General features: G+C 39.9%; 3 protein-coding genes across 4 annotated transcripts; 2 read left to right on the plus strand and 1 right to left on the minus strand.

The window, feature by feature from the left end:
* Window positions 1-30,502: 30,502 nt before the first annotated feature.
* On the minus strand, window positions 30,503-35,410 carry MRPL32 (mitochondrial ribosomal protein L32). Its single transcript, XM_004316986.3, has 3 exons — window positions 35,253-35,410; window positions 33,766-33,947; window positions 30,503-31,355 (listed from the first exon to the last, which is right to left on the minus strand). Exons 1-3 carry the CDS (start codon window positions 35,380-35,382, stop codon window positions 31,101-31,103), a joined length of 567 nt encoding a protein of 188 aa, XP_004317034.1. The 5' UTR covers window positions 35,383-35,410; the 3' UTR covers window positions 30,503-31,100.
* Window positions 35,411-35,527: 117 nt separating this feature from the next.
* PSMA2 (proteasome 20S subunit alpha 2) lies at window positions 35,528-45,998 on the plus strand. 2 transcript variants are annotated; one of them, XM_004316985.3, is made up of 8 exons: window positions 35,528-35,662; window positions 39,272-39,348; window positions 40,385-40,517; window positions 41,946-42,068; window positions 42,799-42,880; window positions 44,390-44,463; window positions 45,572-45,629; window positions 45,717-45,998. In XM_004316985.3, exons 1-8 carry the CDS (start codon window positions 35,622-35,624, stop codon window positions 45,831-45,833), a joined length of 705 nt encoding a protein of 234 aa, XP_004317033.1. In that variant the 5' UTR covers window positions 35,528-35,621; the 3' UTR covers window positions 45,834-45,998. The 2 variants fall into 2 exon arrangements, with proteins under 2 accessions (XP_004317033.1, XP_019796222.1); XM_019940663.2 differs by lacking the exon at window positions 41,946-42,068.
* Window positions 45,999-50,632: 4,634 nt separating this feature from the next.
* Window positions 50,633-53,385, plus strand: C9H7orf25 (chromosome 9 C7orf25 homolog). Its single transcript, XM_004316984.4, has 2 exons — window positions 50,633-50,796; window positions 51,717-53,385. Exon 2 carries the CDS (start codon window positions 51,738-51,740, stop codon window positions 53,001-53,003), a length of 1,266 nt encoding a protein of 421 aa, XP_004317032.2. The 5' UTR covers window positions 50,633-50,796; window positions 51,717-51,737; the 3' UTR covers window positions 53,004-53,385.
* Window positions 53,386-72,089: the final 18,704 nt, after the last annotated feature.

The following is a 72,089-nucleotide window of genomic DNA, read 5'->3' on the forward strand; positions in this document are numbered from 1 at the left end:
CAACATTCTGAATCCGATTTTGCAGCAAAAACATCCTTCAGAAATGAAGGTGAATTAAATATATTTTCAGACAAACAAAAACTGAAATAATTCATCACTAGCAGATCTAGTTTTAGAGAGAAAACTAAAGGATATTCTTCAGGCAGAAGAAGATAGATAGAAAGTTATTCCAGATAGAAATTTAAGATGCAGAAATGAAAATAATAGATATATAGATTAATCAAAACTAATATTGACTTATGCTATTATTTTCATAAGGTTTCTATTGTAGGCAGACTTAAAATTGCACAACAGGAGAATAAACTGAACTAAAGTGTTCTAATGTCCTTGCAGTACCCAGGAAGAGGGTAAAAGTGCAGAGTAATGTACAACTCTGATGAGTCAGGATGCATGCTGTGATCTCAGGAAGAACTGCTAAAAGAATCGTAAGAGGGCATATCTTCCACACTGCCAAAATAATGAAATAACTTTTTAATCCAATAAAAGTTAAGAAAAGAGAGACAAGAGAATATGGAATAAGTAAGAAAAATAGACATTATAAGGGTTATATATAGAATTATATTCAAATGTAATATAATATACAAATGTAATATTTGTATGTTATACTCAATATAAAAGAATAATAGCTCAAATAAAAGACAAAGCTTATAAGTATGATAAAAAAGTCTATATGCAATTTAGGGGAGACATCTAAAACAAAAGGATATAGAGAAATTGAAAATAAATCATAGGAAAAATATTTCATGTAAACATAAACCAAAGTAGAATGAAATAGCAATATTAATATCAAAGTAGATTTCAAAGCAAAATCATATTGATATTACTAGATAGGAGGAGAGGCACTTCAAAATAATAAAATATCTAATTACATAGCATTACATGTATGTATCTAATAACATAGCATCACAATACATACAAGAAAAAGTGGGAGAATTACAAGGATAAATAGACAATTAGTGGTAAACGATAAAACAAATAGGGAAAATACCAGTAAAAATTTAGATTTGAATATATAATCAGCAAATCAGATCTAAAGAACATCTATAGAGTACTGCAGCCAACAACTGCAGAATGAGCATCATTGTCAAGGGCAAATGGACCACTTACAGATATTGATCATATATTGAGTCATAAGGCAACAAGCCTCTACAAATTACAAAAGATTAAAAGCATACGGTACCTTCTCTGACCACAAAGCAACTAAACTAGAAATAAAACATAAAATATAGTTAGCAGGGCTTCCCTGGTGGTGCAGTGGTTGAGAGTCCGCCTGCCGATGCAGGGGACATGGGTTCGTGCCCCGGTCTGGGAAGATCCCACATGCCACGGAGCGGCTGGGCCCGTGAGCCATGGCCACTGAGCCTGCGCGTCCGGAGCCTGTGCTCCGCAACGGGAGAGGCCACAACAGTGAGAGGGCGGCGTACCCCAAAAAAAAAAAAAAAAAAAAAAAAAAATATATATATATATATATAGTTAGCAAAACATCATGTGTTTAGAAATCAAGAAAAAGTTTATAAATAATCTAAAGGTAAAGAAAGAAATGCAGTAAGGAATTAAAGTTGAAATTAAAGAGAAAAGAATAATAAAAATCAGAAAATATTTCAAGATGTTAATTAAATAGTCCATATCAAAACCTGTGAGAAAAAAGCTGTGCATAAAAGGAAGATTTTAACTCTAAATGCTAGAAAATAATAAGTAACTACATCAATAAATCAGAAAACAGCAAAACACACAAAAGAAAGTGGAAAAAGTGAGTAATAAAGATAAGAGCAAAAATTAACAAAATAGAAAATAAATATACAAATAATTCAACAAACCAAAAGTTGTTTTTCAAGTTGATGTTTTCTTTTTTTTTTTTTTTTTTGCGGTACACGGGCCTCTCACTGTTGTGGCCTCTCCCGTTGCGGAGCACAGGCTCCAGATGCGCAGACTCAGAGGCCATGGTTCACGGGCCCAGCCGCTCCATGGCACGTGGGATCTTCCCGGACCAGGGCACGAACCTGTGTCCCCTGCATCGGCAGGCAGACTCTCAACCACTGCGCCACCAGGGAAGCCCTCAAGTTGATTTTTATTGAAGAATATTATGCACACAGAAAAGTTCACATATTATAAGTATACAGCTCAATGAATTTTCACAAAGTGAACATTCTTGTAATCAACACCCAAAGTCAAGAGAGTACTACCAGCATCTTTGATGCCTACCATACTACTCTCTCAAGAGAAACTACTAGCCTGACCTCTGACACCATAGATTAATTTAACCAGTTTTTTATTTATATTAATGGACAACAATTCATTTCTTTAAAATAAGTAAAATTGATATATCCCTGGAGGAGGCTTATTAAATTAAAAAAGAGAACAAGTACAAAAACAGCCAATGTCAAGGATGGGAAAGGCAAACATCATTATAAATCCCACAAAATAAATGTAATAAATGAATATTATTAAAATCTTAAATGTAACAGGAAATTATTTTTTAAGTTCCATCTTAAAAAAAGCAGAAATGAGAAGAAATAGAAATCTGAATAATTCTGTAACTAATAATGAAATTAAATATGTAACTTAAACCTTTCATGACAAATCACAAGGGCCATATGTCTTCAAAGGGAATTCTTCAAACATTTACAGTTGGAATAATTCCAATCTTATGTAAACTCTTTCAGAATATAAGGAAAGAGGAAATAGTCTCCAATTCATTTTCTAAAGCAAACATATCTATGTTACCAAAACTTGACCGGGATATTATGAGAAAGGAAAATTATAAATTAATATCACTCATGTTCATCAGTGCAAAAATCCTAAATACAATATGAGCAAACCAAATTCAGTGAAATATAAAACATCGAAATTAACTTTATTTCTTCCAAGAATACAAAGATAGCTGAACATTAGAAAAAAGTCAATGTAATTTGCCACATTAACAAAATTGTGTAATAATCTCAATAAATGAGTATGGTAGACTGATTTATTGATCTCAATTCTGTACTCATCTGCCACGATTAGTTATTGTCACTGCCACATTGTGGAGTTGGCCTTGTGATTTACTTTGACCAATATGATATTAGTAGATGTGATACAAGAAAAGACTTAAAATGTGCTTGAACAGTTGGAATTGCCCTCCTGCATTTCTGCCGTCATCATGCTAAGAATATGCCCCCAAGAAGCTTGCTGTTTCCAGAATGAGAAACATGAGGAACAGACTCGAGCCCAACTCATGGTCAGTTCTGGGACCAACCAAACCCAGCAAAGCCCAGTCTAGATCAGATGTTCGGTCGTCACAAGTCACTGAGTTTTGCTGTGGTTTGCTAAACAGCATCATTATGACATTGGCTGCCTGATATTATACATGGAAAGGATTTGGTAAAATCCAACATGTTGTTATAATACAAACTCCTAGCACACTAAAAGTAAAAGAGAGCTTCCTTAGTTTGATAAAGAATATCTACAAACTCCTAGAGCTAATATCATACTTAATGATATGGTTGAATATGTAGAAAATTCAGAATCATCTGTAGATAAATTATTAGAATCAATAATAGGTTTATACAGATGGCCAACAAACACATGAAAAACTGCTCAACATCACTGATTATTAGAGAAATGCAAATCAAAACTACAATGAGGTATCACCTTACACCAGTCAGTATGGCCATCAGCAAAAAATCTACAAACAATAAATGCTGGAGAGGGTGTGGAGAAAAGGGAGCCCTCTTGCGCTGTTGGTAGGAATGTAAATTGATACAGTCACGGAGAACAGTATGAAGGTTCTTTAAAAAACTAAAAGTAGAACTACCATATGACCCATATGACCCAGAAATCCCACTCCTGGGCATATACCCAGAGAAAAACCATAATTCAAAAAGATACCTGTACCCCCATGTTCATTGCAGCACTATTCATAATAGCCAGAAACTGGAAGCAACCTAAATGTCCATCAACAGAAGAATGGATAAAGATGTGGTACATATATACAATGGAATATTTCTCAGCCATAAAAAGGAACGAAGTTGTGCAATTTGCAGAGACGTGGATGGACCTAGAGACTGTCATACAGAGTGAAGTCAGAAAGAGAAAAACAAATATCATATAATATCACTTATATGTGGAATCTAGAAAAATGATACAAATGAACTTATTTGCAAAGCAGAAACAGAGACACAGACATAAAGAATGAACATATGGGTACCAGGGATGGGGGTGGGGGGTGAATTGGGAGACTGGGATTGACATATATACACTATTATGTATAAAATAGATAACTAATGAGAACCTACTGTACAGCACAGGGAACTCTACTCAGTGCTCTGTGGTGACCTAAATGAGAAGGAAGTACAAAAAAGAGGGGAGATATATATATATAGCTGATTCACTTTGCTGTACAGCAGAAACTAACACAACATTGTAAAGCAACTACACTCTAATAAAAATTAATTTAAAAAAATAATGGATTTAGAAAGACTGCTGGACACAGGCCAATATACAAAAACTAATTGTAGGGTTTCCCTGGTGGCGCAGTGGTTGGGAGTCCGCCTGCCGATGCAGGGGATGCGGGTTCATGCCCTGGTCTGGGAGGATCCCACATGCCACGGAGCGGCTGGGCCCGTGAGCCATGGCCGCTGAGCCTGCGCATCCGGAGCCTGTGCTCCGCAACGGAAGAGGCCACAACAGTGAGAGGCCCGTGTACCGCAAAAAAACAAAACAAAACAAACAAACAAAAAACTAATTGCATTTCCTTATACTAGCAGCCCAGGTAGAAAATATATATAATAGCAAAACCATATACTAGCAACATTTTACAGAAAAATAAATTTTTAATAAGATATTATATACAACATCAAAATAAAGTAATTATTAGGAATTAATCTTTTAAAATAGTTTTGAAGAATTCTAAGCAAAAATGTAATAATACTGTGTTGAGAAAGAATTATAAAAATTAATTTATAATAGAGATATAGATTGTGTTCATGAAATGGAAGATTCACTATTGCAAATATCTCACCCAAATTGAGAGATTCAATTCAAACCCAATAAAAACACCAAAGTATTATTTCTGCATGTGTGTGCATAGGTGAAACTTGACGAGCAGATTTCAAAACTGCTATGAAGGTGCAAGAAGAATTTGGGAATACTTGTTCTACTGAATATGAAGACATAATAAAGGTGTGGTGATTGAGATAGAGTGGAACTGCTGCATGGAAAGACAAACAGACAAATGCAACAGAATCAAAAGCCCAGAAACAGAAGCATGTATGCATGAACACTTGATTTATACTGTAATGAAAACTACTACAGAGCAGAAAACAAGGACAGATTTCAATGAATAGCTCTGGGATAATAGGATATCCTCATTTAAAAAAACTTGACCTTGCCCTCACACAATCTATAGTATCAATTTCTAGTGAATTTTAACTGAAACGTGAACAAAAAGTAGTGAATCACAACATCATCTGTCATCAAGAATACATACATTAAAACCACAATAAATTACTATCTCACACTCCTAGAATGGTTAAATTAAATTAGGAAGCTGACAAGTCTAAGAGTTGGTGAGGAGCAACTGGAACTCTCACACTGTTGGGTGGAGTGGGAATTGGGAGAACATATTGGCAAACACTTTGATTTTCTTTACTAAAGTGAGGATGTGCTGACCCTATGACCCAGAAATCCCACTCCTAGGTATATGTCTAACATAAATATCTATCAATGGTAAAAAGGATTCATGCATTCTAGCGTATTTATAGAATGCTGTAAAGACTAAAAATGAACTTACAAGCAGCATGGATGAATTTCTCAGACATAATGTTGAGCAAAAGACTAAAAATAACATATATAGTATAATTCCAGTTACATAATGTTAAAAAAAGAAAGGCAAAACTTAGCTGTAGTTTTTAAGAATGCAAGATGTGATGACTATTACTCTAAAGAAAGCAAGGAAATGGCCATTTCCAAGGTCACGACAGTGGTGACATTTAGGGAGTAAAAGGAGATTATATCTGGGGAGGAGTATGTATGAGCGCACTGGGGCAGCTGACAGTGTTCTATTTCTTACTTAGACTGGTAGGTATAGGGGGCTTATTTTATAATAATTCATTAAGGTGAACATTTATTATTTATATACTGATTCTCACGTGTTGCTTTACAATTCTTAATAAAGTTTAAAAAAGGAAAAAATCACAGAATAAAAACATGTCTTAGAAAATCAAAATATGATTTCAAAAAACAAAAACAACTCTAGAATATAAAGTCCAGTGTATTTCTTAGAAAGACAAAGAAATAGAAAACAGAAAATAAATAAGATAGAGGATCAACCTTGAAGGTGTGCGTTGAATGGTTAGTAGATCTGAAAATAGAAAAGAGAGAAAGTGGTTGGGAACATATTCACAAAGAGACAATGAAATAGTTTTCCAGAATGGGAGGACATAGTTTTTTAGATAACAAGGGCCCCTTCAAAATAGCCCACACTAAGGCACATTATTGTGAAATTTCAGAACACAAGAGGTGAAGAGAAGATTACAAGTTTCCTGGAAACAAACAAACAAGATAAGCTTACGTAAAGGATCAGGGATCAGAATCCTGTTGCGCTTAAGGACAGCAATGATGGAAGCCTTCCAGTCTCTGGAACATTATTACCAATTTGTAGTTCTACCCCAACCATGTTGTCAATCAAGTGCGAGGGTGGAACACAGAATTTTAGACCTGTGAAGTCTCAGTTTGCTTCCTTGTATTCTTTCTCAGAAACTGAACTAATGCTTCCTAAAATGAGTTAGTACAAAGTGATACGTCATCTGATGCAAAAGAGAGAGGATTCAAGGTGATAGAGCGAGAGCAATTTCAGGAAGAGGTTGAAGAGGAGAGCCAGGCTGCCATCGGTGCTGAGAGAGAAAAAGACAGATCTGACAGGAGGTGAACAAAGGGTCCTGGGAGTGTGTTGGAAAAGAAACCAGGAGCTGGTAGATTTCCTAACTGGTGACTAGTGAATGTATTGAGGAATTCTAGAGCTTTTAAAGCTTCGGGGCTTTGGCAAGATTTAACAATAGTATACAGAAAATCAAGCAGATGAAAAAACAAGGTAATGACTAGATCCAGGAAAACAAAACATGTATAAGAAAAGAAATGTAACAGTGAAAGAAAAATAATTAGTATAGATTCAGCCAAATATTTTATGAATCTATTGAAAGATGGAAGGAGCGGGAGAGAGTGTGGGGTAGTGGGGAAGGGTTCGAGGGCTAGAAGGTCTAAATTGTAATATTCAATCATTAGGCAGTCGATCAATAAGGACTAAACTTGTAAAGTCAAGGAGTAGGATAGGCATGTTATTTAAACATAAAAGCTCAAGTATAAGACTTCCAAAAGAAAGCATAATAGAAAATCTTTGCAACTTTGAGCTAGGCAAAGAATTCTTGGACAGGACATATTTTTATATTATATGCATTATAGCACAAGCTATAAAAAATTGACAAATTTGACTACAATAAAATTGGCTAAATCTATACTGTCTTGATTACTGTAGCTTCATAGTAATTCATGACGTCAAGGAGTCTAAGTCCTCCAGTTTTGTTCTTTTTCAAGAATGCTTTGGATATTCTAGGTCCTTTACATTTCCAGAGTCATTTTATTTTATTTATTTTTATTGACATATAGTTAACTTATAATATTGTGGTATACAGCAAAATGATTCAGTTATATATATATATATATATATATGTCATATTCTTTTCCACTGTGGTTTATTACAGGATATTGCATATAGTTCCCTGTGCTGTACTGTGTGACATTGTTGTTTATCTGTTTTCTATACAGTAGTCTGTACCTGCTAATCCCAAACTGCTTATTTATCCCTCCCTGCCTTTCCCCTTTGGTAACCATGTTTGTTTTCTATGTCTATGAGCCTGTTTCTGTTTTGCAAATATGTTCATTTGTATCATTGTGAAAGATTCCACATGTAAGTGATATCATATGATATTTGTCTTACTCTTTCCCAAAGTCATTTTAGAATTAGCTTGTTAATCTCTACCAAAACAGCCTGCTGAGATTTTGACAATTTATTATACTAAAACTATATCAAAGTTCTTGACAATTAGTCAGAAAGCCCCCAGATCTCCATGTCTGAGTTCCGCTGTTAACCATTATATTTGTGAATTGGGGGTGTGGCTTAGTGGTCAGGATGTCAGTGCCATAGCTACATGGCTCAGGTCCAAATCCCGGCTCTGCCAGTTACTAGCTGTATGACACGCACATGGTACTGAATGCTGTACGTCTCTACTGCCTAATGTGTAGAAACCCTGTAATAATTGTACCTAGTCCATGAGGCAGTAGCAAGGTAGATGAGTTAATATGTAGAAAACTCTTAGGTCAGTGACTGGCGTGTATCAAGTACTATGTGAATCTTTGCTCTTACAATTATATACTGTATATATATTTTCCTTACCTCATCCCAAAATGTATTTAAGGTGGCTTACAGTGGTACATAAAACATCAACATAGTTAAATTAAAAATCAGAACAAAAGCAAAGAAAAATAACTTGCACTAACTGATTCTGGATTTTTCCGTATTTTCCAAAAGTTCTCATTAAAGATTTTTTTTCCCTCTCTCGCACGGGCATTATTTTTATGAGGAATTTTACATTTCTAATTTAGATACATGGATGTAAGAGAAAGTAGATCCAAAAGGAGCAAAACTGTGAGCAAAGCCTCAAGGGGACCTGTGGAAAAACAAAACCAGCAGAGCATCCGGAGCAAACACGCACTGGGAGTAACAGGAAGGGAGAGGAGTTCCCACAGAGTCACTTTACAAACAGCGTGGAGTTCACGCTGAGGAATCCCATCGAGGGTAACAGGCTTTTGAGAAAGGAGTTTACATTATTTGACTGATGTTTCAAAATATGAATCTGAACTTGGTCCTTATTAATTTCATAATCAGATGTGTAAGAGTCATCGTGGTGAGATCCAAGTAAACTTTTAGTAAAGGGAAACAGAAATATAAAATAAAATGACGGTAAGGAAATCAAGCTCTTCTCTTCATAGGGTCGACCACGCATAGCACACTGGTGATCACTCGTTTTCAGAAATCTAGGTCTAAAATACATATGGCCTTTAGGTAACTTATACTGAGCATCAAAGGGAAATATTTTAAGGCCTCAGAGCTCCAGACTTTCTTACATTTTTCGTATCATTTTCCATAGTGCAAAGACATTTAATAGAAAGAGGGAGAGCCAGTGTTCCTGAGAAATGACTTTCCTTTTTCACCTTTCTTTGCAGTCAAGGTTGAAGTAGGCTAGGAGACATTTACCCTGCAGGTTCCGGTGGCCTGGGACTCTCACTTGTCCAATCTACTTCTAGGCAGCTGGTTAAGTTCACAACTTTGCTGTAATGTCATACCCAGGACTGAAACAGAAAACCCCTGAAGGCAATGGGTATTTACTTCCCTGAGGGGTGATCTGCTCTTTCTCTAGTTTCCTGGGATAAACAGGGAGGTGATGGAAGATGAGCCCTCAGCACAGAGTGGTGATACTCCCTCTTTTTTCCCCTCAATTTTCCTTTCTATAAAACTTTTCCAGTAAGTCATAGAGTAATAGAAGGTTCAGGGGCTTGATTAAAGTAGAAAAAAAACACATTCCAGATCACTAACATGAAACCAACAGTATTTTGAATGTAGGAAATATAAAATAGAACAGAAGGGAAAATGGCATAAGGTCCAGTTACAGTATCTATATTGCCAAACCTACAGAACAGGGGAAATCTAAATATAAAACTAAATAGATGTATTTGTTTATTTAAAGATAGAGGGAGGTTAAAGATAAATAAATAAGGTTGGCTAGGACACTATATCCCGCATTACAGGTGAATTTTAATTTGGACAGTAATAGTTGTATAAGCAGAGGACCGTATGATCCAAACATTCCATAAACAATATTTCCTTGTTCCACAATGTCATTCTTTCTTTTGAGAGGAGAATAAATTTTTCTTCTGGAAACAGCCAATATGTCTGTTTTTAATAAAAATCCCTCAGTTGAATGCCTGAGCTGCATTCTGTGCTTCCTGAGTCAGAATCTCAAGGTGGATGGAAGCATCCCTACATTCTTTTCATGCCAAAGGTGATTCACAGGGTTCTTTTCCAGCACTCTTCCACGTTTGGCTGAGAACTATACCCAATGACCGTATTCGTTGCTCAGGCTCTAAAAGCCGGTTCTGTTTTTAGCCAATACTTTTCTTCCCTTCTAAATTACAAAAGAATCAGCTTTTCTCTCTCAAATTTCTTCTGGATATTTTTCAAGAGCAAACGAATTCTGAAGCAGGAGAGGAAACCAAAAACGACAAGGTTCAGTGAACGGGTTTTATCAGCCTAGTTAACATTAAAGTAAATTCAAGGTAAGATTCCAGGGGAGAATAAAAACATTTCTTGTCATGCTAAAGTACTGTAAGCATTCATTTCATTATACATTCATGTTGCATCTTTTGGTGACATTTTTTAAAAAATAAAGGAATAAAGAAAAGGGAAGCTGTGTTAGTCATATATCAAATCTCGACTCAGTCTGCTGTACAATGAAAGGTTGAACGTGGGCGAAAGTGCCTTGAGGTTGGAAACCTATTACTAATTCAGGAGCAAATGCATTAGGAGGTGCTTCAGAGCAGTGGTCCCATCAGATACTATCAAAGAGCTGCACATGGAGACAGCCTCTTCATAATTCATAGGGCAATTCCACTTTCTTTCGGTGGAGGGGAGAAGGTTTCTTAACAACAGAAATGTGTCCTTGTGAGTAAATTGTTAGGAATATCAATTATGTGCCTGAGTATTTAATTCTACAGATATTCTTAGTTAAGTCGTGAAAGCATGTAGCTGATCAAAATAGAATTTCAGCATCTTTCTTACAGTGTCATTCTTCGATAGCTCCAGTCTTGTTAAATGTGGGTTAATACAAAGTAAAGTTTATTAGGAATAATTTCTTTGATGTTCAGAATAGCTCTAAGGCTCCCCTTCTCCCAAATCACTGAAGTATCAATGCTCTAGCTGCCCCCTGCCCCTCAAAATACTCCTGACTTTGATGCAAGAAAAGTAACATTTACTTTTTATTCAGCGTTTAATGTTCTCTTCCTCTTGCTTACAATGAAAATGATTCCCAGCAAACACTACTGATGAAAGCAAGTGAATTCATTTACAATCAGTTGTCTTATGTATTTTAAGATGTTAAAAAGGGACTTCCCTGGTGGCGCAGTGCTTAAGACTCTGCCCTCCCAATGCAGGGGGACTGGGTTCAATCCCTGGTCAGGGAACTAGATCCCACATGCATGCCACAACTAAGGAGCCCTCAAGCTGCAACTAAGGGGCCCACCTGTAGCAACTAAGACCCAGCGCAACCAAATAAGTAAATAAATATTTTTAAAAGATGTTAAGAGAAAAACTTGGTGGGCGGGTTAGATTGGGATTTCTTTCCTATATATATCTCTGTTAATGACTCTGTGTTTTTTAAAAAAATTATTTCCCGTCTACTACTAAGAGTTACTGAGTTTTAAGTGTTCATTTGCTGGAATTCAGTCCAGTGCTGACAGCATTTAAGGGCATAGTCTCATATAACATTAGTTCATTTCACAACTAGACAGGGCAAAAAAAGTAAAAAGTTTAAATGGAAAACAATGAAAAGTCTACACAATCTCTGAGATTTACAAAAACCCTAAATATTAGATCTTTACCAATTATGACAGAAAGGGACTGATTCCTTTTCTCAATGTAAGAATAATCCTAGGAAACCAAAAGGAGCTTTGAAAAGAAGATACTTAGGGAAAAGTACTCAGTCTTCCAAAAATTTATAGTGGGGAATATTTTACTGGAACATACCCAAATACCTTTGCCTTTTTATTTCCAAGAGTGTACATCTTAGAATTCTAAGAATAAAATTTTTGAAAAAGACATCAAAATCAATGAATGTAGTATACAGCCACTGGAAAAATGAAGTCTCTAAGATTTATTTATACTGAGTACTGAAAAGTAGGCATGAGTACCGAAAAGTAGAGGGGAGTTTGGGCCATGGCTTTTTTCTGGGGGTGCCCAGTGGTGTGACCTAGAAATGGCCAGAGCAAAGGGGATTTAGGGGAGAGAGAATTTCCCAAGTGGATGGAAACTAGCAGTGTCTCCCTTTCTACCATAAATGATAAAGGATTCAAGATTCTGGTGTTATGCAAGAGGGCAGATGTGGCATCCAGGAAGAAACACCAGTTTTAGGAAGAGAGTCTCAATGGTAGACATTGAGTGTGGTTTGCTGTCCAAGTCTAAAAAGCAGTCGGAAAAGCTGACCCAGATCAGGAGGGTGATTGGTCTGAACATGGGGCCGCAAAGGTAGAGCAGACCCTAGGTTAGGATGCTTTGGTGAGAGGACCAGAGATTCCAGAACTAGATTTGGGATATATTCGATATTAGGGGGAAGGAGGCCCTAGTGCCAGAGACAGGCTTCTCCATGGCTTTTAATTTAATGCATATTTAATTCTCAGTATAGAGATTTATTTAGAAAGTTGGGTTATTTCTTGATATTGGGTAGGGAGAATTTCTAAGGGTTCATGTTAATCACTAAATTACTTTAGGCTTAAAAATAGCACGATGTTTCATACAGACTCCCACTGAGTGAGCACAGTGTAGTAAATAATTTAACATTGTTCAGCCAGGCAGGTTTTTTTTAAACTGAAATACAGTTGATATACAATGTTATGTAAGTTTCAAGTGTAAGACGTAGTGATTCACTATTTTGAGAGGTTATACTCCATTTATAGTTATTACAAAATATTGGCTATATTCCCTGTACTGTAGCTTATTTATTTTATACCTAGTGGTTTGTATCTCTTAATCCCCTACCCTTATCTTGCCCTTCCCCCCTTCCCTCTCCCTAATGGTAACACTAGTTTGTTCTCTATATCTGTGAGTCTGTTTCTTTTTTGCTATATTTACTAGTTTGTTTTACTTTTTAGATTCCACATATAAGTGATATGATAAAGTACTTGTCTTTCTCTGTCTGACTTATTTCACCAAGCATAATACCCTCCAAGTCCATCCACGCTGTTGCAGATGGCAAACTTTCATCTTTTTTTTATCAGCCAGGTAGTTGTTTTCTCTCTTTTTATTTTATTTTTCCCCTTTACTTGCTACCACATCAAATACTGACCAGTAATTTCTTTGCAAGGCAAGGTTATTCTCTATTTCTTTATCTTCCGCACAGGTCTTGAGAAATAGAATTAATTTTTCAAATTGAAGCAGTCGAAAGATTGCTGACTTGATACAGTTTTGCATGTGTGAGTTGTAACAATATTGGTTCCTCCAAAAGACATTTTCTGCATCTGACTGAAGACAAGCTCTTGCCTCAGTTAATATTACCAAATTCTAACAGAATGCTTTCTTAAAATCTGAAGCACTCAAAAGACAATGATGATTTCAAATCACATCTTCAAGATTTAGTTATCACTCAAATCCCTAGTAAGGTGTTTACATTCTAGGCCTTATACCCATATGGCCACAGCAGCCAATACAAAGGCAAATTTATGATATGGGGATGGAAGCCTAGCTCTCGTTCTATTGTACCTAGTACTTCTAGTTGCCTCTAACTACTGGAAGAGATTATTCTCTCTGAAGGGAAGGTGGTAGCAGGGCCACGTGGCCAGAGTGAGGTTGGGTCTCTCAGATTGTGGGTTGGGAGCAGGAAACTGCCACCTGGGAGAAAGGGAGAAATCAAGGAATAGAGTAGTTGGAGAATCCAGAGTCCATAAAGGAAACGTGAGGATCAGATGCTTGGGGGAGTAAGGTGGAGCTGCACCAAGATGAAAGCTAAACTTGGAGTGTGGGAGGCAAGAGGATGTGAATGAGAGACCAGGCACAGGGGCCCCGAGCTGCTTTCTGGAAAACTACTTTCGGGAAGGCTTCTTTGATTTCTCTAGCTGGTGTCTCCTCCTTTAACTCCCTATTAGTATCTTTTTATGGTACAGCTAGTAACGTGCGTTACGATCTTTGGAGGGTATATTCACCGCGCCAAGTCCACTGCGCCCTTCATCCTGTGTCTTAGTAAAGGGAATAAGGAGATAAGAAAACAGGCATTTATGGAGCACCTGCTGTGCAGGAGGTACATGTATGCATTATCTAATTAAGAGTTTATGTAATTGGCAGACGAGGAAACTGAGGCTCATGATCGCTGAACTAACAAGCAAGGGAAGAGCCAGGACTGAGTTCACGCCCTACCCCGTGGTCTGCTTCTCAAAGCATCATCACCCTGCTGGCCATGAAGGAGAGAGGGACCCGTGTTCCTGCTCTCGAAGCAGGAGGAGACCCACAAGCCACAGCTAGCTCCTGTTTGCTCCAGCTTGTGCATTATTCAAGCCCTGGCTTCTTCATTTGCCTGTTCTCCTCTTACTTCATCTTTACTATGACCTCCACCCAGGGAAGCAAAGGCAGGACAAGGAAGGAGAACTCTGGTGTGGATTTTACTCTTCACTGGAAGCTCTGGAGAAATTTTGCAGATAGAAATTATTTGCTTAAGTTAGTTTTATGGAGTGACTTTCTGACTTCAGAGAAGCTTAAAATTTCGTTTTTTTTTTTTTTTTTTGCCACACAGCAGCATACGAGATCTTATTTCCCCGACCAGGGATCGAACCTCTGCCCCCTGCAGTGGAAGTGCGGAGACCTAACCACTGGACCACCGGGGAAGTCCCAAATTTCCTATTTTGAAGACGTCGAAGGGATCACCTGTATTACGTGTTTGCCTCCTATTTCTCATGACAGATAAAAGTGACTTATAAGCACACTCCGGAGATCTCTGGAGATAAAGGCCTATTGTTATCTATTGTAGAGAATATCTTTACTATTATTTTTTAAAATATCTCTATCATTTTAATAAGAAAGGGGGAAAAGCTAAGTCTCCAGAATGCCTTCCCTTTTGACTGTAGAACCTCAGAAGGTAGATATTTAGCAAGGAATCTGCTAAGCTGGAGACTAATTCCCTCCAACTTTGGTTTAATTTCTGACCCCTCCATCTAAACCTCCAAAAGTAAAGTTGTTAGGAGTGTTCATTCCTGTCTAAGAGCCGGGTGTGAACCCAGATAGTTGTGAATTTTAATTTTTTTAAAAAACTATTTATGCTGCTCTGGGTCTCAGTTGCTGCATGCAGGATCTTGAGTTGCAGCATGCAGACTTCTTAGTTGCAGCATGCATGTGGGATCTAGTTCCCTGAGCAGGGATCAAACCCGGACCCCCTGCATTGGGAGCACAGGGTCTTACCCACTGGACCACCAGGGAAGTCCCAGATAGTTGTGTTTTAAGCACAAAGGTCCCGTGCACAAGATTTGCAGCATCATTGAGAACCCTTCTGAACACCTCTTTCTAAAAGATACTTTCTCTTTGTGGCTTCCATCATTATGATCTGATCCCAGGCTCCATCTCCTCTGTAACCTCTCAGACAAGTAAAAACTGCAGTTGTCTTTGAATGACAGGAAATAAAATGAAAAGTAATGAGGAGTTTCTGCCAGAGAGGTTTTGTTTTGATGCTTTCTCCCATCTTCCTTTACCTCCCCTGTGGGGAAAATTAGGGCGAGGCATTCATCAGCTTTTATTATCTTGATTTATAACCTTAGGTCACAGTTGGGAGCTAAAACATAAAGGCATAGATTTAAATATTGCCAGTTGTGCCGTCTCCATTTTGTTCTGATCTCTCTTTTGCTAGAAATGAAATTCCTCATGCCCTGTAATTGTGTATAGATCCGCCAGTGCAGAGAATGTGTCATTGCTCCCTTGTCTTTACTTAACACTACCCTTTTCTGCATTAACTCCAACCCACACGCTATACATTTGTGTCCTTTCGTGTCTGGTTTGCACCCATTCAATTAGATGTACAACGTGCCTCCCCTAGTTTAATGAGTTGATTATGACAAGACTTGAGACGAACGACATTCAGTAGCTTCAACTGATCAGCCAGAAATTTTCATTGTCTGACACCTATCAGGGGATTAAAAGAATAGCTAGTAAGCTGACCTATTGTGAGTCTTCATTCTCTTGCATCATTTCACATTCATTACGGTTCACAGTGCAAAACGATGACATTCAGTCATTCGTTCAAACAAGGTTCATTAAGTTGCCTTCTATGTATCAGATACCAGTCGAGGTCCATGGGCAACAACAGGGAGATGACAGGCAAAATCCTGGCTCTCAAGAGGCTAGCCAGCTAGGGGCAAGAAGGATCTCAGACCAATAAACAGTGTTTTTAATACATCCAGGGGGATGACAGTAGGCAAAGGGCTTGTGAGCCATGGAAGGGAACTGAGGTCCCAGGAGTCTGGAAGACCTCTCTTAGAGGTCTTAGGGAAGACCTCTGGGTAGCCTTCCAAGCAGAGGGAGCAGTGCATGTCACGAAGCCCAGGACGGAGCAGGTTTGGCATGTGTGAGGAACAAAAGGACACAAAATCTGGGGCACAGGGAGCAAAGGGAAAGTGGTTGAGAGAGTAGGTGGCTGATGGACAGACTTAGGTATGGCCTTGTGGGTCAAAAATAGCAGCTTAGGACTTCCCTGGTGGTGCAGTGGTTAAGAATCCACCTGCCAATGCAGGGGACACAGGTTCGAGCCCTGGTCCAGGAAGATCCCACATGCCGCAGAGCAACTAAGCCCATGTGCCACAACTACTGAGCCTGTGCTCTAGAGCCCACGAGCCACAACTACTGAGCTCACGAGCCACAACTACTGAAGCCCGTGCGCCTAGAGCCCATGCTCCACAGCAAGAGAAGCCACCGCAACGAGAAGCCCGCGCACCGCAATGAAGAGTAACCCTTGCTTGCCACAGCTAGAGAAAGCCCGCATGCAGCAACTGACTCAAAGCAGCCATAAATAGATAAATAAATTTATTTTTTTAAAAATAGCAGCTTACATTTCATTCTGATAAGGTGTGGATACCACAGGAGGGTTTTGAGCAGAGGGGGCATAATCTGACCTTTGTTTCAAAAGAGTCACTCCAACTGAGAATGGACTATAGGGGTAACAGTAGAAACCAGGAAGGCAGTTATGAGTTAATCACCGTAAGCCAGTGAAGGACCAGGATAGGAGTGGTGGAGGGGAGACAGGCAAGGTTAGGTTCATGCTGTACTTTGAAGGTGAAGCCAATAGGCTTTGCTGAAAGACTGGACATGTGGTAGGAGAGAAAGGAGACAAGGATAATTCCAAGAGCGGGGGACGTACTAGATGAATAATGCTAGTGTTTACTGAAAGAGGGAAGCCTGAAGCAAGAGAAGATCAGACAGAAGGAGAAAGAAATCAAGGATTCTCTTTCGGACATACTAGCTTAGAGAAGGTTGTTGGATCTGTAGGTGGAGATGAAGTTCAGAGTTGAGGTTAGGTTGCAAATGTGAGTCCAGCCTCTTTTGACATCTATATATCAAGCTAACCTTAGGTTTGAGTCTTTGTTTATGTGTGAAGTTTAGTTCCTTTTTTTCTCTTCCCTTACCCTCACATCCTTTTATTTCCCCTCAGGAGTACACCTTCTGATTTCCCCTGTCCCCAGCCCACAAACCAATATTCCCAGGGTGCTGCATGTGAACTCAAGCACTTCTTCAGAAAAAAAGCAAATTCCAAAAAAAAAAAAAAAAAAGCAAATTCCTCTTCTCTAAAGTGTGTCTTGATTACTCCCTCATATGCCACTTACACAGTATGACCGAGAGCCTTCACATTTTGAGAAATGTGAAAGATCCTTTTGGGGAAAGTAGTTGCCTGTAGAATAAAGGCTGAACTTGTCAGGCTGGCATTTAAGTTTCTGAATAATCTCACCCTGTCTCACCTCTTCAAGGCTCCATGTGTTCAAATTCAAATCTGAGATCTGACCTCTGAACTTCAAGAGTTGGTCTAACCTTCACTCGGAGGGTACAGGCAGTTACTCCCAGACACTCAGGGAGAGCAGGTGGTCACAGCATAAAAGGAAGATCCACATGAACAGAAGCTCAGTCCCAGAGGGAAAGACCCTTAATTTTGAGGACAGGAATGGCCCTGGAATGGTGATCTCCTGTGTAGGGAGGAGCGATTCCACCACCCCCAGAGCTTCCATGCTCTTTTGTGAACATCTAGTATCTTGTTCCTGCGAAGAGGGGTGCACTAAATTGCAGAAGAAGTATTTGGATCATTGGAAACAGGGCTCCCATCACGATCATCACTAATTAATAAATTGTTGTTCTTCTTATAGACAGATTAGTCTCATTTGCTGCACAGAACTATGGTTGAGCATGGTCCCTGCTGCCTGTCTACCTGGACTTGGAACCTACCCATCCTGGGTCTGTGATGTGGAAGAAGTGACTTGACTTTTCTGTAACTCAGTTTCTTTCTTTTTTTTTAACTTGTTCTTTATTTTACTTATTTATTTTTAAAATATTTATTTAATTTATGCATTTGGTTGTGTTGGGTCTTAGTTGCGGCATGTGGGCTCCTTAGTTGTGGCTCGCAGGCTCCTTAGTTGTGGCATGCAGATTCCTTAGTTGCAGCATGCAAACTCTTAGTGGTGGCATGCATGTGGGATCTAGCTCCCAGGCCAGGATTTAAACCCAGGCCCCCTGCATTGGGAACGAGGAGTCTTAACCACTGCGCCACCAGGGAAGCCTCTGTAACTGCGTTTCTACACCTGCAAATCTACTTCAGAGGGTTAGGGTGAAGAGTAAGTGACTTCATACACATAATGTGCTCAGAACCATGCTAAGCATGGAGTCACTGCTTAGTGAATGAGAGGTATTGTCATTACCATCCGTCCACCAGGACTGAGAATCTGATCATCTATGGGTTACGAAGAAAATGCAGTTGAAGGAATTGAAAAATGTTGACTTAGAAACTGGTTCGGCCATGGTGGCGTCCTTGAGTGGTTCTGCCACTAAAGGGCCACCTCTCCACGGCCCTCTCCTCTCAGACCCAATCCTAACCCCCATCCAGGCAGACCCACTGTCTTTCTTTGTTTCTCCCTGAAAAATACTTCTTCACTGGGGTAAAGTTAGCTATTGCTGAGTAAAAATTACTCCAAAACTTAGTGGCTTAAAACAATAAACATTGGGCTTCCCTGGTGGCGCAGTGGTTGAGAGTCCGCCTGCCGATGCAGGGGACACAGGTTTGTGCCCCGGTCTGGGAAGATCCCACATGCCGCGGAGCGGCTAGGCCCGTGAGCCATGGCCGCTGAGCCTGCGCGTCCGGAGCCTGTGCTCCGCAACGGGAGAGGACACAACAGTGAGAGGCCCGCATATCGCAAAAAAAACAAAAACAAAACCAAAAAAACCCAATAAACATTGACTATCTTGCAGGATCCAGAACCCGGCTCAGGCACACAGCTGTTGGTAGGAGGCCTCAACTCCTCACCAGAGACCCCTCTGCAGGGCCACCTCATGCAGTGGCAGCTGGCTTCCCCCAGGGTGGGTGATTCAGGACAGCAAGAGGGAGCCATGATGCCTTTTATGACTAGTTTCAGAAGTCACCTACTGTCACGTCTGCACATTCCATTTGCTAGAAGTAAATCTCTAAGTCCCACTCATGCCCGTGCAGTGAGGAACTGAGCTCCACCCTCTGAGGGGGAGATTGGCGAAGAATTGTAGACATCTTGTAAAACCGCAACAATCGGTGACTGACACTCAGAGCTAGTGAGTTATAACATTTAGGACAATATAGACTCCCTCCTCTTTAAACCTCTAACTGGTTTATAAGACCTTGAGCCATCTACCCAGATATTCACTAAAAACTCTGAGAACCCAAAGCAGTGCTTTGTGGTCATAAAACTGAGCAGGGCGCTGCAGGGTCCTCCTGGGTACGAAAGCCTTTCTGCGTCCCCTGTTTCTTGTCTGCAGGAAAAAGGCTTCAGCCTCCCAGACCATCCCTGAGTTCCAAAGGGCAGATTCAAACAGTAATTAGGGAAGTGAGGGAATGTAGAAACAAGAGTGGATTTTGTTTGTTTGTTTGTTTGTTTCAAACCACTGAGATTTCAGTGCTGTTTTAATATAGGCAGACCCTAGCCTATCTCAATAGATACAATTGTTAAGCAGAAAAGGCAAGTGCTAAGAAAACTTTATTTCTTCTGTGTCCTTACATGAAAGAAGGGGGAGAAATATAATAGATATAGGTATTTGCTTACATTTTCAGAAAAACAGTGAAAGAATAAAATAAGAACAAAATTTTAAAAAATTATTGATAATGAAAGAGAGGAAATAGAGTTAAGAGGATACGGATGGAAGGCTGACTTCTCTAATTATGTCTTAATATACAGTACTCATTTTTGAATCACGTAATTATCTTCCATATTTAAAATATAAATCAGGAGAGGGGTCCTTGTGGTGATGGAATTGTTCAGTATCTTGACTCTGATAAAATTATTTAGAGCTAAACACACACACACACACACACACACACACACACAAGTACAAGTAAAATTGGAAGAATCTGAGTAAGATCCACGGATTGTTTGAATGTTGATATTCTGGTTGTGATATTATACTACAGTTTTACAAACGTTACCATTGGGGGAAACTGAGTTAAAGTATATGTATGATCTCTCTGATTTCTTACCATGTGAAAAATAGCATTTCATCACAAGAAAGTTTTAAATATTCAAAAGACAAGAAGAAAACTTCAAAAACTCAATTGTCATGGAAAGCTTTAACTCATTACTCCTACACTATGACAACAGATGAAAAACATACTTAGATTTGACTAATTTTATTTTTATCCGTTCATCTATTTAGATAAATGGAAATTTATGAAATAATAAAGGCAAAACTCTGATGAATGAATTGAACAAGGAAAAGAGGGTCAAGTTTATAAATAAGTACAGAAATTCCTCCTTTTGAAGAAAGGATCCTGAAATAGAAACACATCTGTAAAATGGATTCAGTGTTGGTGATGTCACAGTGAGATGGATTTTCACATGTAAGCCTGGGGAATTGTAAATTATCATTCATTTAACTAATATTGTCTTAAGTATAAAATACAGAGATGAGTAGAGGGTGTGTTAACCCCAGTATTTTGACACTAAGGAGACTTTGAAAATTCAGAGTGTTCAGAGTGAACTCCATCAAATCCGTTTTACTCCTTGATCAATTTTCTGTAGAGCAGTGCTGTCCCACGGGCCTTTCTGAAATGATGGAAACGTTCTACATCTGCACCATTCAACATGGTAAACCTAGTGTTAGAAGGAAATCACCAGGTCTATTGTACTTACTACTCTTTGTATAAACTGGTATCATAACCATGGGAAAAGAAGTATTGTTACCTCCAAAAGTTACAGTGAGAATGTCTCATCACCTCAATTTCTGATGACGTTTGGTATTTGTGTTATTAAAAGAATGAACATCTGCAAAGTCATGTATGGCCAGGATCATGATCCAGGTAAACAGTTCTAGACTCACGTGTAACATTCGTTAGCTTTGTGACCCTGGGTGAGTCTAGGCTTGAATGTCGTGAGCTCCAAGTGAAGCCATTGGACACATCATTTCCTTTCAAGCTTGAACAAATTCTACTATAAATATCCATATGCCACCTGGGAAGCTGGCCAACATTTGTTCTATAGAATTAAAAGGTGCAGCTTTAAGATGTGCACACACCAACTCTGTGGAGGCCGTGAGGAGGAACCCAAGCTGGCCTCAGACTCCACCTCCCCACTGTGAGCTCCGGGCTGTGGATAAATCTGTGTCTTTTTTTTTTTTTCTTTTTGCGGTACACGGGCCTCTCACTGCTGTGGCCTCTCCCGTTGCGGAGCACAGGCTCTGGACGCACAGGCTCAGCGGCCATGGCTCACTGGCCCAGCCGCTCCGCGGCATGTGGGATCTTCCCGGACCGGGGCACGAACCCGTGTCTCCCGCATCGGCAGGCGGACTCTCAACCACTGCGCCACCAGGGAAGCCCTCTATAATGTTATTTTAAAGATTATTTATAACGTATGTAAAATGTCTGGCATATAATAGATGTTCATTAAATGTCCCCCATCACAGTGAAGAAAATGGTTTTGAGTTTAATATGAAGACTGATAGTGTTTTCGAATGATGGCGTTAACTGGAAATAATAATTTTTTAAAAGACTTTGAGAATTTATCTTTCCTCTTGCTCATTTTTATCTCCTGACAACCACATCCGATGCTAGCTCAAAGTATATACTTAGATGTCCCTGGCCTTCATATTCTGGAAGATTGTATCAGCAGAAATAACCATTAAGCCTCTGGAATGACACATGACATATAACACCGGCCATTAAATCATCAATATATTGACCAAATGGAATTATTTGCTTCATCTAAGTCTAATGGCAGGAAAATGGGAAAAGCAAAATTATAGATTGGGCTGTTGTGAGGGCAGATTCAGAGACTCAGACTTCTAGGTATATTCCAGAAAAGTATGGAAATGAATCAGGCTTCTCAGATATCTTTTGGCTTCTTCAGCTACTCTGGTAAATAGGACGTGTCTGATGGAGGTGGAAGCTCCACTGGCTGACTAATAGGATACAGTCTCCTCTCCACTGCCAACATTTTGGGTCAAGGGCATTGAACTGACCCTTGCAATGAATGCATGGGATCCGTATGAGGAGAACCAGAGAATCTTAATTAAGGGTAGGAAATAAGATGAAATAAATATAGAAAATACCATGTTATGTAGAAAGACTAAATATGCCGAATTCATTAAATTTTAGGGTTAATATTATCCCAAGCAAAATCCCAATGAATATAATACTGGCCCAAATGATTCTAAAGTCTGTTCTGAAAAATAAATATAGAGCTAATTTTTTTTGAGGCAATGAAGAGTAAGGAGGAGATACCTCCTTTACCATGCAGGAAAATGCACTATAACGTGGCAGTAATCAAAATGGCATTGTTGTGGTTCACGAACAGAAATGGGAAGGAAGAGCCTGAGACAGACCCTACCATATGTAAGAATTTATAATGGAAAAGTGTGTAAATGTTAAATAGTATTCATCTTTTGTGCATCAAAGGATGTCATTCATAGAGTGAAAAGGAAATCCATGAGAAGATATCTGTAAACCATATATTTGATAAGGGGCTAATATCCAGAATATATAAAGAACTCCCACAATTCAACAACAACAACAAAATCAAACAACCTGATTCAAAATGGGCTAAGGACTTGAATAGACATTTCTCTAAAGATGAAATCAGTGATGTACCTGAGGGTAAAAAACAATCATTTTAGATTCTGTCCATATATCACATATCAAAATTAATTCCAGATGTAGTAGAGCTTTGCATGTAAAAAGGAAAATCAAATCATAGGAAAGTTGAAGAAATGATATTTGTTAATCTGACAACATGGAATAAGGTCATAAGCATAAAAATAAAACCTAAGAAAAGTTATCATACATGTGGCTACCAGCCTGGGGATTCAAAAGAGTTAGGCTGCAACTGTTGTTTCCTTTGCAAAACCAATTTTTAGTTTCTCCCCATAAATACTACAACTACTCTCTACTTATTTTTTAATTTTATATTGGAGTATAGTTGACTTACAATGTTGTGTTAGTTTCAGGAATACAGCGAAGTGATTCAGTCATATATATATATATATATATATATATATATATACATATATATATATATATATTTTTTTCAGATTCTTTTCCCATGTAGGTTATTGCAGAGTATTGAGTAGAGTTCCCGTGCTATATAATAGGTCCTTGCTGATTATCTATTTTTTATATAGTTCTACTCATTATTTTTAATGAGCAAAACCATTTCCTTGATACGAACTTGGTGCAACCTTGTCCCAGGTCTTCCTCCTGGTATAACCTTCAGATGTTAGGTTAGAGGGTGCATTCCTCTTTCTGAAGAGTGAGCCTTGCGCCCATCCTCTCACTTCATTAAAGACAGCTCCCTCTATCTGGCTGTCGGGTTGTCTTTCTTTCCATCATTTTGCCAACAGTCTCCTCTTTTACTGGATAATTCCCATGAGCATAAATACATGCTTGCTCTCTCAGTTTGCAAAACACACGCACACACACACACTCGCACGCACACACTGGCCCCTCCCTCCCCACCCCTCCTCCAGCTGTTGTCTCACTTCTCTACTCCCCTGCAGAGCATGACTGTTGGGAAGACCTGTCTAGGAACACAGCCTCCATATATCCTCAGTTCACCTGTCCTTCAGCCCACTCCTATCTGGCTTCTGCCACCAACACACAAATGAAATCGCTTTTGTCATGTCACAAACCAATTCCATTTGCCGCAATCGTTGGGCCCTTTTCAATCCTCATTCCAGGCACATTTGACAGAATGGATGGCTTCCTCTCCTCAACATGCTCTCCGCTCTTGGGATCTGTGGCAGGACAACATCTCCTGATTTCCCCCTCAGTTTATGGTTCTCTTCTCTCTCTTGAATACTTGCCCTGGATAATCCCATTCATTTCCATGGCTTTAAAAACATCCCAGCTGAGGGAGTTCCCTGGTAGCCTTGTGGTCAGGATTCTGGGCTTTCACTGCCATGGCCCAGTTTCGATACCTGGTTGGGGAACTAAGATCCCGCAGAAAAATTCCATGTGCTGACTGTTTCTGACTTTACACACTCACATGTCCATCAGCTGCCCCTACATCTCAGCTTGGAGGTCCAACAGTATTTCAAAAAAAAACTTGTCAAAAATGGGCATCTTCAGTTTCCCCCATAACCTGCCTTCACCTCACACAGGCTTCCTAATCTCATCTCCTATGTTGCTCAGGCTAGGAACTTGGGAATCATCCTTGATTCATAATCAGAGTCCCATCTATTCTGTTTCTGAAATACATCTCACTTCCTCGCGTTCTCTCTACGTCCACTGCCACCATCCTGGTCTGTACTATATCATCTCTGACCTAGATTACTGCCCCAAGACGCATTCTTGCCCCTCCCTAATCATTCTCTTTGCATCCCTGCCTATGGCTCCAAACCAATTGCCTCAGGTCTCTGATATGTCATTGGGATAAAGTCAAGAGGAGTTGCTTTTGAATTGTATGTCCAATGAGAAGGGAAGAGAAAAATCAAGAATGACTAGGGTTTTGCTTGAGCAACTTTGCACGAGGCAATGACTGTTATCAAGGTGGGAAAGTTTGGGTCAGGTACAGGTTTGGCTGATGGGGATGGGTTGGGGGGGTGATCAATAGTTTTTCCATGTGCTAATCCTGAAATGTCATTTAGCCAAGCAGGAGTGTGCTATAGTTGCAAAGAAATATTAGACAGGATAGATGTTTGTTGAATGAATAAGTGAACCAAACTAGGCTACCAGAGAAGCAAATTCTGGGGGAAAGATTTGGAAGAGTTGGTAAGGCTGTGAGGTAACATTCTAATGGAAATCCCTGGTATTATTTGGATATATGGGCCTGGAGAGCAATAGGAAAATTAGACCTGGAGGCTTAGAACTGAGGGTTATCTTAAGAATTTAAAGTAGGGAAAAGATAAGATGAAAGTGAAACTTCTAGAAAACTAAAATATTTTCTTTTCACATATTTTATTCAAAATAAAATTAGTTTTATTGAGTTTGATGGGGAAATGTTTAGTGTCATCCCTTTCTTTTACCCTCCACTCCAAGTGGTGACAACCAAAAACGTCACTAGACATTTCCCATCCCCGGGGTCGAGGAGAGAATCGCCCCTTGTTGAGAACTACAGGATGGCAATGGCAATGAGAAAATCGGTACTTCTTTTTAGCCACTGAAATGTTAATATTAGAGAATACTGGAGAGATAACTACCAAGTAGTGGCATTCTGAGCTTTTACCCTGCAAAAAGCTCTTGGAAAGAATTTGATCATGAAGCAGGTTGCGTGCACTGCGAGGGCGTGGGGTTGGGAAAGAGGGTGGAGGAGCGCTCCCACGCAGGAGAGCATCGCTGAAGGCCAGGGCAGAGGAGAGCAGCCAGCACCTGGGCTCAGCGTTGCAGGCAGCTCTGTCTCCGCGTGAAGCAATCCTGGCTGCTCTCCACACGCGGATGGCTTTGGTGGAAATAGGCATGTCCCAGCATTGCCGAACCCGATGGGTGTTGATCTCATTGGAGATGACTCAGTACAGTTCACCTGCTGCCCCCTAGCGAGGCGGCTCGGGATGCCTGGTAAGTCGTGGTACCTCCCGAACTGCGTGTCCAGGCTGAATGCCAAGCTGGCTCTGAGCGTGAATAACAGGGGTGGTGCTGTTTGCAGCAACCTGGATGGACCTGGGGATTGTCGTGCTGGGTGGGGTGGGTCGGACAGAGATCGAGGTGGTGTCGCTTATGTGCGGAATCTAAAAGAAAGGTGACGGGGGTGAACTTATTTGCGAGGTGGAAACAGACAGAGAGAAGGAGCTTGTGGTCGTGGGGGTCGGGGTGGGAGTGGGGGGAGGGAGAGTTAGGGAGGTTGGGATTGACATGTACCACTGCTGTATTTAAAATAGATGACCGGCGGGGACCTGCTGTGTAGCTTGGGGAACTCTGCTCAGTATTATGTGACGCCTAGATGGGAGGAGAATTTGAAAGAGAATAGATACACCTATATGTATGACTGAATCATTTTGCTGTGCACCTGAAGCTGACACGGCATTGCTAATCAACTATGCGCCAATATAAAATAAAAAGTTTAAAAAAAACAACAAAAAACACACAAAAAACCAGGATCCAGGAGACCGGAACAGGTTGGCCTTCTAGCTTTCCTCCCGTCCTTGCTCCAAATAGCATCCTTAACAGTCACTAGCGACTTCCCAAACGTGGCGAAGGGGACGGCACAGGACGTCAATGGGACAGCGGGGGCGGGGGGGTTGGTGGTGACGGAAAGGCTCGATCACTACAAGTGCTTCTCAGGCGAAAAGTAGCCCGGCGAAAAGTGGGCTGGGGCAGCCGCTAGGGCACCAGGAACATGCTCTCTCGGTCGCCCTCTGCTGTCGAGACGAGTGAGGACAGCTCCTGCAACAGACACCGTTCTGTTCCGAAGGCACAAATTAAGATGCTAGGCACCGATATAGGCCACGGGATGACATTGCTTCTTACCAGCTGCAGTGAAGGCAGATCATCTATTTCAGTGTGTGTGCCAGGAAAAGAAAGGCTAATCATAGACCGTAGAGTCCCAAAGCACAGATTTAGTGATATTGAGGGACTAATCCTGTCCCTGAAACATAACAACTGCATACGGGAGGGTAGCAGTAGGGATAAGAATTAGTTCTCTGAGGAAGTGTTAAAATGATCTCCATACCGGGGATGTATGCAAGGCCCCTACTCTTTGTACTTCTTTTGAGAGGAAATCTTGAGTTTGAGTCATACCACACGAATTATGAAAAAAATCATTCATATATTAAAAAGATTTATCACTTCTTTAAATAGAGGTCATTCTAAATACCTAAAATATTTTTGATTTACCAAAACTTACAAGGAATTTGTATATATACATATGTTTGTGTGTTTGTGCTGATCCCATAAAGCAAAAATCCTCATGTATGTATCTGCATGTTTCATCTGAGTTAAGGTTTTGAATAAAGGAATTTGAAGAGAGAGGAGACATGATTTGACCTGTTTTGCAAGGATTCTGGCTGCTGTGTTGGGAATAGACTATAGGAGATCAAGGTGGTGGCAGGGAGACCAGTTAGTGGGGTACTTTGGTTTTCTAGGCAAGATGATGGGGGCTGTGATCAGGGCGGTAGTGGTGCAGGTGGTGATGAATGGTCAGAATCTAAGTATATTTTAAATGTAGAACTAGTGGGATTTGTGGATGTGCTTACAGATTGGGTGAGAGAGAGAGACAGAGAGACATCAAAGTCAAGGATGACTGAGCAACTAAGAGAATGGACTTGCCATAAACCGAGACGGAGGAGATTGTGGTCGGGGTGGGAGGGCAGGGAATAGTAGGACCTGGAGAGAAAAGATTCTGAGTGTAGACACTGAGTGAAGACATCTGTTAGACATTCGACTGGAAGGCCAAGCATAGTAAGTCTCCTACATACGAACGAGTTCTGTTCTGAGAGCACGTTCGTAAGTCCAATTTGTTCCTAAGTCCAACAAACGTAGCCTAGGTACTCAGCTAACATAATTGGCTATATAGTAGTATACTGTAATAGGTTTATAATACTTTTCACACAAATAATACATAAAAAAACAAACTAAAAATAAAGAAAACATTTTTAATCTTACAATGCAGTACCTTGAAAAGTACAGCAGTGCAGTACAACAGCTGGCATCCAGGGACTGGCATCAAGTGAACAGGCGAGAAGAGTTACTGACTGGAGGAGGGAGAGGAGGTGGGAGATGGTAGAGCTGAAGGATCCTCAGTAATACGAGACGGAGGGCAAGCTGCGATTTCACTCACGCCTGACGCTGATGGAACGCGCTGATGCATCTTTGAAAGTTCGAAACTTGAAGGTTCGTATGTAGGGGGCTTACTGTACACAGTTGAATATGAATCTGGAGTTCAGGGGAGAGGCCCATGCCAGAAATTTGGCCCATACCAAATTGGAAGGCGTCAAGATAGAGTTGCCGTTTAAAGCCGTAACAGTGTATGAGACCCCCAAGAATGGAGCCTTGGGCACTCTCAAGAGGTTAGGGGGAAGAGAAGGAATCAGTAAGGGGGTCTGAGAGGAAGACTCAGTGAGGTGGGACAGAGTGGGCCCAAATGAGGATGGGGGGGTGATGCGTGCTGAGGAGGGCATCACAAGCTCTGCTACACGTGGTTATAATTTCAACAAACTGAGGGGTGGGGTGTGTACCTCGCTGTGTTGGGAGGTGGGCACAAAGACTGGGACAGATCGTGAGGACACCAGAGAGGGTTTCATTAGGAGTCTGGTTTTGATCAGGGAGTGATACGATCAGAAGTGTTTCAGAAACCAGAGTGTGGCATTGAGAAGCATATACTCCATAGTGGTGGAGTAACAATTCTTCACTTTTCGCTTATATACTATGCATTACTTCATTAACTATAGTGATGTATTAATTTTGTAAGTGAAAAACTATTAAAATGAATGAGAAATATGAGAAGGCTGGAAACCAGTAATTGGAAAGTGCATTGTAACAGCTCGGAAAAGAGATGATTAGGGTTTGAAGGAGGACCCTGGCTAGGAGATGCAGTGAAGTCAGACGCTTAGACCTTCAGCATCTGGCAATCTGCTAGGAACTGGCTAAAGGAGACAGGAAGATGGAGGGGACTGTCACCAAGCTCAGAGGGGACATCACCTCCTGACCCACCTCTCCCAAACAAAACTTGGACCCCTCCTTCCAAAAGTAATCTGTCTCAACATCTTGATGACGCAGACAGGTAGGGATGAAGTTCATCTCTACTGTTCAGAACATGAAAGAATCGGTTACGTAAATGATTTTATTCAAACTCGTGTTTTCTTTTTCCTGAGAGTAAAAAAAAAATGGAGGTATTAAGTGATATAATCTGTTATAAAGATAACTTTGTGGGGACAACCTCTTCAAAAACAGTGATAGGCACTTTCCCTAATGACATGGCTTTCTGACATGAACCAGATATCTGGTCCTGCTAATTTGGGGATGCATTTGATGTTTATCTGCCCATGAGTAGCAAACAGAAAAGTGGACCTGCCCACACATTCTCATTAGGTTCATCTGTGTAGCTTTCTGCTAAATCAGTGGACAACATGTTACCCAGACATGCACTTTGCAACCTGTTGAGAGTCAAATGAGATGCTGAGTAGGCGGTGGAAGATTCAGGTGTGTACTTTTTAGCCTTAGCTTCCAAGTATACCTAGTTTGACACTAGGCATTTCTAAGGCTTGTCAGAGTGAAAAATCAGTATCTGCAGAGGATTGCCTTAATAAGAATACGCAGACAACAATTCCTCCAGAATTTGTTTTTTTTATGTGTGGGTGGAGCTAAGTCTTAAAGAGCTATTTACTGGGACTCCGGTACTCTGGAAGATTTAAGGATTTGCTCTCACTGAATTGCACTCCGATATATCATCGATCTGTACTGTACCACATGACATTGGTCATTTTACTTCTAGGAATGTTAACATGGATGACCCCATCAGAGTCCTCAGAAGTCCCAGGGGCAAAACTTACCCTAGGCCTCAATACCAGGATAGAGGTATACTTCTGGATTATGTCTTGTGGAGACTTATCAATGGACGTCCTTTTCAAGGCAAAGCAAGTTCAGGGTTGAACTCACTGCCTAATTCTTGTAAGTACTCAGGCTACTGTAGCATGCATTTTGTTGTGAATATATCCCTGGGCTTTATCTTATTTTATCCATTAATTTTCCATTCAACTGTAATTCTCTTACTTTGTGTTTTAATACGCTACCTCACTTTTATTATTTTTTTCAGCGAGGCAGGAAACAGCAAACCTTGGACTCAGGGTAGACACAGGAATGGGGGAAGGAGACGGAAATATGAAATGAATTGCGTTAAGTTAAAAAGGCCATTGCTATAGAGAGAAATATGATGAAATGTGAAATAAACTAAAAGGTCATCCTAGAAGGAAAATGCAAGGGCAACCCCCTCAGCACATTTTCTGTGTGCTACTGAATTCACTCACATCTCCTTTAAAAGATCTCTCTCCCCGGACTACAAATTACAGATCTCATGAGCCATCTAATGAATTCTGAATGTCATCTTGATTTAATGCGAAATGTCAAGAACTACTTCTAAGTAAAAGAACATGCCTCCTATAAGGGCCATACAGAGGCCATTTTAATTTGCTGAAACAAACAAATGAAAAAACCAAACAGAACGGACTTTTTCTTCCTGCTACATGTACCATCTTAAAAAAGCGATACCCAGAATTTAAATAACCTATTTTCAGGTGTTACTTAAACAAAAGCATTTGTGTAAGTATTCTTGTAAGAAAAACCAGTGGCAAACAAACAAAACCAGAGCCCAGACGCATAATTCTGGCTGCGAATTTTAAATTAGGTTTCATTTTTCTGTCCTGAAAATTCTGTTCACTAAAACTTCATAGTATAATAGAAACAGACACATAAATCCATTGAGCCTCTGCATAAACAAACATTTTCAGACTTTACTCCTGATGCATTCTTCAAATTACCCGCAAAAAACTAAGTGCTTATAAAGAATGTTTCAGGCTATGCTGATGATTTAAAAACAAGCACACAACCAACATAAAAACAAAGAATCTTCCTCTTTTTCAGGAGAAACGACTTGTGTGAAGTTATCCTCTAGAAACATGTTTGCTGTCAATTCTGGGTGAACCAGGATGGCCGCTTCCGTTCTCGCTCGATGATCCTCTTGCCCTGGTCTTGCTTGGAGGGTGTCTCCCCCAAGTACAGCACCATGGTCTCCACGGTAGGAGCCTTGAAAGGGCCTCCCTCTTGCTTCCCTATCTGTCGTCTGATTTCCGCTGTCTCTTTACGCACCTTCTCATAGCAATAGCCACAGAGGACGTGTTTCTGTTTCAGGTGACCGCATTCAGGACAAACGTCTATATTGTTCTTAAAAAAAACCCAACCAAACAAAAACATTTTAACAAGACGCAATATAACGCACACATCACTGACAGGAATGAGGCTTATATGTAAACTTTCTTGGAATGTCCATGCCGCACAAGGTCACAGGACCACCCAGTTCAACCTCATTTTAATAGGGAAACTGAGGACACACATTGATTTGAATTAGTAGAAAAATTGGGACTAGAATTCAGGTCTACCGACTTTGAATCTGGTACATTTTTACTTAAATACAACAGTCTTATTATGTGAAACGGTACTCCATTCCCCCATCCTCAAAAACTAAACATCTGATAAGGAGCCCATCAACACATTGGGGTGAACCACACAGCCAGCATCTTAAATAAGACACCAAGGTAAAGGGAATTCACTTTTTCTTTCAGTCTATCCTGGGAAGAACAAGGTGATAAACACATTACAAGTTGGCTTCCCCTGGTCATCAGAGTGTAATTCAAATTCCTGTATGGTATGTGGTGTGAGTTTTCTTCCTATAAATTAACACTGATTATTCCTTAATGTAAAACTCCCTATATATTACAATTTGAGGGTTTCATGAGTTTTATATGTCTACCCAACTTTAATAAGACAATTCTAACCTCTAAAGAAGTCCTTTCATTGTGTTCTAAAGGTAGGTTTGAAATATAAAGAAAAATAGTAAACGGGAACATCAAAGAAACTCTGAGCACTTCCGAAGATTAATCTACAAACATCTGTGAGGCAGACAACAAAAAGAACTCCATTTTCTGAACGAAACAAAAAACCTTGCAAATCATTTGCCTCACCGACTTCTCATCTTACTCCAATACCTGGAAAACTGGATCGCACATCCATCTTCGAGGTATGGAAAAAATACCCACCGTCACTTGGTGCCCTTTTCCTAACAAATCCCTCAGCATAACACACTATATGTAGCAGAAAACAATTCACCAAAGGAAATTAATGCACAAGACAAGAGATATTCTTTTCCCTCAGAAAAAACAAAGTCAGGGAAGTCATGTAACAGATCGCATTCCTAAACTCTTAAATTCTCTCAACCAAACTGTATGAATTATTGGTGCCTCAATTAATGAAGTATTTTTCAGTTGCACATTTTAAATCTGGTCCCAACTGTGACTCAATAATACTTTAGAGCTTAAGTTCTAAGGGTTTGGTTTAATACTGAACGTGGAGGCTCATGAAAGTCCATTTTCTGTCCTTGAGTTCCATCTGTACTGCCCCATTGCTGGGGAATGCCGTGGAGTAAACAGGAACTCAAATCACGGCTATTAAAGCCATAAATTAACAAATCAAAGGTAAGAAACGCTGGGCTTCCCTGGTGGCGCAGTGGTTAAGAATCCGCCTGCCAATGCAGGTGACATGGGCTCAAGCCCTGGTCCGGGAAGATCCCACACGCCGTGGAGCAACTAAGCCCGTGTGCCACAACTACTGAAGCCCACGTGCCTAGAGCCTGTGCTCCACTACAAGAGAAGCCACCGCAATGAGAAACCCGAGCACCACAACAAAGACAACAGCAACTAGACAAAAGTCCACGCGCAGCAACGAAGACCCAACACAGCCAAAAATAAATAAAATTTTTTTTTTAAAAAAGGTAAGAAATGCTAAAATTTTTGTTACTAGATCAATGAAGAAAGTGTACCCATGGGACATGGTGGGGAGGGTAAGGAAGAAGAGCACTGAGATCTAGAACTGTCTGAGGATAGGAACACACACAAAGTTTCAAGAGAAGAATGTGACTTCAATAGGAGACTGCTAGGGTTCAAATCCTGCTTCACCTTTTAAGTCTGAGACCACGGGCAAATTCTTTTTGCCTCAGTTTCTTCATCCTAAAACTTAGCAAAACAATATTTACTCTGGAGGATTGTTGTGAGGATATGATGAGAAAATTCATGTAAAGCGCTTAGATACATCATTAGCACTTAATAGATATTAGCTATTTTTATTACTTATCTGAGGATTTTCCTTCACAGTACCTTATTGGATATAGTGAAGAACAGAATAAATCTGTAAGGGCTAGTAAAACCCCATAATCGAATAGATCTACGCTTCTGACTTTAATTTTAGGGTCTGCCATAGTTAAAATGTTTATTCATATATTGTTCAAAATCACACAGCTCAGGACTGGCACAGCTCACAATACAAAAGTCACACAGACTCTTAACAACCCAGTCCTCTGTCCAGACTCTAAACTCCCTCCTTGACTATGTTCCTAAGACTTAGGCTACAAGACAGTAGATACACACACATACATAACGAGAATATTGTATTTAATTTAGGCCAGAGGAATGTAGGCATGTAAGATCTGAAAATAATTCACTCATGGGTTATGTGAATAAACCAACAGAATATGCGGTGGTGGACACAAGAAAAAGCACACCCACAAAAATCACCATCTTACCTTAACTTTAATAAGCTTATGAGGGTTTCTTCTCCTACACCTGTTAACTTCAATGCTGCGTCTGTTTTTGGGAGCTGCCATCCAAAAGATGTTCTCCAAAAAGCTGGAAATCTCCTTACTGCCATTGGTATCATTTGCTGGTTCTGTAAACATAGCTGGACCTTGGACCGCTAATGCTGGTCCTACAAAACAAACATGGAGATACAGAATCAGTTTCTAACTTCTAAATGACCATTTACAGGTATCATTCTCCTTAACAATCAACAATGATATATCAAAAGGCACACATAAAATATTACACTCAACAGGCATTTAACAGGAAACCTTAGTAGCTACTGAAATATAGTAGAGCTCACACATAATTTTAAAGAACACAGAATTTTTCTTAGTGGCACCTGCTTAAATGAATCGGTTAAATTCTACCAAGAGTTTCTCATAATACAGAACTCAGGGGTTTAGTAGTAAACATGAATAAATCTAAGCTTGAGATTTCCAAAATCCACTTCCTACTGGCACTGAGATAACTGTTGATTGCCCTTTTATATTACATTCAAATTGGGTTAGCTCCTCAGTCATATCCTGGTAGGCCCTTTAAGTCACTTCGTTCTTCATAATATTTAATCTCAATCCCCGTCAGTTCTCTAAGGAAAAGAACTAGCTCATCACTCTTTGTAGAATATTAATTGATTTATGTGATCATCAACATTTCACTTTTGTTTTTAAAATTGTTTATAAAATCAGAGAGATTCCTTTACCCTCTCTTTGCAATACTCCTCAGGCTTGCAACAGTTCTTTTGACTTTAGGAACTCTTAAAAATATACAAAGCTGTCTAACACTTAACAACTTGTATTCCTTGTCAATATATCTAAAAGTATTGCTATGCGTAGCCTGATGTAATAGCGCAGGCTCTGGAAGGTCTGTGTGACCTTGAGACCTTTCTGAGCCTACTTCTTCAGTTGAAAAGTGGAGACACCTAATGGGATTGTTGTGGAGATTATCTCAGGAAGCACATGTAGGCTTTGACCTATAGGAGGCTCACGGTTCAGACTGCCTGGGTATTATCATTATTATGTTCGGGATACCTTGGAAATCGAGTGGAATGTAAATGTCAAAGCAATGACAATTTTAACAACCAAGACACTTCCCTTTAAAATCACTTTCCGCGGAAAACATGGGATCCGGATTCAACTTCACAAAGCTCAAACGCCACAGAGAGCGAATTGCTTTAGGGGGTGGGATGACTGGAAAGGAAAGATAAGAGAATCTAGATAGTGGCGTCCCTTGATGCTAAGTTAATGAGCTTCGGCTACATTCTGTGTACGAATGGGACGATCAGAGGACTTTTTTTCCTGTTTCTAAGTAAGTGAAAGTCCAGGACAACGTCCCCTACGCGTGGCCGAAGATCAGGACGCGGAAGCAGGGCAGAGCACGAGCGGTGCCCACCACTCTGCCTGGGGTCCCCTCCCCACCACCCCTCTCCACGTACCCCACTGAGGACTGGGAAAGCCTGGCCGGCTCTGCCGAAGTTTCCGCTGCAGTTGCTCCCAAAAGTTCCGGAGGAGTCCCTGGGCTGCGGGCCACAGCAGAACCTTCCGCATCAGCATGGCGGGCGCCATCTTGCTCCCGTAAACCACGCCCACCGAACCGCTGGGTCCCGCCCCTACCTCGAGCATGCGCGCACACACGCAGAGGCGGGCAAACGCGCACCTAGAACTACAACTCCCAGCATGCCCCTGAAGCGTCTCTGACTTTCCTCCAATCAGAGAGAGGGAAAGGAACGCGCGGGGAGGGGAAATGAAAAGAAACGGGCCGCAGTGCGCATGTGTGCGGAAGTGCGCTGGGTCTTCGGGTAAAGATGGCGGAGCGTGGTTACAGCTTTTCGCTGACTACATTCAGGTATGGAAGGGGCCCCGGAGGTCCTCCTCGTAACCGAGGTTGCAGGAACTCTGCTGACCCGGTTTTTACCGTCATGGTCTCTGGCTTGGTGCTTCCGGAGAGCCCAGTAGGGAACGGGGGTGGAAATGCCACTTTGCAAAGTCATTTGCAGGGCCCTCCCGCGGCCTGGGGAGCAGTAGTGCCTGGGGTTCGTGGGAACGCGAGTCGGGGGGTCCGGGGCGACCTTGACGCTGCTGGAGGTTGAGGCCCTCACCCAGGGATTTTCTTTAGTTTTGGAGATTAGGGAAGAAGGTAGCTTTGCATTAGTTGTCTCCGGGTGTCCCGTTCAGAATTCAGGATTTCCTTCCTGACCGAAGTAGGCCTGATTCGGGAGTTTCTGGAGCTCGGAATCTTGGTCAGACCTATGGGGGCCCTTTTTCTCGGAAAGCCCTAACTTTACAGTTTGGTCCGGGTCTTAGTCTCCATTTGGCACTAATGTCTCTCGAAACCTCTTCCCGCTTTCGTTTTCTTTGGTGCCCCCACTGGAAGCTTAAGGACTGAAAGTGAAAGCGTTATTTATCTTTCTATTCTCTAGTCTTTGTAGGCGCCAAACTACTAGGCTACATTTGCGTTTTGGCTGTTATTTTGGGAAGGGGATGTATTTATTTAAAAAAAAGATTGTAGGCTTTTTAAATTTTAGAACAGGTAGATAAGTATATTTTTCAAAGTAAACTTGAGTTAAGCTATCATCATTCCCAATGTAAGAAAACCGTCACCAAAGGATTTAACAAATCGACTGGGGAAGGATTCAGTTTGCCCATTTTCCTACAGACCAGTGATGCCCCGTTTAATTAAAATGTATTCTTACCTGACTGCTGAAGGCGGGCCGCATCTGACATGTTGAGGACTTTCTGTGTGGGTGGAGCTTAGTCCATCTCTTTGGGCTACCATCTGTGATAAATGTTATCTCAACACCTTACAGATGAGCTAACCACAGCTCAGGCAAATTAAATAACTCGTCCCTGGTCATAGGTGAGTAGCTGAGTTAACATTCAGACTGGGTTCTTTCTGACGACAAATTTAATACACTTCCCATTACTGTGCGACGTCTTCTTAAAATGCTAAAATACCTTTCTTTTAATAAAAGGTCTCATCATATACAACAATAGGGAGCAATGTTTGCCAGGTAGTCACTGTTCATATTCGTGAACAAAGCAAACCTGGACCTTTATCTTTAAGAGAGTGTAATCCTAGTGGAGCTGAAACATAAAACAACCATATGTTAGCAGGGACTGAATCTTTCTATAATAAATTTCCTTATTAAAACACACTCTTTTGTTTTTTAACATGATAGTGCATTTCTGTTTTAGAGTAAAAAATTTGTTTCCAGCCTGTTGTACTCAGAGTTAAACTACTAAAGGTGGAATGACAAGAGACTGTACTATAGGAGGTGTTCTTGTGGATTACATTTAGTTGGGGATATTGACAATAAGTGGATAATCAAATGGGTGCCTACTAATGCATTCTGAAGAATGTTTTTCCTTTACTCAGGAATTTTTATCAAGAGAGGGAGAAAGAAGGAACAAAACTTTAGATTGGGTAGTCAGGAAACACCAGTGTTCTGGGGGACTGAAAGATGAAAGGGAGCCAACTGTTTGAAGATTTAGGGGTAGAGAGAGTTGCAGACAGAGGGAAGAGCATGTATGAAAGTGCCAAAGTTGAGAAGGACCGAACTGATAAGGCCAGTGTGTTAGAGTATAATGAGCAGAGAGTTAGCATGGGTCAGGCCAATTTTGCGGGGCCCTGTAGGCCAGAGTAAGGAGCTTTTATTGTTAAGTGAACCAAGAAGTTATTATAGCATTTAAATGGGGAATGGCATGGTACAAAAGTAACTCCGGGTGGGGGAAGGGAAATAAGAGTGGAAAAGATGAAAACTAGTTGGACGGCTATTTCAGTTATCCCTGGTAGAGATGCTGGTGCTTTGGAATTGGGTAGCGGCATGATTGAATACAAAGATGGTTGATAGCTCGGTGAGCTCCCAGGTTCGTGAGCTTTCATACAGAAAGATGCGATGACAGAAGTGTACGTGTGTGATTATGGCAGCGGAAGAAAAGCTAACTTTTAAGTTTACCTAATCCTTTAAAATGTCCCCAGAGGTATTTGAACTAGGTATTGAAGAATAATTGAAAGCTGGATGGACCCAGAAAGTCATGATGTGATTATCGAAATAGGGACCATTAAAGGAAAACAAGTACAGCCTAATTTAAAAAATGTAAATGCTTATTGCTGTTATTCTGCTCAAGTCAGCTAATTTTGTCATTTAACAGTCTTTAAACTGCTGCCCCTAGGCTTATTCCTTAAATAGGTCTAGATGTGTGTCTTGTCAGTCAAATGAACCTGGTCATAGGCTGTGTGTTGGAGTACTGACTGAACAGAGCTTACACTTTGTAAATGTTGAAAAAATAATTCAAGTATGATGAATCTTAGCCAAAGAGGAAGCATAGGACAGTATAGGTATGAGTGTGTGGGATTCAACCTAGTCTGGGTGGTCAGGGCAGCTTCCCTGAGGACGTGACATTTCTACTAAGGATTAGAGGATGACTTGGAAGGAGTTCACCAGACAGTGGTGAAGTGCATTGCAGACAGAGGGATTAGCTTGTCAGAGGGGTTTTTGAATGTTGAGTAGTTGTGTGTCTGGAGCAAGATGGGATGGTGTGAGTTGAGACTTGAGTGACAAAGAGAATATCTATAATTTTGTGAAGATAAAACAGATGACCTTCTGAAACTGAAGATTATATTTTCAGTAGTAGACTGGAGATGTGGACCTAGCTGTGTGTCACTTTGGACAAATTACTTTTCATTCAAGGACTTTGTCAATAAAATAGAAAGGTTGGTGACGTTTATAGTATTTGTTCTAACTCAACAGCTAGGTTGAAATAAAATGTGACCTAAAAAGCCAGTTTGGGCCTAGCTAGTAGCATTTGGCTGCCAAACTCATGGAACCAGAAATGTTAAGTATAACCAGCTCATGGCATCTCGAAATAGTTTTGTATTATATAGCAGATACTTTGTTGTGACTGATATCTAGGTTTTATGTCTTAGGCCATGTTTGCTTTATAAAATGTTTAACTCCACCCACATGGATTATTTGCTGTTATTTGGTATTTAACAGACACATACCTGTTCTTAATAATATTACTTTTTGGTATTTGCTTGCTGCTAATTTTGTGCCAGGAACAAAAGGCATCACTTCATTTAATCTTCACAACAACCTTTGAAATATTCATAGGTAACTACTATCCTCCTATTATCCCCTTTACAGATGAGAAAACTGAGACACAGAGAGGTTAAGTAATTTGCCCAAAGTCACAAGGTTGGTAAGTGGTGAAAGGCAACAGTAATGATGCTGCTTTAAGGGGCAGACAAGAAAAAACAACCTAAGGAAAGAGATTAGTGTTACACTATGAATAAACTTAGTTTCCGTACAACTTCATGATAAATTTTCGAAGCCCAGCTATTCCTTGATGCTTGATTAATGGATTTGGCCTACTTACCTGCCCTTTCTCAGAGGTGTTCCTCTAATAAGTATTTGGGAATGTGAATTTAGCAATACCTTTGTTTCTCTTTAAGCCCATCTGGTAAACTTGTCCAGATTGAATATGCATTGGCTGCTGTAGCTGGAGGAGCCCCATCAGTGGGAATTAAAGGTAATTAAATGCTTCATTCATTTCAGATTCCTGTTATTAGTTGTCATAATGTGTTCTTTTGGAATTAATAGGTAATTAATGTAAAAGTAAATAGCTGTGGCAGCATAATTTTTTAACAGTTCTTTTTGGGTTTTTTTGTTTTATAAATTTATTTATTTATTTATTTTTGGCTGCATTGGGTCTTTGTTGCTGTGCGCGGGCTTTCTCTAGTTGCAACGAGCGGGGGCTACTCTTTGTTACGGTGTGCAGGCCTCTCACTGCGGTGGCTTCTCTTTGTTGCAGAGCACGGGCTCGGGCTCTAGGCTCATGGGCTCACTACTTGTGGCTCGCGGGCTCTAGAGTGCAGGGTCAGTAGTTGTGGCGCACGGGCTTAGTTGCTCCGTGGCATGTGGGATCTTCCCAGACCAGGGCTTGAACCTGTGTCCTGAGTTGGTAAGTGGATTCTTAACCACTGCGCCACCAGGGAAGTCCCAACAGTTCTTTTTATTAATCTACAGTATTTTGATGTTTAAAGAAAGTAATAAGCCAAAGAAGATGAATATTTTTTTTCAAAATAAATAATCGCACCTTTATCTATTGTGATAACCCACAAATAGTTTTTCCTATTCAGAAAACTGAGTATTCTTTTGTTTTTTTCCACTGATATGTATCACTGTTCTCTGGCAGTTTTTTTCTTTCCATAACTTAGAAAAGGTTAATCATAAGATAACTTATAAAAAACATATCATTGGTTGTAAAATTTCAGATTATAAGAACAGTAGGCCAAGTAGGCAGAATTCCATTAGTTTAAAACATATGGACTCTTTCTTAAGAAAAGTTGTGTAATACCTTTAGCTGAGGGACTTCTTAGTGCAATCCAGATGACCATTGAGGGAAAGTTGATTTACCTTTCCTTGGGTAATTTTAATATAGAAATTCAGAAGAAAAGCTTTTATAAATAAGAAGAAATAAAGGAGTTTGGCTGAAATGCTTCCGCAACTAGAAAACTGTTGAAGCAGAGTCTTTAAATAACATTTAAGTCTTCTTTTTTTTAAAGCTGCAAATGGTGTGGTCTTGGCAACTGAGAAGAAACAGAAATCCATTTTGTATGACGAGCGAAGTGTCCACAAAGTGGAACCAATCACCAAGCATATAGGTTTGGTGTATAGCGGCATGGGCCCAGATTACAGGTACCTTGTACCCTTTATCTTTTTCTCACCATCTCATGAATTCCTTGTAATCTATACTTTGAGGAGAAAAATCAAAGGATGTTTTTCCTTTAATCTCCCAACTTCTCATCGTTGGCAGCTGAACTTAGTTTGCTAGTATGAGACAGACTGGGGCTTATTTGAAGGAGAAGAGCTCAGTGCCACTCAGTCGTAAAAGAGGAGATGGATACTTACCCCTCTCATCTCTGTTCAGTGGTTTTCCCTTCTGATCATAATACCTCTTCTACCATCCAAGGGCTCAGCAAGGGCTTTGCTGTTCTCTAAATGTATTTTAAAAACAACAAAAGCAATACATGTTATAATAAACTATATATTTTTAAAGTTGTCAGACAGCAAAAGAAAGCATACCATCCAGAGTTAACCTCATTTTATTTACTTCTGTTTTTAGCAAAGGGACAGAATTCTCAAAAGGCCACTGAAAGTTGTGGAGTATGACAGCCAGTGTGGATCCAGATGTTTATATAATCACTCCTTTGATATTTCACAGGAAGAGAGTAATCCTGTTACATCAGGGTGCCAGCAGGTTTAAAGAGATTGGCAGCTTTCTGTTTGTCATTTAAGAAGCAAAAGGAATATTATTACTTCATTCTTGAGTTTGTGGAGTAAGATAGGTAGAGCCAAAATTTCATGAGTTAGAAAAAGCACCAGTGTCACTGGCATGTGATCAGGCTTCACTACAGTGGATCCTGTTACCACTGCACGGAAGGGAGACTGCAGTGTACTAGCACTCACAGAATAAACTGACACCACAGGAGTATTGTTCAGAGGGCTAATGTGCAGAGCTCAGATGAGCACACGAGCAGGTAAAGGTAAATCCTGCTTCTCTTGCTAGGATATTTAATTGTTACACTTTTGACAAATTTTACATTTTTTTAAGTTATAATTAGTTTCACGCTGTTCATTCATCTCTGGAAGGTACCCTTTGAATTCCAATCTGTGGAACAAGATTGAGGCAGAGTGAGAAACATATGCCTGAACACGTGTGTGTGTGCGTATTAGCCTGTTGCCTGGAGTGAAATATAAAAAGGCAAGGTGCCTGCCCTTGGGATAAGGGGCGCACAATCTTGAAGACGCTGTGGCGAGATATAAAGTTCTTGTATACGCTAGAGCCATGGCTGCTAAGCTAATGGGTACCCCCCGGTCCATAGTTTCCTTCCTTTTGCCTTGTTCTTGTTCATCTATGGTTTGTCTCCTCAGTGATGCTCAGATATTTTCTTGTAAATTAACCATAATCAGATTTAAGAACAAGACTGGCTTAGAGCGAAGAGCTACTATTAGAGATACATGTCAAACTTGTGCTATAGGTATATGCCTACAGAAGGAGAATGAGTCTTTAGATAGTAAAGCATCTGAATTTTAATTAAATCTTATTTCTTTTCTGTTTGTCAGAGTGCTTGTGCACAGAGCTCGAAAACTAGCTCAACAATACTATCTTGTTTACCAAGAGCCCATTCCCACAGCTCAGCTGGTACAGAGAGTAGCTTCCGTGATGCAAGAATACACCCAGTCAGGGTAGGTTGATTTTATTACTTTAAATGTGTCATGAATTAGAAAAAAAATCATTTTATGAGTAGACATATTTTTTTAGAAAGGGCTTAGTATTCCTATATTTCCTTAATCAGTGGAGAAAATCACTATGATGAACACTTCTGATCTTAACTGGACCCGAAATATTTTTTTAAAGAGAAAATGGGAATGTTTTCTTGCTGTTCGTATAGTAGCAGAAACCAACTTCTAGATAAAGTCCTTTTGCTAGTAATTAAAACATTTCTGTATGGGCAAACAGTCATTGCTGCTTCCAAATTTATCTTCTAACCAGAAATGATTGTAAGCACATGATGAAAGCAATAACTCTGACACATCCGTATTTATTTAATTCCAGTGTTCTTCAGCTTGGGTGTGAACACGGATGAGGTAGCTGCTGATTTGTAAAGCCAGTGGAAAAGCTGCATTTGTTGAAATGTGTCATTTTGTTAGGACACTGTTACTCCACACTTATTAACCCTGATGTTTGTATCACTCCATTTACCAAAATGATTTGACTGTCTTTTCTCAGTACCATAAAGAAAATTCATTTTGAATTGATTTGTTTAGAATGGTGTTAAATACTTTTTAAGGAGCTTAGAAGTCTAATTCGGTTTACCTGATCACTTGCTTTACTTGAGGGTATTAATAAATTCTTAGCTTAGGTTGACTTTAACACCATGAAGATGGCAAGTAATTTTCATTTCTCTCTCTTCAGTGGTGTTCGTCCATTTGGAGTTTCTTTACTTATTTGTGGTTGGAATGAGGGGCGACCATATTTATTTCAGTCAGATCCATCTGTAAGTATCATTAGATGTATTGGAGGGATTTGTCGAAGGGCTCTTTGAATATCTAGTAAAAATAGAAGCCATAAAAAGCTTAAAAATTAGAGTATTTTCTCTTTTTGTTTTTCATTTGGGCTTTAGAAGTGGTGTATATTCACTTGCACATTTAAAATGTTGGTAATTCAGTCTTCTGATAAGGAAGCCACTTTAGTTCTGCCCCCCGTGTTCTTCTGGTATGTTGCTTGACTTCACATACTTTGAATGATTAGTTGAAATAGTTATTATCAAGTCTCTTTAAATCTGTGGAATTCTTTTACTTTTAAAAAATTATAATTAAAGGTAAGGGTCTGGGTGGGGGCAGTGCCCTTTGCAGTCAGTTTAATCTTGGGGCTGACTTCAGTGTGACTCTTCCTGTACAAATATTGATGTCCATCTTGAATTCGATGTTTTGCAAAATGGGTGAGTTGTCTGCTCTAAAGCAGAAGATTGGTGTTCAGGTTAGCAGGTGTCTATAGAGGGTACCACTCCTCCACGTGTCTCACATCTGTCACTCATGTTTGCTGTGAGGAGACCTGAAAGAAAAAACTCGTGATTAGAAACTGATCTTTCATAGTTTATAGATCACTAGATAATGGCAAGTTCACTCAATTCAAACTAGCTTTGTAATCTGAAAAGGCAAAAAAAAAAAAATTTTTTTTGGTTGTTACTTAAATCAGAAAAATTAAGTATTTGGGGAACTTTGACAGTGTCTGCTACCCCATATCTGAGCTTCTGAAGCTAAGTGACATGCCCTCTTACCTCCCTTTCCTGGGGGTAGCAGAGCCAGCATCACTGGCATCCAGCTTTCACCTTTTGCCCTTTTCCCCCTGTTGTGTCTAAAAGGCAGTCGGTTCTTTTAAAATAGGTTTTGTCTGTTTCTTTCAGTGTCTGTGTGTATGTGTGTGTATGTATTTTTTCAATAGATGAGTCATGTTATATAGGACATACTGCTGCTGCTTTCATTCAACATTAGATTACAAAATATCAACACCTTTGAAAAATTTTAATGCAAAGCTGTGTCTTTTTAATTTATTTGCTGCTGCTGCTGAAGAACTGGTCACCATTTTTCAGATATATATGACAGATTTCTAGAGCCCTTCAGTCCTAGTAAGCTACAATATTATTTGTGATTATTTGCTCTGAGTCAACCTCAGTTTCTTTTTTTTTTTAACATAAATTTTGTACAATAAGTTGCACATATTTAAAGTGTACAGTTTGTTGGGTTTTTGATGTATGTAAATGCCTGAGAAAACCATCACTACAGTGAAGATGCTGGACTTCTCCATAACCTCCAAAAGTTTCTTCATGCCTTTTTGTTATTTATCTCACTAACGTATTTTATGGTGTATTCCATTGCATTCCAGTAAATATTTTGTGACCTTAGAAGTTAGAGACGAAATTATTGAACTGAGACATAAATGTCAGCATCCTAAGTAATTAGGTTAATGATTTAAAATGTTCTTTTCCTCTTCCCTTCCTGACTAGGGAGCTTACTTTGCCTGGAAAGCCACAGCAATGGGAAAGAACTATGTGAATGGGAAAACTTTCCTTGAGAAAAGGTGGGCTTATAAAACTAGATTCATTAGCAAACTTACTTTACAGTTTTCAGCTCTCTTTAAATAATACCATGAATCTAAACAAATTTGTTGTATGACTGTGTATTCAAGCCTATTTACCTGATAGAACAAACAAACTTTTCTCTACTCTGGCTCCCCAGCCTTCAGTATATTAAGTGGTAATATTCATTTCTTACGAACTTCTCTTCCTGCATTCTCATGCTTTTTTTCCTAAATATTATTTTTATTTTTTTACTTCATTTTTCCTACTATCTCAAAGAAAAAAAAAAAAGACCATTGGATTTGGAGTAAAAAAATTGGGGAGGAAAATTTTTAAATGATGTAAGTGATAACAGCTTACATTTTGACGATTACAAAAAAAAAAATTGTGAAGCCAAACCCGGTGTTGATGGTGGATTAAAGTTGTGATGTATGTACTTGATAAAAAGCGGGGCGATGTGTAAAAATCTGTCCTGCCAGCACAGCAGACTGCTCTCCCTTACTTCCAGCTGTATTCTAGACTCAGCATTATTGTAGCCCACCAAAAAATGTCCTACATTTTGAATGGGAAGAGTTCGCAATTGATTTTAACCACCAAATGAACCTTCTCGGTACATTTTCACATAATATTCATGTTAAGATTATTTAAAAATCTTAGACTCGGGATTAATTGGTAAATTTAAATAAGCTTCGGGTTTTAAAGCAATTTTTTTTCCTTTTACATATTAGTGAGTCTTCCAAACATAAAAAACATAAGAAATTTTAGCAGAAGTCTGATTTCTCTGCTTCATTTTTATAAATTGTTATAATATCGCCAGCACACTCTGATTGTATTAAAATGTTTATACTTAAGGAAGTTTCCTAAAATAAACTCACGTTAGGGTTACACTCTTCGTGATGTCGGGAATGCACACCAAATAATTGTCAATTTCTTATCTGGGGGCAGCTAGCTCCGTGAGGTGACAAAAAGAATTAATCTGTAACTTAATAGTTTTGAGAGTGTTTTAGATGTTTAAGAAATCTTACGCTGTTGCTATCATTGTGTTTACATAGTCATAAATAATGTTAATAGTGCCGTAAATCATTGGGTTTTTTCCAAAAAATTCTTCAGATATAATGAAGATCTGGAACTTGAAGATGCCATTCATACAGCCATATTAACCCTAAAGGTTAGTTCAATATCTAACAGTTGGATTTGTAGTGATTGTATAATTAACTGCTTAGAAAATTGAAATTTTTCCCTCCCTCTTGATCAGGAAAGCTTTGAAGGGCAGATGACAGAAGATAACATAGAAGTTGGAATCTGCAATGAAGCCGGATTTAGGAGGCTGACTCCAACTGAAGTTAAGGATTACTTGGCTGCCATTGCATAACAATGAAGTGACTGAAAATCTGGAATTTCAGATAACCTCTCTACTTAAACATGTTTAAAGTATGTTTTTGTTTTGCAGACTTTTTGCATACTTATTTCTACATGGTTTGATGGACTGATGTTTTTAAAATGAGACTTATAAATCATAATAAACTGTTAAATTCAACTTCCTGCTTTTTAGGAATTAGTAAAATTTTAACATAGTTATATCCTGCTTTTCATCACAGTTGATTTCTGGAAACTACAAAGCAGAATGGTGAAACTGTCTTTAGTCCTCATGCGGTTTGGGTTAAGTCAAATCTTGTTACTCTCTTTGCTGTCAGATGTCTGCTTCAGTAAAGCAAAATGCTGATTTCGGTAAACATCACTGCTTTTAGAGCTGGGAGAATCTGCAGACTTTCGTGGATTCTGAGACAAGGTGGAAGCATAGATGTTTTTCAGGCACCATTCAGTGTGTGTCGGTGAAACCCTAGCATGCTCTGTGAGATTGTGCTGGAGCTGCCAGGAGTGCTAAGCCAAACAGTCTCCTATAGGAGATATATTGTGTACATACGTAAAAAATGGTGCGCTAGTTCCTGTTGGTTTTCCCATCGCAAGTAGGTACATGTATTTAAAAAGAGCCCCCTAGAATCTACTAAATCTTTTTAACTCAAGGATGAACGTGAGTGCTGGAAATAAAATACTAATACTTAAATGTCAAAATTATGGCTTAAGTCTCTCCCTCGTTCATGTAATCTCAGTGTAATCAGAACCTTCACTGCAAATTAAGGCTCATAGAAGCAAGCAGATAATGGGGTACCTGAAGCCTGTTTTCATTATATGTGAAGGCATAGCACTTAGTTTTCTTTTTTTGTTTTTAAGGCATTGTAGGATAAGAGAGATCATGTCATTAGTCTTGCTCACAGAGCATAGAGTTTATGAATGTCACTGTTCTTACCAACAAAGAGATCGCGGGCATTTCTGTGATTTAAATGTGGCTCTAAAGATCTTGATTATGATCTAGCCAAGTTTAGGCTCTTTAGGCAAGAGCCTTATCTTGGAGCATGTCTGTCAGGATTCCCAGTTCTACCCACTGTCACTGTAACACCCCTGTAAGTGGCTGAAGCGTTATGATGGGAGATGGGAAATACCAACTTGACCTATTTCTAGACATTTGTCTTGAACGCCTCAGTTAACATAACAGTCTCTCCTCGTCGGCTCTTGGTACATTGTGAATCCAGCACGCTAGAAGGTGAACTTAGTGTTAAAAAGGAATGGTTTTTGGAGTTAGGTCTCAACTCTCCCACTTAACTGGCCAAGTGACTGCACAAAGTAATTATCTCAGAGTGTTTTCTCAGGACTAAACTTGATTATGCAAGTGAAAGGCCTGGCAAGGTTAATGGTTAAGTACCCCATAAGTTTTAGCTCCTTTGAATTTGCTTAGGCTCTCTCTAATGTCTCATATTAAGAAACCAGAGGAATGCCAAAATTCTACAAATCAAAGAAGGGAAGAGTAAAGGCATTTTTATTTAGGACAAAAAGAAAGCAACGTGGAGGTTCTTATTGAGTGCTAACACAGTAAGTCCTATGGAATAAAGAGAGGAAGAATTAGCTGAAGCAGATCTGTGTCCAGGTTCTATTCTTTGCCTCTTTGCCCCATTAAGTACAAAGCCTAGCTCAGCTGAAGCTGCCTAGAACTCCCTTGGTTCTCAGTTTGTTCTTTTCATTGACCTTAATTTTCACTTGGCCCCTTTTGTTCCATTTCTTGGGAAACTCAAGTTTTTGGTCTGACAACCCATTATGCATCCCTGAATGTTCTCCAACTCTTCTGTCATTTCTAGCCAGTGGATTCTAGCTTCTTTTAATCTCATTTAAGTATCATAATGCTCCTAATATACAGTCCCCTCTCCATTTTTGGTCCAATTTTTTTGTATCTTCTCTTAAAAAATTTGCCTCCACTTGTTTTTCTCTTCCAGTTCCTCAACTGAACCGTGAATCCAAGTTTGCAAAACAATTATTAGCAGTGAAACATGGAAATGTTTAAAATTCACACATGGGGGGAAGAGGGAGTTGAAAAGGAAAGGGAAATAAGGAAGAAAAGTAATATTGATCTTTATAATTATCCAGTGCTGGCTTATTGGGTACTGATTAGGTGAGAAGGGTGATCAAAGGATTTTTCATCTATTGTTCGACTATGTTCATGGACTGAAACCGCCAACTCTAAGCCTTAACTTCACCTCTTTATCACGCGTCTCCTTGCTGATGTAGGCAAGCTCTGAGCCCCTGTTGTAAAGAAACACAAGCTGATACTCAATGAAGTGCCTGAGAACATGTAAGAGTTGGTAACTCCTTTGGTTTAGAATCCTAATTTCCTGAAACCCAGTCCAGTGGTCCTGTATTAATGTCACGTTGCCTCACACGGTTCCTTCAGTTCAGACTCCTCCCTTGACCCTGCTCTCAAGGACCTTATTAGCGAACCAGCAATACCTGCCTGCCAAGTAAGTGACAGCTTCCTAAGCATGAGCCTATTTTAAAAGTTAGATAACTTTTAACACTTGATCAAAGGCCCTGTCCCTGAGTTTCATCACTTTTCCCATTTTAAGTATTCCATCAGGTACTCCCATATTTCAAAACAGTAGGCTTATTATGCTTATTTCTGGATTCCTGAAGGTCAGCCATCATATAAACATTTTATTCTGCAAGATGAGAATTCAGAACTCTTATACCACCCTCTCTTCCCTTCTGCTTTAATTAGATCACAATGTTTAGCATAAAAGATTTTTATTAGGGGTATGTGAGTATACTGTGATTGCTTTTCCTCACTTTTTTGCTTTGTTTTCTCTGTAGCTGTCACTAATTCTTGCCAGTTCCCCCCTAACGGGATTGCTAAACCCTCTGCACAGTTTTCCTCACTGTCAGATACAAGGTAATCTGACAGTTCTCACCCAACCCTTCGCAGCCTCTCTCCCCCAGCACCATTCCAAGAAGTTTCTTGAAACCCTCTCTTTCTGCTCTAATCCAAGCTGGTTGCGTCTTTGAAACTCTTTTTTCTCCTCTTGTCTCTTGATTGGCTGGGTTTAAAAATTCTAGGTTAGAAAGAAATGTCTCCACATTTAAACTCCTATTAATTGGATACTGGAGCCTTTTGTTTTTGCTATATTTTTCACCTATTTTTTTAAATCTACTTTTTAGTAGATTTTTACTCTCTTCTTTTCTATTGATGTTTTTAAGATTTGGGATATTTTTAATTTTGAAGAAGTCTTTCCTATACTCCATTATCTCCCCTTTAAAAACAGAATTCTTCTTTGATTTATGGCTGAAATATCTTCTATCTGAGGAGGCTAGTTAAAGATATTTAAAAAAATTTTTTTTTTTTGTTCTGCTTTCTGTTTCCTTTAGATTCCAAACAGAAAAATGTTTGGAAGTTCTGTGTGTGTGACTCCCAAACCTACCTACTGGGGGATGCCGAATATCAGCACCTATAAGCCATTTCTCTGTGGTCTTTCATTTGCTCTGTTTCTCCAGAGAAAAAGGGTTTGAGGGAGAGGGTGATGAGAGGAGTGGGACAGGAGTGCCAGCGTTCCGTGAGGGGCAGAAAAGGGGCCGACAGCATTTTACTGTTCAGGACGAAAACTTAAACTCTTTTCATAATGTGTCTGGAACCCCTCTGATTCCCTGTCTTCATAAACTCGACTTCCGCCTGGGGAAGGATGGGTAACTGTCCCAGCTCCACAGGACGGGAGAGAGGACTTGGTGTCTGTTCCTTATACAACATGTAAGCAATGCCCATTTTCAGCCCCTCCTCACCGCCTCCTTTCCTTCCAGGCATCTGTAGTCTACTAACTACTTCCGCAGAGAGGCTTCCTGGCTTCAAATAACCTCTCTCTGGCGGACTTAACTCTAAACCATATCTTTTAGGCTCAGAGGATTGAATAAATATGTTGAAAAGCACTTGGAACAATGCCTGCCACATAATAAGCATTGAATAAGTGTCATCATTGCTCTTTGTCTTGAAAAAATGTATCGACATATCTCATGTGCAATCATCTCTTGTTCTTTTTAGTCTTGTGGGTTTATTCCTTTCCTGTCATTTAAGTAAGGTTTAGGAAAGGAGCAGGCAGACATAGGCTTAATTTTAAAGTCCTCTTAAAATTTTAAAGTTAGCCTTACTTTATGGGTGACTCTGGACACTCTACTAAAGCTAATATCAATTTCCCAGCCCTTCAGAAGCCAGCCACCAATCGTTTGCCCTCTTCAGAAAGGCAGCGCGTCTCTAATGACACTTTCTAATGGAGAGCCCGTGGTGGCGCAGTGGCAAGTGCTTTGGGGTGGGGTCAGAAATCCCAGCTACAGCACTAAACAGCTGTGAAACCTTTGACAAACCTCTCCAGCCAGTTTTCTGTTAAAATGAGCCAAACTTTTTCTAAGACGACAACTACTGTCTGGCACTCGTAGGGGTTTGAGCTTGATGGCAAAACGGTGTACTTGACCCGCGGAGAGGAGGTGGGCGCGATCGGGAGGTTTTCTCCACCAAAATGCACCGACTGCCGCCCCAGGCAAAGTCTAACCATGATTAGATGCTAGGATACGGGTTCAGCCTGCCTGGCACGCTGGGGATCGAGCGGCTGGTGCCCCAGTGGGAGATCATCTTTCCTGGGGCCAGGCGGTCGCGCGCCCCGCGCTCGCCTCGCGGCGGGAGTAGAAGAAGCCTCTTCCCTTAACAAACATGGCCGCCGCGCTAGCGTCAGCCCCGCTCTGGAGGCCGCGCTGCCGCCTGGGAATAGCGGGCTCGGCGTCACCCGGCGCGGGGCCACGTGACGCGGGGAAAGCCCGAGGCGGCGGGGCTGGCGCAGGCGGAGCTCGCGCCAGCGGAGCAGCAGCTGAGGCCCGAGTGGGGAAGGGGCTGCCCAGTGAGGTTACTCGACGGGTCCCGGCCTCGCGCGCACGTGCCCGCCTGCTCGCGCTCGCAGTCTTGGGCGCTGACGGTGAGGAGCCGGGGAACGGGCGAGGGGGTGGGGGAGCCGGGCGCCCCCTCCGAGGCCGGGAGGGGGTTGGGCCGGGTCGGCGGGTCGAGTGGCGGGCGCCGAGCCGCCGAGCGCTCTCTGCCCGCGCCTCCGTCCCGGCGCTGGCCGTGGGGCCTCTTGGAGCCCGCGTCTGCCCGACGGGGCCAGCGGTGCAGGTGGACCGAGCAGGGCCGGGTGCCCGCCCGGAAGGCCCCGCCGACCTCAGGCCCTCCCGCCCGGGCCGCCGCGGGCTGCTCCGTGGAGTTTATCTTAGGGCGTTTTCCTCGGAGTGGGTGCGGGGGCCGAGTTGGTGGGCGCCTTCGGTCTTTAGAAATGGGCTGGGTTGACGTCACATGCAGGTACGAGGCGGTCTGGATTCCTGGGCGTGTGTACCGTGTGCCCCTGGGAAAACGAGGCAGCAGGTTGAAGGAGACCCACTCATGGAAGGTTAGCGTGGTCAATTGAGGAGAGAGTCTCCTGTTTTGGACAGTTTGTTCACCAGCTAGTCTGTGTGGATACATTTATCTTAATCATTTTTATGTTGACCCTTCCACTAAAATTTCTCGACAACCGAACAGTAAGGCTGCTTATAAGGGAATTCCTTATGTAGCAGGTTGCCAGCCCCCTGCGTTTTATCCTAACCCGGGATATACTGTGGATCCCATGACCTTCAAGCTGAAGAAATGAAGGCGCAAAGAGTGTTAGAACCCAGCGGACGTAAGGAGCAGTTCAGAAGTCTAGCTATCATCCTTTCCTTAGCTCTCAGAGGAGGGAGTCACTCCAGAATCAGACACACAGAATCCCAGGTTCATAGACCCGGCCTCCATAATCTTTGTGGTCCGAATGAAGTCTTAGAATCCTGAGTGGAGAATTGCTTGCGGTTGATTTGTTTCTTTTCATAGGAAAGGCATAATGCTGTCAGCATGTCTGCACACTCCATGCTTTGTGAGCGGATCGCCATAGCCAAGGAACTGATGAAGAGAGCAGAGTCACTCTCCAGGTCGAGAAAAGGTGGCATCGAAGGTAGTGCCAAGCTGTGCAGCAAACTGAAGGCAGAATTAAAATTCCTGCAGAAGGTAGAAGCTGGGAAAGTAGCCATTAAGGAGTCCCATTTACAGAGCACTAACCTGACACACCTAAGAGCCATCGTGGAATCGGCAGAAAACCTGGAAGATGTGGTCAGCGTTCTCCATGTATTTGGTTACACAGACACCTTGGGCGAAAAGCAGACCCTTGTGGTGGATGTCGTTGCCAATGGTGGTCATACCTGGGTGAAAGCCATCGGCCGGAAGGCTGAAGCTCTGCATAACATTTGGCTGGGCCGGGGCCAGTATGGCGACAAAAGCATCGTTGAGCAGGCTGAAGACTTCCTCCAGGCCAGTCACCAGCAGCCGGTGCAGTACAGCAACCCTCACATCGTCTTCGCATTTTACAACAGTGTCTCCAGCCCCATGGCCGAGAAGCTGAAAGAAATGGGTGTATCTGTGAGGGGAGACATAGTAGCCGTGAACTCTCTGTTAGAGCCCCGTGAAGAGCTCCAGGCCAGCGAGAGCGAATCAGACGATGATGGCCCCGAACTTTTGCGGGTGACCAGAGTAGACCGAGAAAACATCCTAGCCAGTGTCGCGTTTCCAACGGAGATCAAGGTTGACGTGTGCACAAGAGCCAACCTGGACATTACTACTCTAATCACATATGTATCCGCCCTCAGCTACGGAGGCTGCCGCTTTATCTTCAGAGAAAAAGTGCTCACCGAACAAGCAGAGCAAGAGAGGAAAGAGCAGGTTCTGCCACAGCTGGAGGCATTTATGAAGGACAAGGAGTTGTTTGCCTGCGAATCTGCCGTCAAGGACTTTCAGTCTATCCTAGATACCTTAGGAGGACCCGGGGAGAGAGAGCGGGCTGCTATGCTAATTAAGCGAATTAACGTGGTCCCAGACCAGCCTTCTGAGCGTGCCTTGAAACTAGTGTCCAGTTCAAAAATCAATAGCCGCTCATTAACGATTTTTGGGACAGGAGACACCCTAAAAGCCATCACAATGACTGCCAATAGTGGTTTTGTCAGAGCTGCCAACAACCAGGGTGTTAAGTTCAGTGTGTTTATCCATCAGCCCAGAGCACTCACTGAGAGCAAAGAGGCCCTAGCTACCCCCTTACCAAAAGACTGCACAACTGACAACCAACACTGATGATATCCTTTAAATACTGTCATGGGAATAAGTTATTTATACCAAAGGCTGTGTCTTCCCATTCTTAATTGGAAAAAAAAAAAGGTCTATAGTAAAAATAATGCTCTTTAATACTCTTTAGAGCTCTTAAACCAGTCAGGTTGACTGTCTCATCTATAAGGTATATAACCTAAAGTAGGAAAAAAGCACAAGAGGCAACCTTATTTATCAAACTGGCTACATTACAATTAGAACAGAAATACATCTGTGTAAGGCTTGTAGCTGTATCGCGGTATTTTGATTTGTTTCATTCAGTAGGGCTATCACTCCCCTAATGGTAACCGCCTCTCTTGGACTGTGGCTACGTGGCATCTTGCATTAAATATCTGGAGAAACCTCTGAAGCTTGTTTTTCATTGTATTGATTTAGCAATCGATATGGGTTGGGGCTGGGAGGCAATAGTTTTCAATGAATTTTAGATTCCAAAGTTATGGCTGTTACTGAAAAGATACTTATTTGATTGCTATCTGTCAGGTGCAGTCTGGTGGTTACGTTTACAAAGAGGACATTAATATAGAAGGAAATAAAGGGAATTCTGATCATGGGAGTCCCATGAATCTCTTGATACACCATCGTGAGAAGATAGACAACAGTCACACTACTACAAACCTGAGGTGTTTAAGGTTAAATATTTATTTGAATATATTGAAAATTATATAAAATAATAGGTTTTACTTTTAAATATAAATGGCCCCCACATTAACAGTATTTGGATTATGAATACTCCGTTTCCCATTCCTTTTGCAAGTGGGAAGGGACAGCTGCATTATTACGTCTCTCTCGTGAAACGGTGGCAGGGAGATTCCATACCTGTTTCATGACACAGTTGTAATTACAAAGAAAATTTTATGTCCCTATTGTGCTAGGTGTTTCATGAACGTGCGGTGAGGACAAATTAGCAAAGTAGGTACGTATTCACATTTAAAAAATTGGGAATTGAGTCTTAAAGCTGAAGTATTAACTTGTGCTGAGTGTAGGAGCCATTATTAGACCTTGATTCTGTGTTCTCACAGCCTGGCCTTTCCACTGAGCCAGCCCCTCTTCTGTGAGTAGGGAAACTTCAATTTCCAGCCACAGTGTTGAGAAGGTGGAACTTGATTGTCAGGGCCCATGAAATGAAATGCAAAATTACGTGTATGGGGCGGGGGGTTTCTCCTGGGAGAGATTCTATTACTAACTCAACACACTTCCTAGGGGAAAAGGCTGTGATTGGGGCTCCAAGTTAGTGTGGAGAGGTAGATTTAACTTTCACTGGAGCAGAAATTGTCTAGTGTTAGAAATTGGGCTTAGGCCTTTATTAAAGTACTAATTACTTGGTACTATTATGTACCAAGCATTATAACAGTTATTGGTATAAAAGATGAATAATTGCTCTTTGGTCTAAGGGGTTCTTCATCTGAAATGGAAGGAAACAATTGAAGTATAATTAATGAACTAAATTTTCTAAAAGAGTTACGTTTAAAAGACTGGGAACAGAGTAAGGGAGTAAATTCGTGCTATGGGGACAGGAAGTCAGAGAGGCAGTGACCTCTGAGGGGTTGGGTGTGAGACTCAACAGGAAGTGTACAGGGAGTGGATTGGAAAGGTACCGAAGTGTGAATATGAGGGCCTGTTCAGAGACAGGGCTCATGTGGACAGTTTATAAAACTGGAAGTGAAGTAGAAAAGCAGGCAAAGTTCTCTGAAGAGTTTGGCATTAGAGAGCCATTGGCCATTTTTAAGAAAGGATGGGTCATGATCAAATCTCTTAGTAAAACGAAGACCTGTAGTGTGGAGGAAGAATTAATGGAAGGAAAGATAGGATTATAATGATAGCTAGTACAATATGGTGGAATGTAGTATATGCTGGGTGTGTTCAAGGCAGAATTGATGTGATACTCATTCATTTAATAAACATTTATCAAGTTCCTGTCATGTCAAACACAGTTTGCCATAGAGCAATATAGTTGCAGGTATCAAACAGGAAATATTACTGATACTAAAAGTGAAACCAAGCTGAATCACTTCCAAATGAGGGGCAAGGGTGGAGAATACATGTGGTCCGTATAAGAGAAGACAAGTCAAAAGAATTCTCAAGGGAAGCATAAAAACCAGAAAGTACAACATAAGAGAGCTGTAAGACCAAGAAAGATATAAAACAGCTTTGGAGAAGCTATAATTTCTCTAATTAATTATAGGGAAATATACAATAGCTAGATACTATTTTGATAAGTTTAGACATCTCAGTGAAACAGATGATATTCTTAGGAAATATGAGTTAAAATTGAGGAAGAACTAGAAAACCTATTTAACCCATAGTCCTTGAGAAGATTGTTCAAGCAGTTAATTAACGACCTCCAAAAAATGTCCAGGTCCAATTAACTTCTTTAGGTAAGGTTTTGCTTACATTTAAATATCAAATAATCTCCTTGCTCTAAAAAATAATGTGGGCAAACTGAATCTGACACATAAGTATCATGCCAATTCTGCCCTAAACAACTTGGGGTGATGAAAATGTTTTGGAACTATATGATAGAGATGGTAGTTACACAACATTACGAATGTACTAAATTTTTCGCTTTAAGTCAATTAATTTTATGTTTTGTGGATTTCACCTCAATTAAAAAAAAACAGTACCCCTAAGTGGGGTGGAAATATTTAGCATGGTAAGATGTGATGTTCCATTTACTCGCCCTCCCCTACCCGCAAATGAGAACTTGGGCTGCTCCTGCTTGAGGACAGGGTCCTGTGAAGGTGTGCAGCCTGGGAGCTGTATCTTAATTTGTGTAATTGCAAGCTGGTTGTCTCAGATCATTACTGTATTGGGAATGTTTTCAAATTCATTTTGTGGAATATAGGCATGATTCTGATACTAAAACAAGATATCCTAAAAAAGAAAGCTGCCTGAAAATTTCAATCCCAGGCAAAGAACACCTCACCCTGTGGGAATCTTGTTTGCCAGAGGATAAAAGACAGAGACGATCCCCCCAACTTAAATATTAATTAATATTGCTGCAATAAAATTGGAGGCAGGAGGCTTACTTTGAGGTAAAGAGGTAACCCCAAGACTCCTCCCTGCATGAAACCGGAATCTTGGAAAGGCTGGAGTCCCTGAGAAAAAGGATCTTGTAAACACTGCCCAGGGTGACAGCAAGGAAATGTGACTCCAGTGGCTCTGAGTGGAAGAAAAAGAGCCTGAGGGATGTCAAGTCCAGACTCTGCTCTGCTAGGAGCGTCATGGGGAAGGCCCAGGCGTGTGAAATTAGTATAAAAATGGGTCCCAGGTAAGTACTATAGTTCAGATACCTCACAGAAACACTCATGGCATCATTCGTGACTTGTGGGACACTTCAGTTTCCCAAGCTTCACAGAGTCCAATGGAAATGAAGCTTTGCTTGGATGGGCTTTCAGTGAGACATTGTGAAATCATGTGAGGAAATCTTCCACCACCAGTGAGTCAGCAGCACAAAGTTCCTCAACAACTTAAGATCATAGTAAAATAATCTGATAAATAATATAAATAAATATGGAGGGTTTGACGTGTTCCCCACGTGTATTATTAAAAAAAAAAAAGAGGAATGAGTCAAAGAGGCAGATAGAGGCTAAAATACCATCTGTGACAAAACACTGCGTGTAGCTAAGATGGAGGATGTGGTTTATATCTGCAGAAGGTGGGCTGAACCCCAGAATTAGGCAGATGCTACCCACCCAGGCACAAGTAGTGCTGGGCGTGTGATGGGAGAGCACGTCTGGTGCAGAGGACACCTCACTTGTGGGAAGCTTGTTCCCAACAGGAAAAGGGCAGAGCTGAGCAGAGCATCCCAGGTGGTCCAATAAATGACTCTGTGTCCCCAGAAGGGGAGAAGGGCCAGGAGTGCACTGTGGGGAAGACCTCCCCCGACCTGGCATCGTGGAATCAGAAATCCGTCTCCATATAAATAAAAAATGTTTTAAGAAGGTAAAATAAAGTATAGAAACCATAAGGAGAATACAGGCAATCGGGAGTTCTAGTAATAGAAAAAGCCTCACTAAAATGAGAAGTTCAGAAAAAACTTCAAAAACGTCAATCAGATAAAACTAAAGAAAAGATTCTGAACTGAAACAGCTCCCCAGAATGCAGCAAAGAAGTAAAAGGATGGGAAATCCGAGAGGCTGAGACCTGGAGGACAAATAGTGAGGTCCACAAAGGTCACAGCAGACAGCAGGAGCCAGCACACTGCACCTGGTCCAAGTTCTCCCTGCCTTTGCCTGCCTGTCCTGTAGGGGCTGGAAGCACCCACATCCTTGCTCTCTTAGCCTGAAATCCTTGCCAGTGAGACCCGGGGCAAGTCTGTTAGTTCTGCCTCCTCTTCCTTCCATCTTTTTCCTGATTTGACGTGGGCAATGGCCAGGCTTGCCCCGTGGAGGAATGCTAGCTAGTGCGCCAAGGAAACAGTAGACTCGGGGAAATCACCATTTTGTGACAGAATAAATGATTTTATAAGGATGAGAGGAAGGCCGAGGGAACGTCACAGACTCTGGTGCTGACGTCAGCTTCGCTCAGGACTTCTTGCTGAGAGAAAATATAAAACCCCGATTTATTTAAGCCACTGGAGTTGGCTTTTCCTTTCGTGTATTAGGAAATATTTCTAACTGCCATTATGGTTTTTTGTCCCCAAAAGGAAGAATAGACAAAATGGGAGAGAAGCAATAAGTACAGTTTTCAAATGTACAGAAAAACAATTAGAATAGAGTACGAGCATTCATATACCCATCACCTCAGTTAAACAGGTGTTATTATTTTGCCCTATTTAAGTTTTTCTTTTGCTGAAATATTTTAAAATAAATTACAGACACCATGATGTTTTTACCTATACCTCCCTCAGTATTCAGTTCCAGAAAGAACATTTTTTTGCCCAACCATGATTTCATGAGCACACCTAAGAAAATTAGCAATAATTCTGAACATCATCTAATGCCCAGTTCATATTCTGATGTCAGGGGTTCTGTCTAACGAGGATCCAGTCAAACACTAGGCGTTACTTTTGGCTTTAATATTTCATAATTCTATTTTGATTTAACACATAATCTCACTCTTTCATGACTTTGGCTTTTGAAGATACCAGGACTGTTGTCTTACAGGATATCCTATATTCTTGATTTGTCTAATTGTTTCTGGTGGTAAGTTTTATTTCCTGTAAACTGGAAATGAGACCTAAAAGCTGGATTAAATATTTTATAGGTGATACTGTATTCTTCATGTGCATTACACCAGGGGTCATATCATATCTGGTTGTTCCACTGTTAGTAATGTTAAGTATTGTCCCTTTGAATAAAGTGGTGACAGCCAGAACTTTCCATTGTAAAGTGATGTTTTTCCCCTTGGGACTAGTAAATTAACTATGAAATAATACTTTTGCACTATGTGAATATTCAGTTCCCCATTGTCCTTTCACCTAATGATTTTAGCATGCATTAATCATTATAACCTGAATCAGTTATTTCGTTCAGAGTGACAAAATGGTGATTTTCCCACTTCTACCATTTCCTTTACACTTATTAGGTATCATTCTTCTATAAGGGTACCGAAAAGCTTTCCCTATGAGCTGGGGCCATTTTGTTGCTCTGAAATATAGTTTCTTCTTGAATGTCAGGGTATCCTTAATTCCTTTTCTCTAATTAATGGTTTTCAGAGTATGGGATTGGTATAATAGTCACCTTCAGTAACAGCAATGAAATTTTTGGAGGGAGATTCTATTTTCTGAGTACCATATTGGACTCATGAATTATTATATATTTAAATGTGCCCAAATCAATTACACTTCTTTTTTGTTACAATAATTTATTTCATTTTATTTTATTTTTTACTAATGATACCGAAAATTCGCCTCTGCATGCCGGCACCAAATTGAATCTCGGAGACAGAGTTTGGATGAAGTAGAAAGGAATAACTTTATTGCTTTTCCAGGCAAAGGCGGGCTAATGCCCTCAAAACAGTGTGTCCCAAGCCAGGGGGGTTTGTGGGGAGTATTATAGTCAAGGAGCAGGGCTGCTGATAAGGATCAGGGTGCTTGCAAGGCCTGCATTCCTTCAATCCAGAGGTCATCTGGCTTCAGGTGGTTTTGTGATGGGCTTCTGTGACCTTCTCTCTGGAATGAAGAATGCTTCATTAAGTAGGTAACATCTTCCATTTGGTGGGGGGTTTAGTTCTGCAGAAGAGCTCAAAGATAGTGTTAGGTATCCTTGAGGTAGTGTTAGGTATTCCTTGAGGAGGAACCAGGACCCTGTCCCAAAGGTATCCTTGAGGTAGTGTTAGGTATCCCTTGAGGAGGAACCAGGACCCTGTCCCAAAGGTATCCTTGAGGTAGTGTTAGGTATCCCTTGAGGAGGAACCAGGACCCTGTCCCAAAGGTATCCTTGAGGTAGTGTTAGGTAATCCCTTGAGGAGGAACCAGGACCCTGTTCCAAAGGTATCCTTGAGGTAGTATTAAGTATCCCTTGAGGGGAACCAGGACCCTGCCCCAAGGCTGCACTCTTGTTTCTTGACTGCTCCTCCCTTGTCTCCTCAACCCCTCACTACTCTGATTGACAACTATTTGAACCTGCCCTTTGGAAATTAGGGAAGGTCACGGAGGCTGAAGGAAGCCTACTTCATACAAATAAGAAACAGGGGACATGGAAGGACTTGTGCAGGGGATATGGAAAGACTTTTGTGCCCAGGAGCCCCACAGGGTCCTGATCAGTTTCACTAAGACTTTATGTTTTTTTAGAGAAATTTTAGGTTCACAGCAAAATTGAGAGGGTAAAGATACAGAGATCAATAAAGTACGGAGATTTCCCATAGCTGGCTGACCCTTGAACAATGCAGGGGTTTGGGTGCTGAGCCCCAAGCAATCAAAAATGTACGTATAACTTTATAGTCAGCACTCTGTATAGGCAGTTCCACATCCAAGGATTCAACCGATTGCAGATGGTGTAGTACTGCAGTTCCTATTTATTGAAAAAAATCTGCATATAAGTGGACCTGTGCAGTTCAAACCTGTGTTGTTCCAGGATTAACATACTCTCTGAACTCCATACGCACAGCCCCCCCATTATCATCCCCCACCAGTGTGGTACATCTGCTACAATTAATGAACCTACAGTGACATGTCATAATTGCCCAAAGTCCATAGTTCATATTACTGTTCACTCTTCGTGTTGCACATTTTATGAGTTTGGACAAATGTATCATGACATGTACTCATCATTATGGTATCAAAGAGTGTTCTCAGTGCCCTAAAAATCCTCTGTGCCTCACCTATTCATTCCTCCTTCCAACCTCCCCCAAACTCTTGGCAACCATTGATCTTTTTACTGCTTACATAGCTTTGCCTTTTCCAGAATGTTATATAATTGGAATCATCCAGGCTTTTCAGACTGGCTCCTTTCACATAGTATTAGGCATATAAGGTTCCTCCCTGTCTTTTCATGAGTTGATAGCGGGTTTCTTTTCAATGCTGAATAATATTCCATTGTCTGGATATACCACAGTTTATCCATTCATCTAGAGAAGGCCCTCTTCATTGCTTACCACTTTTGGCAATTATGAACTGAGCTGCTATAAACATCCATGTGTGGGTTTTTGTATGGACATAAATTTTCAACTCTTTTTGGCAGATACCAAAGAGTGTGATTGGTTCTGCCTTCAGGTCCATTAATATTTGCTTTGTATGTTTAGGTGACCCTATGTTGGGTGCATAAATATTTGCAAATGTCATGTCCTCTTGATATCATTATCATTATATAATGATTTTCTTTGTATCTTTTTACAGTCTTTGGCTTAAAGTTTATTTTGTCTTTTATGAGTATAGCTACCCTTGCTTTCTTTCATTTCCATTGGCATGGAATATATTTTTCCATGTCTTTACTTTCAATCTCTGTGTGTACTTAAAGCTGAACTGTGTCTCCTGTAGACAGCAAATAGTTTGGTCTTGATTTTCTGTTTGTTTGTTTGCTTTTATCCATTCAGCCACTGTATATATTTTAATTGGAGAACTTAGTACATTTATATTTAAAGTAATTATTATTAGGTATGGACTTAACTATTTCCATTTTGTTAATTTTTCTGACTGTAATTCCTTTTTCCTTTCTTCTTTCTTTGCTCTCTTCCTTTGTGATTGGTTGATTTTCTGTAGTAGTGTGCTTAGATTCCTTTCTCTTTATCATTTGTGTATCTAGTCTAGGTTTTTGCTTTGTGAATACTACACTGTTTTGATCACTGTAGCTTTTTTTTTTTTTTTTTTTTTTGCGGTACGTGGGCCTCTCACTGTTGTGGCCTCTCCCGTTGCGGAGCACAGGCTCCAGACGCGTAGGCTCAGCAGCCATGGCTCACGGGCCTAGCCACTCCGCGGCATGTGGGATCTTCCCGACCCGGGTCACGAACCTGTGTCCCCTGCATCGGCAGGCAAACTCTCAACCACTGCGCCGCCAGGGAAGCCCTACTGTAGCTTTATAATAAGTATTGAAGTCAGGTAGTTTCAGTCCTCCAACTTTATTCTTCTTTAATATTTTGTTGTCTATTCTAGATCTTTTGCCTCTCTATATAAACTTTAGAATTGATTGTTGATATATGCAAAATAACTTGCTGGGATTTTGAATGAGATTGCATTAAATCTGTAGATCAAGTTGAGATAAACTGATACCTTGACAATATTGAGTCTTCCTATCTATAAATATGGAACATCCCTCCATTTATTTAGATCTTTGATTTCATTCGTCAGTTTTGTAGTTTTCCTCATATAGATCTTTTGCATATTTTGTTAGATTTATACCTGAGTATTTAATTTTGGTGGGTGCTAATGTAAATGGTATTGTTTTTAATTTCAAATTCTACTTGTTCATTGATGAGATATAAGAAAGTGAATGACTTTTGTATATTAAAGTGTATCCTGATGTCTTGCTATAATCATTTATTATTTCCAGGAGATTTTTTTGCTAATCCTTTCAAATATTCTACATAGATGATCATGTCATCTGAGAAACAGGACAGTTTTATTTCTTCCTTCCCAGTCTGTATACCTTTTATTACCTTTTCTTATTTTACTGCATGAGCTAGGACTTCCAGTATGACATTGAAAAGAAGAGGATATATCCTTGGCTTGTTCCTGATCTTAGTGGGAACATTTTGAGTTTCTCATTATTAACTATGATGTTTGCTGTGGGATTTTTTGGCTCTTCTTTATCAAGTTGAGAAAGCTTCCCTCTGTTCCTAGTTTACTGAGAGTTTTTATCATAAATGGGTGTTAGATTTTGTTAAGTGCTTTTTCTGCACTTATTGATATAACCATGTGATTTTTCTTTTTTAGTGTATTGATAGATTATATTAATTGATTTTTGAATGGTGAACAAGCCTTGCACACCTGGGATAAATCCCACTTGGTCATTGTGTGTAATTCTTTTTAGATGTTGTTGGACTCAATTTGCTAATTTTTTGGAGGATATTTGCATTTGTGTTCATGAGAAATATTGGTTTGCAGTTTTCCTTCCTTATAATGTCTTTGTCTTTGTTTGGTATTAGGATAAAGGTGGCCTCATATAATGAGTTAGGAATTGTTCCATCTGCTTCTATCCTCCGAAAGATTGTAGAGAATTAGCATAATTTCTTCCGTCAGTGTTTGATAGAATTCACCAGTAAACCCATCTGGGCTGGGTGTTTTCTGTTTTGGAAGGTTATTAATTCTTGAAGCAATTTATTTTATATACATATGCCTATACATGTTGTCTGTTCTTCTTGTGAGAATTTTGACAGATTGTATCTTTCAAGGAATAGTCTATTTCATCTAGGTTATCACATTTGTGGCATAGAGTTGTTCACTGTGTTCATTTCTTACCTTTATGTCCATGGGTTCTGTAGTAATGTCTCCTCTTTCATCTCTGATATTAATTTGTGAACTCCTCCATTTTTTCTTAGTTAACCTGGCTAGAGGGATTGATTTTGTTGATCTTTTCAAATAGTCAGATTTTGGTTTTACTGATTTTTCTCTGTTGATTTCCTGTTTTCACTGTCATTGATTTCTGCTCTATTCTTATTTTTATTATTCTTTTTTAAATATAAATTTTGAGATCATTATAGATTCATGTGCTGTTGTAAGAATAATACAGACAGAATCCATGTACCCTTTACACAGTTCCCCCAATACTGTAGTAACATCTTGCAAAACTATAGTACAATAGCATAGTAAAATATAGAACATAACCATCACCACAGGATTTCTCATGTTACCCTTTTATTATGCTTTTTGATGCTTAAGTTGTTCAAACTTTGGCCAGTAGGAACCCTTTTGACTTCCCTGTGTCTTTTTATGTAATTACATTATCTTCATTTTCTTGCTTTCTGGCAGAACGAGATGTCTCAAAATTACCTGTACTATTTTACCAGAGACCTGGAATCAGCTATTTCTTCAAGGAACCTTTAATAACCAATGGCATTTCAAAACAATATTCTGATGGCCAGAGCATCATTTCTCCTGGGCACTTTCAAAGCATAAAGATGAAAATGTTTACATGTTTCAAAGTAATTATATTGATGTCATCAAATTAAATCAACATTATAAGATTTTACTTAATATTAATTTCAAACTCTTTTCTCCTGCTCTGAAGATCTTTTCTTCCTAACAAGATTGCTTATTGGACTTATGCTACAATATACATTAAAAATTTCAAAATTCTATTATTACTGATTATAATAAAGTCACTAAATAAATGTGAGTATTTCTTTATAGTTCTTGTCCTTATAGCCTATTAAAGAGGTATGGTTAAAGTACTGTTTTAAAGTCATGTAACTATTTTTTTTCCTTGCAGTGTTATGTTACTAATTACATATCTAGTTAGGTTCACTAGTATCAGTTTACTATTGATTTTAGAGTTTTAAAAATTAATTTTATTCTTTAAAATATGTAAACTTATGTGGTTCAAAAGTGAAAACTATATAAATGTGTCATCAGAAAAATATTGTTTCTATCTCTCTCTCTCACATCATTTCCCTCCACCCCAATAGAAACCCATTTTTATTCATTTCATGATTTTTTCCTTCCTTCATTCCTTCCTCCCCTTCTTCCTTGTCTCCCCTGTCCCCTCCCCTCAGTTCTCCTCCCCTTCCCCTCCCCTCCTTTCTATCCTTTCTCCCCTCTCTCTCTCCTTCTGCTATTTGGCTCTTGTTATTTTATTTTTTTAGCTTGAAATGATATAATCTGTTTCCCAACACTTATTTACAAGTAAATCAAGGAAGTAATCATACTTTTTCCTTTCTTTTTTTCTCCTTTTTAAGTTGTGCTGTTTTTACTTTGTCAGGTAGTTTAATGTTTACATACTGTTCTTTCACCCTTATTCTCACCTTTGTTTTAGTCTTAGATCTTCAGTTAAATATATTTAATGCTCACTACTAATTTCCTTTTACCAGTTTTTCCAAGTATGAGCTTCCTCAAAAGGAGCTCATGGGTCATATCCCCTGAGTTTTTGCATGTTCAAAACTATTTTTCTGTAGCTTTGATATGTGAAGGAAGGTTGCTTGGATATAAAAGCCTCATTTCACACTCTCTTTTCTTGTTTTATTGTAGATGTTTCTCCATTATATTCCTGCGGTAAATGTTACTGTCAAGAAACCTGATGCCAACTTGATTTTCTTCCTTTGGTAAGTGATTTGGTCATTTTCCCTGGAGGTTCAGAAGATTTTTTTCTATAAATTATAATAATTTCTTTGGTTATGACTTGGAGTCTGTTTTCATATATGTGCTATACCTTTTTAATATGTAGATTCGGTACTTCTATTTTTCAGGAAAGCTTTCTTAAATTATAGTTTTACGTATTCTAGTTCTTGTATTTCATTTTTCTTCTTCAGGTATTCTACTTATATTTGTGTTAGATTTGATTTGCATTCTTGTCTCTCTGCTTCTGCTTTCTTGGCTTTTCTCATTCCTACTTGTGATTTCTATTTGTGATGTCCCTTATGACATTTTTTTGGTCATCCTATTCTCCCTTAGGCACCTAGTAATTTAATCTTTATTTCTGAGATGTTTTGTGTTTTATCTCAAATTCTTAACCGAATTTGGTCAGTTCTTATTTTTGTCTTATTGTTTATCTGTTTTCTGAGATGTTATTTAATATCTCCAATTGCTTATTTAATTATTCTTTCCAATCAGAAACATTACCCTTAGAAGTAACCATTTTTCTGACCTGGATAGGTCTTATTTGTTTTGCATTCTATATAAATGGAGTAATACATTATGTATTCTTTTGTTTCTGCCTCTGTTACTCAATATTTTTTCCTCAGGATTCATTAATGTTGTTGCGTGTAGTAGTAGTTATCTTTCATTTCTCTAGGGCTCTATTGTATGGACACAAGACTTACTTTCATTGTAATATTGATGAAAATTTGTTGTTTCCAGCCTTTAGTTATTATGCATAAAGTTGCTATGAATGTTTTATGTGTATTTTATAGGACATATGCACTCATTTCTATTAGGTATATACCTAGAAGAGGAATTGCTGGGTTGCAGAGTATATGCATGTTTAGTTTTGCAAAGTACCACCAAGCATTTTTCCAAAGTGGTTATACACATTGACACTATTAGAAACACTGTAAGTGTTTTAGTTATACCACATTACTATCAAACACCCAGTATTTTCAGTCTTTCTGTCTTAGCCATTCTACTGAATGGAAAGTGTTATCTCATTGTACTTTTAACTAGTAATTCTTCTTACTGATGATATTGAGCAACTTTTGTGCTTAATTTTGGCCACTTTAATATTCTTCTATGGTAAAGTTCAAGTGTTTTGCCTATCATTTAATTGGCTTGTCTGTGTCTCCTTATTAATTTGTAGGAATTCTTTATATATTCTGAATATGAGTCTGTTGTTAAAGCATGTATTGCACATATCAACCCTCATTCTGTGGTTTTCTTTTTCACTGTCTTGTGGTGTTGTTTCATGAATGCATGTTCTGTTAATGATGTCCAATTTAATTATATTTTATTTTTTATTATTAGTTTTTGTTGCATGTTTAAGAAATATTTGCCTACTCTTATGACGATGTTCTCTTGTATTATTCTCCTATATTTCTTTTATAAGTTGCCTCAACTTTTATATTTAGGTTGGTATAAGGTAGGGGGTCCAGGTTTGTTTGTTTTTTCTGTATAACTGTCCAACTGACCCAGCCCCATGTACCTTTTCCCACTGAACTGCAGTGGAGTTTTTCCCTCACAAATGAGATGCAGGAGACTTGTGCATCTGTTCTAAACTCTTATTTCTATTATATTGGTCTCTTTGTGTATTCTAGTAACAGTACTGCATTGTCTTAATATCTGTGGTTTTTTAGTATGTTTTATATCTAGTGGATTAAATGCACTAGCTTTGTTCTACTTCTTCAGTATTTCCTTGGGCATTTTAGGTCCTTTGCACTTCCATATAAATCTTAGAATCAGCTTATCCATTTCTTCCCAGCTCCCCAGCAAAAAAGAAAACCGATTATGATTTTATTGGAATTGCTCTGAATTTATAAATCAATTTTCGGAGAACTGATATCTTAACAACATTGAATTTTCCAGTCAATGATTAGGGTACACCCTTCTATTTACTTAAGTTTATTTAAAAAATTCCCATTAATGCTTTGCAGTTTTCAGTGCAGACATTTTATACATCTTTCATTAGATTAGTTAGAGATATGTTATGTTTTGATGCTATGGTAAATGGTAATTCTAAATTTTATTTTCTGCTTGTTTGTCACTCTCATATAGAAATACAACTGATTTTTGTATAGTGATCCAGGACCCTTGATAAATTTCTTAATTATCAATAGTCTGTTTGTAGGTTTATTTGAATTTTGCTCATTTTTCTCATTTATTGATTTTTCTCATTTATTTTGTTAATGTCATTAATTACATTGGCTTTCATATGTTAAACTAGTCCTTTATTTCTGGAATAACCCCCATTTGGTCAAGACGTATTATTCTTTTTTTTTTTTTTTGCGGCACACGCGCTCAGTAGTTGTGGCTCATGGGCTCTAGAGTGCAGGCTCAGTAGTTGTGGTGCAGGGGCTTAGTTGTTCCGCGGCATGTGTGATCGTCCTGGACCAGGGCTCGAACCTGTGACCCGTGCATTGGCAGGTGGATTCTTAACCACTGCGCCACTGGGGAAGTCCCCCCACCCCAAATTTTTGTAAGTAATTTTGTCTCAAAACTGTATACACTAAGGAAAATAATTGTCCGTAATCTAAAGATTAAGGGTGGAATTCCTGAATGAGTTGTGTGTGTGTGTGTGTGTGTGTGTGTGTGTGTGTGTGTGTGGAGTGGGGACTAAAAGAGGGCAGAGGGCTGTGGTTCCTAAATCTCCAGCTCAGAAAAAAAAGGCAAGAGCCTCTGACACTTCTTCTCCTGGGACAGTTCACAGTGAATAAAGAAGGAAGAATTCTCAGCCAGTCGGACCCTTAGAAGATGAAAATGATGACAGTAGTAATTATAATACTGGTAATACCAATATCGATATAACAAAAATGTCGTCTCTGGGCCTAATTTAATCATTTATAAAACAGAGTGAACTCAATAAATTATCTTTAACTTCAATTCTAGCTCCATTAGCTCCATTTTTCCCCCAGTTTTTCTTTCCTTTTTCCAAAAAAGACAAGTGTGGAGGTGGCTTAATGGTCTTACATAGGTCCCTGAGGATGTGCTAGTCGTTTCTGAGACCCTCTGGTGTGAAAGACAACTGTTCCCAGTGCCGAGAATGCAAAGGTGACACAAATTAGTCATAATGTGTAATTTATAAATTCCGGGCTGAATAAATCGGCATCAATTTGGTCATGAAGTCAGGATACTTAAGAATCGATATGATACGTGGACATATTTTTGCAAATCTGGTGCAATGAAGAATGCTGGATAAAAAATGGACTTTGGAGATCATTTTTGCCCAACCCATCTCATCTCATAGGTAGAAACAGTTTTAGAGAAATGAAGGAGGAACAGCTGGAATTCATGTTTGGTAATTACCAGCTCTTGCCACTGGGAGGCAGCACAAGGTAATGGTCAGACCTCACCTGGGAGGCAGGCGGGCCCTGATTTGATTCCTCATTTTGCTACTCTTAGCGTGAACCCTGAGCAAGTGACTTAACCTCACCAAGCTTTAGTTTCCTTATCTGCAAAATAAGAATAGTATCTGTTTTACAGGGTTGTTATGAGGATTAAAATGAAATAAGACACTGTATGGACAGCATTTAAAGCAGAATCTGACACATAAGAAGGCCTAGTAACCAACAGTTCTTGCTAGTTGTCATACTTTTTGTATATTTTACATATGATTGCTTTGAATTTTCATGCTGATGATTTCTTTTTGGAATAATTTATACATTTATATTATATATACTACATATGCTACACACACACGTGTGTGTGCACGCACACACCCAAGCTTTTGGAACCCTTTCTTTTGCATCATTCGACCCTTTATTACTTTGCACCTCAGCTACGTTTCATTTTGAGAATTCCAATTCCTTCTGATTTTTGTTTGAATCCTAAAATCATTACTCCCCTTTCCTGAACTCCTGGTCCTCATTCTGGCAATAATTCAGACATGGCAAGTAGAGGACCTTGGGACTGGCACTGCACAACCACACAGCTTCCAGAACAGGGTAGGTATTGTTAGGGGATCCTAACAATTTTAGTGAGGGTCATTTTCAGTGTCTGTGTTGAAGAGTACACGGACTTGGGAGACCTTTCCTGTATGTCTGTGGGTCTTCGGGGGTGGGGAGCGTGGAGTCGGGGGGAAGTTGGGACTTTTGTGGGCAGGAGAGTTGTATGTGGGTCAGGGGAGTTACAATGCTGATGGCGAACAAAGATGTACAACTGGATCTCGGTCTCCAGATTCAAGACTGTGCCTCTACACGTGTGCAGCTTGCCATCTGCTAACTAAATTCTGAGTTTTACGTCTGCCCAACCACAGGGGAGTGCGTGGGTTAGATGGCGGCGGGAGAGGAGAGATGCCACACGCATTAGAGTCACCCAGGTGGGGCAAGGGGAACTACACGGCATTCATTCCTAGAGATCTACTTCAGTTCTGATTGTAGGTAAAGCTCTGGCCTTTGTTTACCCTTTTTCCTTCTCACCTTAAATCCTTTTTTGAATCAAAGTGGTGATGCAAGTAAAATAAGCTCCTATTAAATGTCCTGTGATTTTAATAACCATCAATTTATTATTTAAAGTCATGTATGACAAAAAGGAGTGAACCCTACGATGTCACTAGCAGAGCATTTTTGGACGTGACGCGTGATTCTGTGTTCCATATTTTACCACGGATAATGTGGAAGAAATGAAGCTATTTGGCAAGAGGCAGAATTTGGGAGGGGGGAGCCATCTCGCAGTATTTATATTCTTTGTGTCATTTTCAGACTTGATGTCTCTGTCATCAGTTCTAGTTTGTTCCATTATTAATGCCACCATCTGGTGAGATTCTAGCCCTCTTGGCAATTCTTCTGTTGAACATTCTCGTGATCCTAGTCTATAAAAGAAAAACAAATGGGCATAGTGTGAGTAAGGCCCAGAAAGTCAATTTACTTCTGCCCCCTAAAAGGGTGCCCATGCATTCTCTGCTGTGTCCCTTTTCTCTTTCAGTTTTGCACAATGTGTATTGGAGATAGGGAACGTATATTCTGCCTGCATGATTTCTAGAACGTAGAACATTGTTTCAAAAGACAAAAATGTGACAGTAGAGCAAGGTTACAGCTCTAAAGAAAATTCTGCAGGAAGAAAATCAAATGGGAGAAGCTAATAAGTCCTACTGATTTTTGAATTTCTGAGAACCGAGTGAGATGATGGCTGGACCACAGCAGAGTGGTTGTTTTGTGTCCATATTTATCAAGGATGGTAGGGTGGGAGCCAAGCAGACTGGTGGATTGTAAAAGGTACATGAATGAAGAGGGAAAAACCGACACAAATAGGGTGATCAAAACAAATCTGGAATGTCAACCAGGAGTCGCTACCTAAAGTCAGGGAGCAGAGTGTGCTTAGAGGCAATGGAACTCCCAGGTGGGTCTGTTGGTGTTTCCTCAGTGGCACCGCTGGTCTCTGAGCAGCCATCATGTCATCCAGGTCGGTGACATTGCTGACGTCTGGTTCCTGGACTGACTGGTCTCCTGGGGGAGAGGGCAGATGGTCCATCCGTGGTTGCTTCATTTTCAGCTGGCTGCATAACCACAGTATAATCATCTGTTGAGCCTTGGCTAGATGGAATAGTGCTTTCTTCTGTAAGCACTGGACTTAGGTTCTCAGGTGGCAAAGTTTGAGATAACGCTGAAAAATAACAAAGACAACAACAACGAGTGAAACATGACTCTCTATTAGATTATTTTCTTCATTCAGTTGCATTTATCCCATTCCGAAATCAAGGAAATTAAGTCAGAGAAAAGGGACAATGACAAGCTATTTTAGGAAAAGTCTGCTTTCACTAAAAATCACGCCTGACATAAAAAGATGCTCAACATTGCTAATTATTAGAGAAATGCAAATCAGAACTACAGCTTCAGCTCAAACCTGGCAGAATGGCTATCATTAAAAAGTCTACAAATCATAAGTGGGTGTGGAGAAAAGGGGAGTCCTCCTGCACTGTTGGTGGGAATGTAATTGGTACAGCCACTATGGAGAACAGTATGGCGGTTCCTTAAAAACCTAACAATAAAGTTGCCATGTAAGCCTGCAATCCCGCTCCTGGGCATATACCTGGAAAAGATGAAAACTCTAATTCAAAAAGATACATGCACCTCAGTGGTCACTGCAGCACTATGTACAATAGCCAAGAGACAGAAGCAACCTAAGTGTTCATCAACAGACGAATGGATAAAGAAGATGTATATACATAATGGAATATTTCTCAGCCATAAAAAAATGAAATATTGCCATGGGTGGACCTAGAGATTTATCATACTAAGTAAGTCAGACAGAGACAGACGAATATTATATGATTATCACTTATATGTGGAATCTAAAAAAAAATGCAAATGAATCTATTTACAGAACAGAAACAGACTCACAGACATAGAAAACAAACTTATGTTTACCAAAGGGGAAAGGGAGGAGGGATAAATTAGGAGTATGGGATTAACAGACACACACTACTATATATAAATAGATAACGAACAAGGACCTACTGTATAGCACAGGGAACTGTATTCAATATCTTGTAATAACCTGTAATGGAAAAGAATCTGAATATATATATAACTGAATCACTTTGCTGTACACCTGAAACTAACACAATATTGTAAATCAACTATAGTTCAATAATAAAAAAATAATCATGCTTGCATCACATGGTCCAGTTAATGCAAGCCCTCCTCCATTTCCTTTTATAAGACTTGCTCTTGGCCTCTAAATGTTGATACAAGTGATCAGATAACCAGGTCTGGAAAATAATGAATTTACAAAATTTGTACATTGTAAGGTATTTGTTATGTTAAATCAAGGCAATGTCTTTCCATAAATACGGCACTTGTATTTGAATGTGTCCTGGGAGGGGAAATAATCTTTCCTATAACTAGAAATCAACAGAAATTCATGATAGTCAACCCAACATATTTAAATTTCAAGAAATTTCTTTTACCATGCTTGCTATTCCTCGCTCACATCTCTCCAAACAGTGGTTTAGATTACTGACGTGTTCTATGCTTAGCCAGGGATGGGACAGTCGCAAGCCAGCAACACAGAGAATAAACTTTTCATTCAAGAAGAACCTTTTCATTAAGGAAGAAACAAAGTCATACTGAGCAGATTTTCTTATCGATGAACTCCTAAGTCGGAAAGTATAGAAAAACATTTTTCAACTTCAGAATCATCATAGCAAAATACAAGCAAAATACATGCTAAGATGTCTGGCTGCCAAAAGTCACCTAGAGTATAAAAGCAACTATGTTTTTAAGAACTCGAACATGAATCATTCGCTCTGAAAACGTCAGCTTCTCCAAAGGGTTTGCGGTGACTGGGAAAGAGAAAACTCAAATTCAAATTGGAAAGCAACTCAATTCAGGTGCTGAGCTAGAAATAATATAGACATCAAGTGCAGGCTGGAGGGA

The sequence above is a fragment of the Tursiops truncatus genome, chromosome 9 (assembly GCF_011762595.2).
Source record: "Tursiops truncatus isolate mTurTru1 chromosome 9, mTurTru1.mat.Y, whole genome shotgun sequence".
NCBI classification, from domain to species: domain Eukaryota; kingdom Metazoa; phylum Chordata; class Mammalia; order Artiodactyla; family Delphinidae; genus Tursiops; species Tursiops truncatus.

Excerpts from the sequence above, each read along its gene's own strand:
- PSMA2 (XM_004316985.3), top strand. The coding sequence starts at position 35,622 with ATGGCGGAGCGTGGTTACAGCTTTTCGCTGACTACATTCAG. Across the intron at positions 39,349-40,384 it reads CCCATCAGTGGGAATTAAAG|CTGCAAATGGTGTGGTCTTG; the intron begins GTAATTAAATGC and ends TTTTTTTTAAAG. Across the intron at positions 42,881-44,389 it reads TATTTCAGTCAGATCCATCT|GGAGCTTACTTTGCCTGGAA; the intron begins GTAAGTATCATT and ends CTTCCTGACTAG.
- C9H7orf25 (XM_004316984.4), top strand. The coding sequence starts at position 51,738 with ATGTCTGCACACTCCATGCTTTGTGAGCGGATCGCCATAGCCAAGGAA.
- MRPL32 (XM_004316986.3), bottom strand. The coding sequence starts at position 35,382 with ATGGCGCCCGCCATGCTGATGCGGAAGGTTCTGCTGTGGCCCGCAGCC. Across the intron at positions 33,948-35,252 it reads CTTTCCCAGTCCTCAGTGGG|GACCAGCATTAGCGGTCCAA; the intron begins GTACGTGGAGAG and ends TTTGTTTTGTAG. Across the intron at positions 31,356-33,765 it reads ATAAGCTTATTAAAGTTAAG|AACAATATAGACGTTTGTCC; the intron begins GTAAGATGGTGA and ends GTTTTTTTTAAG.